Raw genomic sequence first — 72,089 nt, 5'->3', positions numbered from 1 at the left:
ATGCTGTGCTGGATGAAGCACAAGCTGGAATCAAGATTTCTGGGAGAAAATATCAATAACCTCAGATATGCAGATGACACCACCCTTATGGCAGAAAGCATAGAAGAACTAAAGAGCCTCTTAATGAAAGTGAACGAGGAGAGGGAAAAGGCTGTCTTAAAATTTAACATTCAAAAAACTAAGATCATAGCATCCGGTCCCATCACTTCATGGCAAATAGATGGGGAAACAATGGAAACAGTGATAGATTTTTTCTTGGGCTCCAAAATCACAGCAGATGGTGACTACAGCCATGAAATTAAAAGATGCTTGCTCCTTGGAAGAAAAGCTATGACCAACCTAGACAGCATATTAAAAAGCAGAGACGTTATAAGGACTGTCTAGTCAAAGCTATAGTTTTTTCAGTAGTCATGTATGGATGTGATGGTTGGACTATAAAGAAAGCTGAGTGCTGAAGAATTGATGCTTTTAAACTGTGGTATTGGAGAAGACTCTTGAGAGTCCCTTTCCTTCTCCAGGGGATCTTCCTGACCCAGGAATAGAGTCAGACATGACTTAGCAACTAAACCACTCCCTTGGACTGCAAGGAGATCAAACCAGTCAATCCTAAAGGAAATCAGTCCTAAATATTCATTGGAAGGACTGATAATGAAGTTGAAGCTCCAGTATTTTGGCCACCTGATGTGAAGAACTGACTCAATGGAAAAGACCCTGAAGCTGGGAAAGATTGAAGGCAGGAGGAGAAGGGGACGACAGAGGCGAGATGGTTGGATGTCATCACTGACTCAATGGACATGAGTTTGAGCAAGCTCTGGAAGTTGGGGATGAACAGGGAAGCCTGGTATGCTGCAGTCCATGGGGTGCAAAGAGTCAGACATGACTGAGCAACTGAACTGAACTGAACTGAACTGAACTATAAATTATTTATCTACCCCTTTGATGAATTGAAATGCATCCTCTGCATTATTTTCATACATGATGCATTTCTGCAAAACAACTGGAAATTTAAGTGTGCAAAAGTTGAATAATGAAGTAACATATCATTATAGATTCTAAAGAAGGCAAGAAATATAAAATTCCTAATGGTCTTTTGCTTTTTCAGACACTGGTATGGTGTGGATTTCTCCTATTTTAGAATCAAAGATGATGTTAGTTTTCTAACACAAGATGCTAACTCTCAAAGTAGTAAAACTTAATTCAAAAAAGAAATCTGATGACCACCAAGCAGGCAATATTGTTTTTTTTTCTTTTATCTATAAATGTGATAGAAATGTATCAGTTTAACTCTACGATTTAAACTTTTCTTATATTGCCAGAATATGATTGCCTTTTTTCTTAATAAATTGTCAGATATCAGTTGTGAAACTTTTGGTATCTATTTCTAAATGAGATCTTTTGTAGATTTCTATGCCATTTGGGGGAAGATTTTCATACTGTTATCATCATAAGCACTGAAAGTAAATTGGAAGGTTTTATATTTTCTTTCTCTGCTTTTAAACAATTTTATATATTGTGTGAATCATCTGTTCTCTAATAGTTTATAGAATTTCATCCATGAAAGCACTCAAGCCATGTTTTTCTGGAGGTAATTTATCATTAATTTCTAGAGTTTCTATGAGTGTCATTAAATTTTTCTAGAAATTATTCATTTAATCAAGCTTGTAAATTTATAAGTACAGACTTATTATAATTTCAATATCCTTTATATCTATAGTTTATATTCATTGTTGGAATCTTATTTTGTTTTTCCCTTGATTATATTAGCTAACTTTGTTATTGTCATTGTTATTATTTGTTTTGCTTTGTTCATAAACAGCTTTTGAATCATTTATCTACTGCCATCTGTTTTCTGGAAAATTCTAAGTCATTACCTCTTCGTGTTTCTACCACATTCTCTTTCTTTTTTTTAGATTCCAAGTACACATATGTCAGATATTTTCCCCATATTTCACTGGTCTCTGATGCTTGTTTATGTATTTTCCATCTCTTTGTTTCTTGATACTTAGGTCTGAATACCTGGATGCTTTCTTCTTACCAATTTGCTAATTCATTAAATCTGTTTTAATGAAACCTATATATCCAGTTCTTACTTGGAATTACTAAAAAATTTTCAGTTCTCAAATATGCTTTAACTTATCTATGCTTTTTCCAGTTTTCTGCTAACATTTTCCATCCTTTTTTTAAATAAATGTGTCACAAATATTTTAAAACCCATGCCTGATAATTCCTATATCTGGATCTCTTGTAGGTCTGATTTTATTGTTTGTTTTAATTTTTCTCTCTTAGTTTTTGGTCAACATGACCAGAAATTTCTTAATGTAATGCTGGACATTGTATATAAAAAATAATTTGAAACTCTGGACAATGGTGTCTTTGTCCAGATGGGACTTACTTTTGTTTCTGAGAGAAAATTAAGGCAAAGGATTATCACTTTAATATAATTGATTAAAGTTGATTGAAATAACTCAAAGTGAAAGTCACTCAGTACGCGTTCGACTCTTTGCGACCCCATGGACTATACAGTCCATGGAATTTTCTAGGTCAGAATACTGGAGTGGGGAGCCTTTCTCTTCTCCAGGGGATCTTTCCATCCCAGGGACTGAACCCAGGTCTCCCGCATTGCAAGTGGATTCTTTACCAATTGAGCTATCAGGGAAGACCTGAAATGACTCAAAACTGGGACTTTGTTTTCCCTGTGAGAGTTAGTCCATACTCCTAGGGTGTAACTGTTTGGGAGCCCCAGTTGAAAACCTTGGGTATTTATAAGCAGCTCTTCTTGCTTGTTGCTGTTCAGTCACTAAGTCGTGTCTGACTCTTTGCGGCCCCATGGACTACAGTACAACAGGATTCCCTGTCTTTCACTACCTCCCGCAGTTTGCTCAAACTCATGGCCATTGAGTCGGTGATGCCATTCAACCATCTCATCCTCTGTCGTCCCCTTCTCCACCTGCCCTCAATCTTTCCCAACATCAGGGTCTTTTCCAATGAGTCAGCTCTTCACATCAGTTAGCCAAAGTATTGGAATTTCAGCTTTAGTCCTTCCAATGAACACTCAGGACTGATTTTCTTTAGGATTGACTGGTTTGATCTCCTTGATGTCCAAGGGACTCTCAAGTTGGCTCTCAATTTTAGTTTGGGGCACCCAGCCCCATAAGACTACCCTAAAATCTGCTGAGCCTCTATGCCTCTCAAATATTACTTTTTGCAAAACTTCTAGCCTCTCAGCCTTCACCTATGCTTCTAACTGGCAAATGCCTTAAGATGAAAAGTGGCACCAGAAATGGGGTTCATCTCTTAGGGCTCTTCTTCTCTCCAGAATTCTGGCCCTCAAGTCCTTGCTACCTTGGTAGCTCCTCAGTGTCATCCAACAGATTTTGTTGTTCTTGTTAGTTTATTTCTGTTTTCTGTGTGTGTGTGTGTGTGTGTGTGTGTGCGCGCACGTGCATACTCAGTCGCTCAGTCCAACTTTTTGCAATCCCACAGACTGTAGTTCGCCAGGCTCCTCTGTCCATGGGATTTTCTCAGTGTGTTGAACTGGTTTAAAAGTAAACAGTCTTCTATGATCACAAAAGGAAGAATTTCATTATGTTTTCTCAGTAATTAATTTCTGTTTTTATGTTTATTAATTCCTTTAATTTCTTTTTTGGTTTGTTTTATTAAAGTTTTTCTTACTGAGTTGAATATTTAATTTGTTAACTTTTTCTTCTTTATTGCTTTGAACAATGTAAAATGTAAACTCATTTTCAACTTTTTAAATAAATCTCCATGTGTGGTAACCAGCAAGATCACAGAACCTGATGTAGTATCCCAAAATTTATCTAGTAAATATTTGATGATTTTCTACTTGGTATTCATTATTTATTTCACATTTTTTTAAATAGCCCTCAAATTTGGCCCTATTCTTCTTCCAGCTAAACTACTTTGAGGGAAACCGATCCTACCCTTATCTCCAATTTTAGGTCCTCAGTTCAGTCACTCAGTTGTATCCAACTCTTTGCGACACCATGGACTCCAGCACTCCAGGCCTCCTGTCCATCACCAACTCCCACAGTTTACCCAAATTCATATCCATTGAGTCAGTGATGCCATCCAACCATCTCATCCTCTGCCATCCCCTTCTCCTCCTGCCCCCAATCCCTCCCGGCATCAGGGTCTTTTCAAATGAGTCAGCTCTTCGCATCAGGTGGCCAAAGTACTGGAGTTTCAGTTTCAACATCAGTCCTTCCATGAACACTCAAGTCTGATATCCTTTAAGATGGACTGGTTGGACCTCCTTGCAGTCCAAGGGATTCTCAAGGGTCTTCTCCAACACCACACTTCAAAAGCATCAATTCTTCAGCACTCAGCTTTCTTTATAGTCCAACTCTCACATCCATACATGACTACTGGAAAAACCATAGCCTTGACTAGATGGACCTTTGTTGGCAAAGTAATGTCTCTGCTTTTGAATATGCTGTCTAGGTTGGTTGTAACTTTCCTTCCAAGGAGTGTCTTTTAATTTCATGGCTACAATCACCATCTGCAGTGATTTTGGAGCCCCAAAAAACAAAGTCTGCCACTGTTTCCACTGTTTCCCCATCTATTTCCCATGAAGTGATGGGACCAGATGCCATGATCTTTGTTTTCTGAATGTTGAGCTTTAAGCCAACTTTTCACTCTCTCCTCTTTCACTTTCATCAAGAAGCTCTTTAGTTCTTCTTCACTTTCGGCCATAAGGGTGGTGTCATCTGCATATCTGAGGTTATTGATATTTCTCCTGGCAATCTTGATTCCAGCTTGTGCTTCTTCCAGCCCAGCATTTCTCATGATGTACTCTGCATATAAGTTAAATAAGCAGGGTGACAATATACAGCCTTGATGTACTCCTTTTCCTATTTGGAACCAGTCTGTTGTTCCATGTCCAGTTGTAACTGTTGCTTCCTGACCTGCACACAGATTTCTCAATTTTAGGTCCTGCTGCTACTGCTGCTACGTCGCTTCAGTCGTGTCCAACTCTGTGTGACCCCATAGATGGCAGCCAACCAGGCTCCCCTGTCCCTGGGATTCTCCAGGCAAGAACAGTGGAGTGGGTTGCCATTTCCTTCTCCAATGCATGAAAATGAAAAATGAAAGTGAAGTTGCTCAGTCGTGTCCGACTCTTAGCAACCCCATGGACTGCAGCCCACCAAGCTCCTCTGTCCATGGGATTTTCAAATGACATATTTTATTCTCCTGGCCACAATAATTGGTTCAGTTGTACACATATGCTCTAATCAAATTCATTGAGTCATCTCAATATCTTGCTTGGAATCCTAAGAATACTCTTTCCTTTTTATGAGTGAGAAAAATCAAACCCTGTTTTCTCTTGGTATTCATCTTGCAACCACAAGAGAAGCCTTTCAGGGAGTAACATGATACATGCATGGTGCTGGACAGAGCTGGAATAGTCACTGAGCAATTGACCTGGAACCTTGATTAAACCATGCTGGAAGCCCACCTTCCAGCTGGACTTTTAAGTTACAGAGCCAATAAATTCCCTTTATTATTTAAGCCAGTTTGAATCTGATTGATTTTTCTTTCCCTCACAGCCAAATGCATTCTACCTAATACCCTTTGTACCTAACAAACACTTTGCAATGACGGTGATATTAAAGACAAGGAAAACACACAAGGAAAAAAAAAACAAACAACTAGATTTACAGTTTTAAGACCACATTCAGTTGCCCATTAAATAAAAATATAAGCCATTCATTTTTAACATCTAGAATCTTATTTGTTTTGTTCCTCACTATATCCCGAGTACCTAGTCTAGTGCCTACCAGTTTTCAATAAATATTCAATAAGTACCTCATTGAATAAGCGAACAGTTATGAATACGAATGATGTTTTCTAAAGCTATTCCCATAAACTCAAATAGTGAAAGAAAAACATTTTCTCAGAGTGTAATTGAGAAACGTCTCAATGCCATGCCTAGGAAAGACTCTTAGCACTCAATGGTCTCATTCAAATGAAATGCTTTGTTCCTAAGATTGCCCACATTCAAACGTTAGGTGCATAAACAATAGACATAAATCCAAAATACTTATAATAATAAATTTCATGACATATGTTTTTATAGAATATCAATTAATTCATAAGACTAGCACCAATATGCAAACCATATATAACCAAGCCATAGGACTTTTGGTTCTCTCATTTGTAAAATATGTAAATGAACGATTCTAAGATAACTCCTGCTCTAAAAATAGTATGAGCTTATGATGCCAAAGCTGATCTTTCATCATTAGAGGGATCAAATCCATTCACACCTCTTGCCTCTTCTATGGCCTCTGTGGCACTTCCACTAGCTCAGTAATCTATTCAGACTGCAAAAACTTAATGGTTTGGGATTTGCATGTCCAAGGACCAGGAAAATTTCAAAAGGGGCTCTAAGCTCAGCTGATTAAAGAATCAGTCCTCCTCCTCACCCAAAGATCTCTTTAGTGAGGACTGGGGATGGCAAGCACGATGGGCTACCAGATCTATTCCGAGTTAAAGCAATGAGTCAAATTAAGTTAGGAATTGGGATTGAGGTAAAGGAGGGAAGTGATTGTAGACTAAGAGGCAAACATATTCAATGTTGTTATATTTTGCCCGTAGAGGAGGATTTGAGTCTATGCCAGGCTGGTAATAGCAAATGTTTGGCCCTCAAAGTGTTTCCCACCCTGACATCTGCCACGGGAGAAGAGACAGCAGTCAGCAAGGGGCTGTGGGGACTTGGAGTCTAATGCTTTGGATGGAGGAGGAGTGGCAAGGGTCCTGGGTGGCAACACAGGTGGCAGCCAAGTGGCAACTTTCATGCCAGATGGGCGAGTGTCACATGCTGCCCTCTGGCACAGACAAAACACATTTTAGGGAATTAAGGAAGCCCTGTACTTCTCAAACGGACAGATGATACCAAAGAGAAAGGTACAAAATTCTACTCTGTGGAAACTGATCAGTAAAACCAAATAAAGAATTCTTTCTTAGAGAGGAACTATAAATAAATGAAACAATCAATTTCAATTTGCTAATAAGGAAGACAATAACTTCCACTGTTACCTGAAGAAAGAGAAAACTGCTAAAATGAGTCCATTCTACAAGAAGCTACCCCCAGCTTCCCTTTACAATCCACCTCCTTTCTAGGCATTAATTTTCTCCCATCTTTAATCTGTGTGCTCATCTCAGTTCTAAGCTTTCTCCACAAGTATATTCACCACTGTGGGTAACTACCCACATTCTTGTAGGCATGGTAATGGATCATTTAAAATGGGAAATTGCTTCTTTAAAGCTACAAGACACTTCTAAAGCCAAGACAGTTGAAAAGATGTCATTGTAAGTTAATACAACAAACAGAATCTGGAAAAAATTCTTCCCAAATGTATTTGGCCATGAAGAAGGAAGTGGGTCAGAAAATTATGACCCTTGCATATTTAGCCTAACGTACATCCTCATTCCAGACAACTAATTGTGAGCTATTGAAAAGGGAAGCCTAAAGAGAGTATCATAAAAAGACATTCTCATAGCTTCTTCTCTGAAGATTCTATAAATAGACTGGAAATAATCTCCAGGGGACTTTTGCAACAGCTTGTGGACTGGTAGCAGTAATTAACAGAATCCAAATAAAATGCAATCTCCCACTTAAACACTGTTACAATTTCTTATTTTTCTTTAAAATTGTGATTATTTCTTGCTAACTTCCTTGGCTCAAAAGGTATATTTAAATTGCCCTACTTCTGCTCCCTGTATATCAAAGAGTGGGGAAAAAATACAATCTAGTGAGCCAGAAAGGAAAACATTTCTATAAGCATATAATCTTACTTTAAAACTGGCGAAGCAAATAGAAGTAACTAAAAATATTATATCTTTGATTTCCATATTCATTACCTCCATGAGATTATATGTAGTAGTTTTAGTAACTGGCTGTTTATTTCTAACTAACTGTATGTAAAAAAGTTCAAGCATAAATCCCAAAAAGGGGGAATTTTACTTAGCTATTAGAAAGAATAATCTTCCTTTAGGGGACTCTGAAATACTGGAAGAAAAAAACAAGGAAGTTACAGAATCTTATTTTATGAGATTATAAAGAAGAAAGTCACAATTTTAAGGATAGTTTATCAATATTTCCCAAAGAAAGATATGAATTCTCTTATATTTCATAAATTCACTAATGGCATGACACTGTACATTTTAAGAGGGTGATGGGACCACTCTGTTGCAGAAAATTTTTGCCTAGTAATGGTTCATAAATGCTCTAAATTTCTAATTTTCTTTGTGCTTTTGAGTAGCAAGATGATCCTGAAAATTATTCCAATCATAATCAATAAATGAGGTTACTGAATAAATGAGATTCATAATAAAATAAGACACAGAAAGCAATTAGGTTTCCAAGCTACTAGTGAATATGTGTATAAAGTGCAAATTCTGTGGGGTCTCCTTTAAGGCATTTTTTTTGTTTCACTCTGAGACCTTAAAAACTACATATGTAATTTTAGAATCTTTGTGCATGTGAATGTGTGTGTTCAAAACCAAAACTGAAATTAATAATGGGATTTTATCTACACATAGATACACTAATAGGTATCTGCATTAGTTTAATAGGCAAGGTACCACAAGCTGGGTGGCTTATACAAAAAAACCAATAAAATATTTTAAAGTAAAAAAATTAATTAATTAAAAAAAAAGAAATTTATTATCTCACAGTTGAGGCTGGAAGGCCAGTATTAAGGTGCTGGAAGGGTTGATTTCTTTAAAGGTAGACAAGAAGAACCTGTTCCATGTCTCTTGCCTAACTTCTGGTGGCATGTGAGCAATCTCTGGAATTCCTTGGCTCAGAAAAATATTACCCCAATCTAGATCTATGCCTTCTTTACGTGGCATTTTTCATGTGTGCACATCTGTGTTAAAATTTCCCCTTTTTATAAAGACATCAGTCACAGTGGATTAGCGCCCATCATAAAGACTATTTTGAATACCTTTGCAAAGACCCTATCTCCACATAGCATTATATTCTGAGGTGAGTCAGGTTAGGATACCAACATGTCTTTTGGGGGAGATACAACTGAACCAATAGCATATCCCCTAAAAGAAAAATTACACTGATAGAGTAAAAGATACAAAAGCAAGCAAGACCATTTAACCAAACTAGATGTCTGTTTCTGTTTAGTTTTTTTTTTTTTTAATTAAACAAAAACTAGTTCTCTACAATTGGTAAAGAAATTGTCTGCCAATGCAGGAAACAGGAGACACAGGTTCAGTCCGTGGATCAAGAGGATACCCTTGAAAAAGAAAAGGCAACCCACCCCAGTATTTTTGCCCGGAAAATTCCATGGACAGAGGAGTCTGGCGAGCTACAGTCTATGGGGTTGTAAAGAGTCAGACACAACTGAGCATATATACACAGTTCTCTATAATACCAGAAAACATGGGCATTTTAATTCTGTCCTCAGATTGAGCTAGTTCCTAGTGTTTTGCAGGCAAACTACCCACTGGTTAATTTTTTTACTTCAATTTTCCTAAAGTTGTATACAGCTACTGGAAAAAACGAAAACTGTCATACCACTGGAATGACTCAGCTATAATCACAGGTCACACAGGCACAGCATTTTGTTCTTGTGATGAATATCAAGCAGGCACCACAAAGAAAACCCTTAAAATTAATTATTTCATTGATGTATGTGTTGGGTTGGCCAAAAAGTTCGTTTAGGTTTTTCCATAAGATGTTACAGACAAACCCAAATGAACTTTTTGGCCAACTCAATAGATCACCTGAAACAGTAGAAATGTTTTTCAAGTTTTATGTTCAGTCAACTCTTATTTGAAATAATGGAAATAGAAACTATTATATCCAAAGGGGACTTCAAATTTGTCTAGTTCAATTACAGACCTGAAAACTGTGACAGAGTGAGTGACTTATCTAAGGTAATCTCACAAGTTAGAGTAGAGCCAAGAATACAACTCAAGACTTGACTTTCCTTCCAGGTTAATGATGTTCTGTCTCACCATCACATCACCTTTGTCTGGCAATCGTCTCTTATACTCAGCACTAGGCTCTCGGGGGCTACCTGGAGCCTAGAAAAAAAGCTGAGAATCTGGCATAAATGTCATGAGCTATTTCTCCACAGGTCAGAACTAGAATCACCCTCAAGGACTCACACAAAAACTGTGTTGCTATAGAGATTTAAAGTGCAGTATGTAATTTTGTTATTGTAGCTGTCTGCTTTTTACCTTTAAAGCTTTAGTTCTCTCTAGATTATGGTTATAATTGCTGGATTTTCATATGTAAAAATCAGGATACATGTCCTACTAGGAAACATGTTTATTTCAATACATCTGTACATAATGATTACTCATTTAGTATTATTTCAAAATGACCCTTTTATGAAAGTTTCAAATTGATTTGAATACTTATGTACATATGAATATCAGATCATTGACATTCATAGTGACAATGGAACTATAGGATGGAAATTTTTAAATCAGGATTTCCCTAGACTGGTGTTGGGCTGGGAATAAAGGGCTCTTAGAACACCATGGTTATAACAAACTAAAGAAGATCAGACAAGTCTGAATGGGTGGGGAAGTGAGAGTGATTGTAATGAGGGCCCTACAAAACAATGGTTTCTTCAGAAGCAACAGATGACAAAACTACCTAGGTGAATAGTATGAAGTCATTTTTGTTTAAGGTTAAATATACCCTCTGACCAGTGCCCAAAGTAGGGCACAGCAAGTGAGTCACCAAGGATGCAGCATTTAAGGAAACACTCCTAACTTACTCTCATGCTGGCCTGAGTGCCTTCTTAAACATTACAGCCTAGATGCCTCCCTCTTCATTCTAGTCCAGGCCCGTCCCTTCTATCCCTCAGTGGTTCCTGAGAGAGAATCATGTTACAATAGTTTATAAAAATTAACATGCATAATTATAATTCTGAATCACTGGAACACTAAATTACCTCAATAATTGCATCGAATAAGATAGGGAAATACACTGACAAGTTTTAAATAATTTAAATTTTAAGTTCCGGCAAACAGCATTAAGCTTATGTTCCGAGCAATATATAGTCAGCCAGAATGCCTCCGCTCTGATACTGCCAGGTGGCTCCTCAATGACTTCATGGTGCAGCTGGGACATGAGATGGAGACACGTCTTTCCCTTGGGTGGAAGCTGTCTGTGACGCCCGGAGTCAGCGCCAACAGCACTGCTGTGCTACTTGTGCCTGCCACCTTCCTCCCCACTCTGATTGGCCCAGAGCAATCACCTGACACAGGCCCCAGCTGGGCCCATCAGAGTTCACCTTCAGAGAATCTGAAATTTAGATTCAAAGGCTGGAGGTCACCAGAATATAGGCCTACTTATCATTAAAGCAATTTCCACGTTCCTGCTGGCCCTTCCTTTCTAGTCTTGGTTCTTCACCATTTTACAGTCCATATGATGGCTCAGCACCTTTCCAGCAAGTCCTCCACTGGGCTGAAGTTTGCTGTTAATTTGTAATTCATACCTCCTAATACCCAACGCAGAAACAGACTCTCCTCAAGGTGGGAACTGTGCTGGGTGCTAGGGTGCTGAGGAGAAACAGAATACAATTTCCACTTTCACAAAGCTCACAGAGCATCAGTGGTAAATGTGGCACTAAAAGTGAAAGTGTTAGCCACTCAGTCCTGTCCAACTCTTTGCAATCCCGTGGACTGTAGTCCACAACACTCCTCTGTCCATGGGATTTCCCAGGCAAGAATACCAGAGTGGGTAGTCATTCCCTTCTCTAGAGGATCTTCCTGACCCAGGGATCAAACCCATATCTTCTGCACTGCAGGCAGATTCTTTACCATCTGAGTCACCGAGGAAGCCCCTGAATGTGGTATTACTCCCACTTATTTGATAATTCCATAATTAATATATGAGTCCGTTTCTTTTTTCCAATGAGGAATTGGCTTGGTGTTGTTTAAGGTTAGAAACTCTAAGACATTAAGCTATGTGGTCTTATGTATTATATACAGCCCTTATAGGATATAATCTCCTAATAAAATGTTTCATTTAAGATACCATTTGATCCTAATAAATTTTAAATATTAAAGATATTTTGGAGAGGAAAAAAAAATACCTTTTAAAGAAAAAACTTCAGAGAAAAAATACCATAACCATAAGGTTCCCATAACAAGGAAGGAAAGGATATTAAAAGTACAATAACTAATATTAAGTGGAATTTTTTTCATACTTTGAAAAATACCTTTTGTTTTAAACATGCAGTATCTCAGCAGCTGGAAAGCTGTGTTATGTGTTTAATTAAATGGCCCACACATGTGTTTATCGTACATCACACTGTGGTCTGTGACCAGATCCCCAGGGTGTACGGTCAGTCTTTTGCCTCATTGAACTCCACGCTGGAGGTCATGGGAAAGGGGTTCCTTATTTGAGTTTTCTCCTTCTCAGTTCCACACTTCCTCCACCAACTACCGGCAGATAAACAAAGCCCTGTTCAAAAGGTGACGGACTCCACTGACCTAATCCACTCTGAAATGCCAGCCCGGTCCACACGCCCCCTGAACTAGACCAGCAACGTCCAGCTCACCGGGACTTCCCCTAAGGAATGGCGCAGCCTGCCTCCCTCAGGCCAGGTTCCGTTCGTCGGATTGATTTGCCTTTTTGCTCTCTTCCTCCCCTGGGAAAAGAGATTCTCGGCACAGACGGGGGCAAAGAGAATCGTGAGGCTGAGATGCTGATTCTTCCTCAATGAGCTGAAGTTCTCCAGATGGCAGCAAGCGTTCGTCATGCAAATTCTTGGCAGCAGGGAGCCTGTCAAGTGGCTACTGCTGCTCATTGTTACCACCACTCCCCCACCCCCTCCACACAAACGCAGAAGAAATACCATCTGTCTACTGTGGGGCTGAGGGGTACTTTCCAAGTCCCGGAGTGGGTGCCGCTTAGCAGCCCTGTGCTGTCTGCACAGCCCAAGCAGGAGTTGCCTCAAGATGGCATCCAGTCTCGAGGATCCCTGAGCCAGGGAGGCCCAGCCCAGCTGGCAATCCCCCTCCTCCCTGGCCTGGCCCCTGCCTGGCTCCACGGCGGGGCAGTTTGCTAGCAGATTTCTCATAAGATATTTATGTAACAAAAATAGCAAAACTGGTTCTGTTTATCCCCTCAGATTCTGGGAACAAGATAATCTGAATTAACGACATGTCTCAGTCAATCACTAGTGGGACACACAATAGCAGAAAGCACGCTCCGGAAGTGAAAAGCACAGGAAGTGTAAAAAAAAGTACCTAGAACATCAAAATGATTTGTTTGATTTCCCTTCTCTCTTACAAACATCGTCTGATTAATAATCATCTCTCCTTAGAAGCAAAAGTTTTGTGTAAAAATGAAAGCTGTCTCTCAAAAGATTCTAAACTCTAGAGAAAGCTTAATACTTTGTCCATCCTTGAGTTCTGGGATAATTGCTATCATTTATTAACTTTATTTTTGTGGTAGGTTTTTTTTGCTCATATATACGAATGCAAATAACAGCATAATAAAAAATGCCATATCATCTCTGTATCCCTAATGTTGTCTTTTTAATCGTAGTACAGGAGTAAATTGTTCATATACCTAAATTCAGGTGACACTATCTTCCTTTATCTGTACAAAACTCCTCTTTTACTATTTTTTTTAAATTTTTAATCTCCCATAGACATCTACAAAATATATGTACTCCCCACCTTTCTAATCTACCTTCTGTATATTTCCTGTATTTGCAACCTTCAAAAATATGCTCTTTGTGTACTTTTAAAAAATAACATGTGTATATTTTACTGAACTATAAATTGTCTCATTCCTGACATTTTCACCAATATTATGCCTTTAGATCTATCCTTATTGTTAATCTTCTTCACAAGGAATGTCAATTTCCCATAAAAAGCCCATTCTGCCTTGTTTTTCACTCTGCCTTTGAGAGGTAGAGTGACTTCTCCGTTGGTACATTTGAGACTGGCTGGCTGGCATGCTCTGCTCTGTTCTGCCTATTTTCTCACAGGTCCTGGCTGCCTGCGGGGGGGTCCACTTTTCTGCTCAGAGGTGGAGACTCTGCCTACTCTGGTTTTCAGGTAATGGTTCCCTTTTCTCTCACACTAAATTATATTTTCCAATGCTGCACTATCCAACAATAAGAATAATAGTTAGACTTCCATGGAGTCTTGCTTTTATTACTCCATTTATTCAGAATCCAAGAAAGGAAGAGGATCATTCTTTATTGGGGATCTCCTTGAAGACCCCAATAGCCTTGGTAAACCTAGTTTTTACAGTTTGCATCTTCACATGATACCTACATATTCTTCTGGTGATAGGCACATGCAGTTGCCTCCCTCTCTTTTGCTAACATAGTTAACACTGTAAGAAACAGATTTTCCTATGAATATGAGGAGAGTTTCTGTGAGAGGTTCACCAGGAGTGGGATTGCTGAATCATAGTTACACGAATATTTAATTTCACTAAATACTGGTGAATTACTGCCCCAGGTGACTACATCACCTTACTCCACTAGCAATTGATGTTATGAGAACTTGATGTTATGAGGCTTTCAGATCTTTGTCTATCTGACAATAACTCATTTTTGTTTAAATTAGTAAGTATATGTTATTTATTAACTATTCAATCCCTATCCCATGTTTTCCTGAACTCTTACTCATATATTTCATTCATGTGTTATTGGGTTTACAAACTTTCTTCCTTATTTGCAGGAAACCAATATACACGTTGTATATGTACTTTGTTTTCACATTATAAATATCTTCTGATCCGTTCCTGCCAATTAATTTTGCTTATGGAATCCTTTGTTAAAAACAATGTTTATATTTAGATATTCTCACTTGTGCTCTGGGATATTGCTGGGGTTTCCCTAAATGAGATCACAAAGATAAATTCCTGTATTTTCTTCCATAAAAGCTTTGAATTTTTGCCATTCAAATTTAGGCCTTTAATTCACTTGAAGTGGATTCCTTTTCTTTTCTTGCAATATGTGCAATATGAAGCATAAATTACAAAGTTATTTTTCTTCATGTCTTGACCTAATTTTTCTATTGCTTATATTAAAGAATCCATCTTTTCCTTGCTAATTTCCAGTGTCACCTCAATCATATTTTTTTCTCCTCTTTCTTCACTTTATTCCATTCCACTATCTACCTATACGTTCCTATGCTAGTACCACATTAAAAAAAAATTTTTTTAGTACATTTTTTAAACATTTTTGTAATATGCTTGAAGTTCTGCTTAGACAAGTCCTTCCTTGGCTTCTTTTTTAAAAATTACTATAAATATGCATGGACCTTTATTTTTGTACACATATTTTAGAATCAATTTTTAAAGTTACTCAAAAATTCTCTTGGGATTTTGACTGGATAAGATATAATTTATATATTAAATTCTGAAAAATTGAAATATATGTGATATTAAGTACATCTTTACATTTATTCAAGTCTCTTTTTGTCCTCTTATTATGTTAATAATATATTGATCCTCTTAAATTTTCCGGTACATAGTATAAGGCTATTTTTGTCTCTACCCTTGTAGTACTTATTTGTTCTTTTACTCATTTCTTTGCCTAAAAGCTCCCACAGTGTTATGGCAGCAGGGTTGAATGTGACCATTCTTGTCTTCTCCTCAGCCATAAATGAACTGGGCCTGGAACTCTTCCGTTAGGGCTGATATTTGTTGTAGGCTTTTTGTCACACACATGACAAAATGTGTGTCATATCTAATCCTTCTCACGAATTGGAATGGTTCGAATTATTTGATGATGCTTAAAATCATAAAATTTTACACTTTCAAGTATAATAGAACATTACAAAATGGTGAATCTCAAAATATTAGCAATCAAGAATGTCAGAAACTTTCCATTATCTTATTGAAACCCACTTTTTCAGATATAAATCCAACAATCATTTTAACGGTATTTTCTATCCACTACTTTCATTTGCTTCTCACTTGAAAAAATATGTTTCAAAACACAAGCATTTGCTCTGCTATAACCCTACACTAAAGGAGCTAACATACTCCACCTTGGCACGTTCATGGAACCTATAATCCTGGTTTCACGCTCTGAGCAGCAGTCTTGGACCTGCTTATGAGACCGGCATTCCTGTGTTTGTTCTACTACCTTAAAACTCCTCAAAACACCGGACGCTGTACAAATCTCTGTTCCCTAGTTCCTTTCTCTTATCATTTTTTTTTTCCAGTTAGCAAGCCATCTTCTCTTACATTTAGGTCTTTACTTCTGTGAATTAAAAACCTTACAACTATGATTAAATATGTGCCAAGTGGCTTTATTTCTGTCTTCAAAATTTCACTTCCTTTGATAAGACAAAAGTAGCATTTCCTACTACCATCAAAGATTTTCCAGATGGGAGAATGAAAGGATAGCATAAAAGACAGTACTATGAACATATAGTAATACCAATGATCAGATGTATAAAGTAAAAAGATTGCCATTGTTGTGTTTTCTCTGTCAGTTGGCATGTAAACTTAATAAATGCAAGTTCAACTCAATTCGTTTCACTGATAGTGAGGACATAGTTTATGCTAGGAAACACATAGTCCAGTGGTTCTTAAATGTTAGCGTACATCAAAGTCAACTGACGGCTAATTCAAGCACAAGTTTCTTAGCCCCACCCCACAGTATAGGATTTAGGGAGGAGTTACAGTAAGCATTTTTAAATTCCCAAGTGATGAGGTTCTGCTGGTCCAGGGATTCACTTTGACAAGACTTGACATAGTTACTTTCACTTAATATTTATCTTCTCACAGGCAACGTAGTTTTTTATTCCCAAAGTTGATTTTTGTGTCTTGAGCCAATAATCATTACATGTTTAGCAAATTTCAGTATCTCAATGCATTATGTGGAAGTATGTAACATTATTGCTATTCGTCCATTTTTGAGCCTATAAAACTGAAATTTCATAATGATTTAACCTAATATTAAGCTTTGCCAAGAGAAGCTTTTGAAATATTTACTTCTGTTCAAACAAAAAGCCTCCTGATTATAGCTTTCACATAGTGACCCATAGTCCATTTCTCAGACTGCAGAGTCTGGTTAGCTTCCCCAGGTTCAAGTTACATCTTGCTTAGTTCTGTAGAGAACGATAATAGAGGGAAAATGTCCTTTGCTTCAGATAATAGTGTATGATTAAAAAATTCTTAAAAACAAAATAATGTATCTTGCTGGAGTAGACCATAGCCTTTATGGTTAATTTTCTGTGTTTGGAAAATAACTCCTTCTCATTTCAAAGTATCAAAAAAAAAAAAAGAAAGTATCTTTTATATGTCAGATAATTTGTATCAAACAATAGTTTTATGGGTTAAATATCAACAACACAGAAATAGAAATATTAGAAATTTAAAAGCCATAGCTAACAATGCATATCCATTTGTTGTTGGATATGCATTGTCTGGATTTAACTCAAAATACTAAAAAGAAATTAAAAAATACAATTATGCAGTTTTGAATACTTTTCTAAAATTTCTCAAGTTTTCAATTCTTTCTCTAATCAAATTAAAGGTTTGTGTTGTTCTCAGGAGCACAGCAGGATCTTCTTTCTAATCCATTAAGAGGACCTCTCTCGTTGTTTTCAAGACTCTGGGAATGAAGTTCTTATTTATGGGAAGGCTTGGTTTCATATGTAAAAAATCAGTTTGTTAGTTTCAAATGAAACTAATTTCTAAAGACTGGCTTAGACATTTAGCTCAGACAGTCACACATCATAAATTTCCCTGATCGTCTTAATAACTTTTGGCCAGTCAGACTAAACAAGTCTTTGTCATACCTGGTTTTGCTGCCACTGCAGGTAAAGCCAATGATTCTATATCATCACTTTTAAGTTGACAGGAAACTGGGAAATCAGACTCTTACTGAGGAAATTTTGTAATCATCCAAAACATATTCTGCCATGTTGACTTCCTTTAAAAGGTCATTAACCAAAGGGAAAAAAAAAGCATCTTGGCAATCAAATTATCATTTTTGTCCTTGTCAAAAACATTTAAAAAATATTTTTTTTATCATTCATAACCATAACTTTTTTATTCTCTATTCATTATGTAGGAAATTTTATTCCATTCCATCTTCTTTTTCATTTCTTTCCTCTTCTTTTCTAGTACAAACTAGCTTTGTTTTGTTTTGCTTTAATTTTTACAGTTGAACTTTGCACAGTTTGGTTGTGATATTTGGCTTCTTCTATGGGGTCACAAAGAGTCAGACATGACTGAGCTACTAAGCATAGCACATTAGCAATTTACTCTATGATTCCAGTATTTTATTAGGTGTGATTTAGAGAGGGGGAGGCTTACTTTAATTTACACACAGTATAAAGAACATGGACTTTTAAAACAGATAAATGTGAATTCTAATCCTTATTATGCCACTTACTAGCTATGTGACCTTAGGCAAGTCACTTACCTCTTGACACTTCAGATTCTCCCTTTTAAAATAAGCATATTAAAACCTACTCTATATGAGAAAAGTCAATATAGTTACTGAAAATCAGTTCAGATGCACAAATTCTAAAAGGCAAAAGTATAAATATATTATCCAAAAACATTACACTTGAAGAGAAGTTAAAAATACCAGACAAACCTGCATGGTATATGAAACTGACTTGAATTTTTAGAAATCACTTCATCCTACAAATATATATATCATTTGCCTGTCAAGTTTGGGATCTGGCATCTGGATTTAGCCCAGAATTTAGAGCAAGTCACAGGATGAGTCTCTAAGGCAATATAACTGCCAGGCAGTCTGCTAGGCCCATTGCACATAGCCACAAAATGTTATTTTGGGACATTGTTACCTTGGCCTCTTTTTCCCTAAGGCGTATGTTCTGTCCTTAATACAACATCATGCCATGAAAATAAAGCCCAATCATTACTCCAGGCTGAGCAGACCTTTATGGTATGTTATCAAACCTATGATGTGATATCTTATAAAACAACTCATGATTTTATATGCCACTAGGCACCCCACTCCAGTACTCTTGCCTGGAAAATCCCATGGATGGAGGAGCCTGGTAGGCTGCAGTCCATGACGTTGTTGAGAGTCGGACACGACTGAGTGGCTTCACTTTCACTTTCCACTTTCCACTTTCATGCATTGGAGAAGGAAATGGCAACCCACTCCAGTGTTCTTGCCTGGAGAATCCCAGGGACGGGGGAGCCTGGTGGGCTGCCGTCTATGGGGTCACACAGGGTCGGACACGACTGAAGCGATGCAGCAAGAATGATTGAGTGGGCCTTCCCAGATGACTTAGCAGTAAAGAATTAAAGAATCTGCCTGCCAATGCAGGAGATGGAATTTCGATCCCTGGGTTGGGAAGATCCCCTGGAGAAGAAAATGGCAACCCACTCCAGTATTCTTGCCTGGGAAATACCATGGACAGAGGAGCCTAGCAGGCTACAGTCCATGAGGTCACAAAAGAATCAGACACAACTTGGTAACTAATACAACAAAAAATGACTAAAAACTGCAAATTAAATTATTACCCTTACTTCTTTTCTTCTCTTAGAATTTTAATTTTATACATACTAAACAAGCCCATTTAAATTTATTCTGGATCATACATTACTCGTATGCATCTATAAGAAGGAAAACATCAGCAAAATAGATAGGTTAAGGCATTTGAAAAGCTTTTGCATAGTTCAACTCTCTTACCATGTTTTGTATGAGAATTGTTAACACCTCTGTTTTCCCCACAGTGGCATCATCTGTGCAACTGAGAGACGTGATGATGCAGAATTTCCTACAAGAAAGCTCTATCATTGTGGTCAGAAATTTCTTTCAAGCCCCTAACACTAATTCTGCTAGTTCTTTTGCAGGTGTGCAAATAATAACTTCCACAATAGGAGTGCCACCTAGCCAACAGCAATTGAAAAACATCCAATGTCAGTAATAAAAATATATAAAAATATGAAAAAAGGTATATCTTAGAATCAGTGAGCTACAGTACTTACTGAATGAGCTATAACTCATTAGGTAGAAATATTTACTACTTCATAAAAATTTATATGAATTTGGAGTATGAGAAAATAGTTTTCTACTGTGTTGTGTTTTGTCCCATTTCTTCTTTTTTTCCCATTTCTTCCTCTAGAATTGTTTTGTCCCTCTCTTAAATTCCATGAAATGGAAACCTGACCACAGAGACCAAGCCAAATAGGAATTTATTTTTCTCACATAACATGTTAGTCTCAAGGTGGAAGGGCTGGAGTAAGTGGCACCACAATGCCATCAGAGACCCATCCTGCTGTCTTTGTCTCTGCCCTGGTTCAAATGCTGTCACATCCTCGTGGTTGCAAGATGACCAATGCATTATGGCCATATTCCTGGGAGGAAATAGGGGAAAACAAAGGCTAAAAGACACCATAGAAGTTTCAGTCCTTTCCCATCAGATTTATTCTTATGTCTTATTGGTAAACAGTGATTATATGACCAACTCTATTTTCAAAAGAGTCTAAGGAGAGAAATGTTTTTTAGCTGGAACTTGGATAGAAGAGAAAGATAGCCATTGGTAGGAAACTAGATCTACCTGCAACTTTTCTGACCTGAAAAATTTTAAAGTATGACTTAGTATGATCATCACATGCCCACGGAGGCCTACAATTTTTATTTTATTTAGTCTGAGAACTTGGGTAGAATTTGGGAATTAAACTAATGTTTACCAAACACTCGTGTGTTGTATACCCTTCTCTTCATAAAAAGCGCTAGCGATACAGTAGCCATAAGTGAAAGACATCAAAATGCTTAAGAAGAATTAAAGTAACGTAATACTACAGTAGCTTCCTAATCCAGATCAATGTTTTGCCCATAACAAGCCGTTAATGAATGTGTACAGAATGAATTGGAACTCTCATTACTTTCCAGTAGATGCATTTTGGGTTTATTTTTTTCTACCTCAGATGGGAAGGGAGGAACCAATGACAGTGGTATAGTAATAACCCCTTACATATAGAGTTAGCCCCAAATGCTCTGTCACATTCCAATTTCAACTTTTAAAATATGAAATTATAAAAGGTTTTTATTTAAATATTAATCATAAGTTGGTACAGTCATTTCTCCAGCAAAGCAAACAGCATGTCCACTGATGTTACAGTTCAAACTTGCATAGAAGTTTTACTCTGAAATATTTGTGGTTTGCCCCCCATCAGTCTCACTGTCAGTTTTTCTCAGCATTCTGCTCTGCTTTCCAGTTCTCTTGACTCTCTCACCCACCTATGTACTTGGACTTTACTACAGTTCCAGAAAATCATCACCTCAATATCATGATCTCTTGTTATTCCTTATACCAATAAGGATAAAATACTGTAAGCATTCCCTCTATAACTATAGGCTGCCTGGCTTTCCTTCTCTCTTCTCTCCAATTATCTCAGTTTTCTTGATCCTGTTTCCACAAAGTACATTCAGAAAATGCTCTTTGCCATGAGCCTTGTACCTTTCTCTGAGAACATACCATTTCTGCAACCACAGAGTTGTACACAGTTTTAATCAGAAATTATTACATAATCTATTCCACTGATATCTGTTTTGTATCAGTTTTTAGATTTCTTACAAACAGTTGTCAATCATTATAGTATTCTAACCCTCAAGTCTATCAATTTATATTTTACAATTACTGTTCAGATTTGATAGCTCTTAACCATAGCACATTCCCATAGTTTTTGTTTGTTTTTGTTATTTAACCCTTTTGAGGTCCTTTATGTTCACGCTAGTGTACATTATCTGCATGAGATGCTAGGCTACTGGGAATTGCAGACTATGTCTAAATAGTCCTCATATCCTCAGAACCCCACAGAGTATTTCATGTAGAAATGTACAATAAATGTGTGTTGGGTGAATGAATAATTCTTATCCCCAGATTTTCTATAATTCTCCCTTCCTATTAAAAAAAAATGAACAAACAAAACATTATAAGAGATGTGCCCATTTAACTAGCCTCTTGACATGAGGCTATCACTAGCCTCAAGCCAAATCTGAGGAATACGCTCTTGATTGTTCATGTGTTCAGACTTCTAAAGTAAATATACACATCAAACTTGAAAAACATCCAAGTTGGTATGCCTAGACTCTCTTTCCACCTTGAGAGCTGTTTTCCTATTTGCAGTGCTGTTTCATTAGGTCATGGAGAAGGCAATGGCACCCCACTCCAGTACTCTTGCCTGGAGAATCCCATGGACGGAGGAGCCTGGTGGGCTACAGTCCACGGGGTCGCAAAGAGTCAGACACAACTGAGCGACTTCACTTTCACTTTCATTAGGTCATGAAAAAGTCCCCATCAGAAGGCTGGTACACCCCATTAGTAGAATCACAATAGACTATGGTTTTTAAAAAAGTTGGCAACAAAAAAATTAATAATAATAATTTGTTCAATATTACTCTCTTTTCTAAAATTTGGTTTGCTTACTTTTCTACTCCATATGTTTTCATTCCTCAGTTTTCTTTTGCATCTGATCATTGCAGTGTACTCAATACTTTCGACTAGCCCTTTAAAATTTGTTTCCTCAACAAACATTTATCAAAACCACCTCTATGGAAAATGCCCCCACCCTGCCAATCATGCTATTCATGCTCCCTCCAGCCCCTATTCTCCCCAAATTGGTCTATCTCTTGTACTGAGGCTAAACATTTTTGTCGCTATGTGACTGTCCTGTTGGAGCTGGTATTCGCTAAAGGGGGAAGGTGGTCCTTTTGTTAATTATATGGAAATTACATAGATCATAAGATGGAAAATTATGACTTCAAAGGCAGAATGCAGACCGTGGATAAACTTGATTCCCTTCACTTCTGCAGCCACAATCTCTTGACTCTAGAATCAAGATATCCTTGAACTATTATAAGGTGGTAGGAGAAAGATGGCCATTGCCATATTGAAATCAGAATGATAATTTGGCAAAGCAGTTAGTATACATTTGAACTGGTGACTGGATGGCAAGAATAACCAGTCACTAACTTACTTCCTGAGTAAGCTATATACTCTGTTGCTATCCACTACATTCTGTTAAAGCTACTAGTCACTCTGGGTGGTATTAAGGGACAGGCTCATGTCCACTCACTTCAGAATGAGCTAAGGAGAGCGCATCACTCCCTCATGCCAACAAGGAAACGGCAATTGTTACTGATGAGATCTCAAAGGAAGGGGCTAGCTCATGGTCCTTCCTCCACCAGGATTTGTCTGCCAAAATTGCAATCTGATAGTCTGCAATTAGAAAGCGAGCCAAGAGAGTTCCTATAGAGCATTCTGTGTGCTGCTCATTTTGCTGTCATACAAGGATAAAAAAATGAACAACTCTGACCAGAAAGAGTTTACATTCTAGGAGGGCATGCAGCCCGTGAACAAGCAATTATAATAGTGTCATACCTGACATGATAATACTATGTGCAAAGTGAGGGTCTGTCTTTCTTTGATGCCTTCAAAAGTATAGCAATTTTTTGTCTCTCCTTTTTAAGGCTCTCCACTTCACTCTTTTTGTTGTTCTACAACCACCACAGAATTTAAAACTTTAAATATTGTCTCTTTTTATAGGATAGTAAACCTGTGTTTACCATGTGAAATATACTATGGTTTGCTGGGGAGTCCTTAAAGCCATAGAATTAAATGGTTAATTTTCTTAAAACTTAAATTCTACTAATATTTATGGCAATGGCGTAAATTTAATATTAACATAATCACTGGAATATGAAGTAGAATGCAAAATTAATGGTCAATATGTTTTAAGACACTGAATTCAAAGGCCCTCTTTGCTTAAAGCAAGAGGCGTTAATTCTATCCTGAAACCCTCAGGAGTAATGGACGTTTAATGAAATATTTTCTGATTAAAAACTCTAAGCAAATACTAGCCAACAAGCCACCATCCTTTTTCTTAAAACTATAAATTGTACATACACACCAAAGAACACACAGTGCAATACCATTCACATTCTCATGCATCCCATCCTGTCCCTACACCACCATCCTGAAATTTTCTTCATTCTATTTTTTGTTCAATGTTTTTATGATGTATACATGTATCCCTTAGCAATATATTGCTTTTATATTTTTTTAATACAAAAACATTTTTTTTAAATAAAAGGTATTCACACTGGAGGACTTCCCTGGTGGTACAGAGGACAGGAATTTACCTGCCAGTGCAGGGCACCAGGTTTGATTCCTGGTTCAGGAAGATCCCACATGCCATGGAGCAACTAAGCCTATGCGCCACAACTACTGAGCCCAAGAGCTGCAATTACTGAAGCCCCTGCACCTAGAGCCTGTGCTCTGCAATGAGAGACGCCACCAGAGTGAGAAGCCCATGCACCGCAACGAAGATTAGACCCAGCTCTTGGCAACCAGAGAAAGTCTGCACTCAGAAACGAATACCCAATGCAAGCAAAAAATTAAACATAAATTAATTAATTAAAAATATAAAAGAGGCTCACTTTATATTTATCCTTTGAAATAGGTTTTTTCCACTCACACTGATACTTATTGTTTATTCTGTATATATACATATATATAGTAGCTATGATTAACTGACTTTCACAGCTGTATAATTGACATGGCATGAAAAAGATAAAAAATATTCATCTAGTCTCATATCAATGAACATTTAGGTTGTTTCCAAACATTTACTTTCAATGCATTGCTCTGCTGGGAACATTATCGTACACATTTCCTGGTGCACATGGGTAGAAATTACTCTATTTATCTAGGAGTAATTTTCTAGGTCATAGGATATGCATATTTTTAACTCTACAAAATAGTGCCAAGTAATTTTCCAAACTATTTATACTATTTCCTGTCCAAAATACATGAGTGCTTATTGGTTCATATCCTTTACAACATTCATTGTCTGGCTTTTTAATTTTTACCAATCTTAAGAGTTGAAATGGTATTTGATTCAGAGTTCAATGGGCACTTCCTCAGTGTCTTATAAGGTTGAGCCTTTTTCCATTTGTCTATTGGCTTCTGAGTTTCCTCTTCCCTGAAATGACTCTTTGGGTATTTTTTTCCCCATATTTCTATTGAGTTATTTATCTTTTTCTTATTGATTTTCAGGAGTTTGAGGGTATATAATCCATTCTGGCTAAATATGCTGCATAGACAATCAGTCTGTACTTGGCTTTTCATGTTATTTATGTTTCTAATGAAAGTAGTTCTTAATCACAATGTATTCTAGTTATCAACCTTTTTATTGTGGTTTGCACTTTGGTGTTCTTACCTAAAAAATCCTTCCCCGTTTCTAAGTAGGAGTAGAGGTAAACAATTGTTTCTCTTTTGAGGAACAAACATCATAATAAAGGGACAGAAGCTTTATTGTCTAATTTTCATTTAACACACTAGCTTGGGTATACAATACTCTCTATTAAAAAAAAAAAATTGAACTCTCAAAGTTAACAGATTGCTTCTTTGTTGTGGTAAATTGCAAAAATGTTCACAGATTCCTCCCTTTCTTGTGTGTACTCTTCTTTGCAATGTGATATTGCTGCCTCTGTCATCATAAAGTGAAAGTGAAGTCGCTCAGTCCTGTCTGACTCTTTGCGACCCCGTGGACTGTAGCCTACCAGGCTTCTCTGTCCATGGGATTCTCCAGGCAAGAATACTGGAGTGGGTTACTATTTCCTTCTCCAGGGGATCTTCCCGACCCAGGGACTGAACAGGGGTCTCCTGCACTGGAGGCAGACGCTTTAACCTCTGAGCCACCAGGGAAGCCTCTATTTTTCTACTCCTTGCATCTTGGAATTGCCATATGACTTGCCTTGGTCAATGGGACTTCAGCAAATATATACAACCAGAAGCTGAAAACTGCTTATTCTGTGAACCTTGCCCTCTTCTTGCATTATACACTTGCTGCTAAGTCACTTCAGTCATGTTCGACTCTGTGCGACCCCATAGATGGCAGCCCACTAGGCTCCCCCGTCCCTGGGATTCTCCAGGCAAGAACACTGGAGTGGGTTGCCATTTCCTTCTCCAACGCATGAAAGTGAAAAGTGAAAGTGACGTTGCTCAGTCGTGTCCGACTCAGCGACCCCATGGACTGCAGCCTACCAGGCTCCTCCGTCCATGGGAGTTTCCAGGTAAGAGTACTGGAGTTGGGTGCCAGGGCCTTCTCCATTATACACTTAACATACCTATAAAAAGAATCCTGGGCCAGCTTATCAGGGGATGAGAGACCAAATAAATCAAAAATAAATCATCTTAATGAGACCACCCTAGATCATGCAGCTCCCATTAAGCCAACCAGACCAGAAGTAATAAACAAACCCATAGGATCATGAGGAATAATAAATGTTTGTTGTTAACAGCTAAGTTTGGGAAGGTTTGTTGTGCTGCAAAATCTAACTGATACAATAGTACACAAGACTCATTTCCATGTTTATGGGGTCAGAGACTGCTAATGCCAAGATTCATCCTCTCCTTTCAGTAGTAGAAGTTTCCTCTTTCTGTTAATACATGGCCAGCTATGGGCTACATTTTCCAGCCATCTTGTAGCTATCCAAGGCTAGGAGACCAGATTTAGGCCAATAGAATGTGAGTAGTAATGAAAAGTACAACCTCACAGGTGTCTCCTTTATAGTATTGTTTGCATTGGACTCTCTCCTTCTCTAATTTTTGGACTGAAGGTAGGTATATCACAGTTTATCTTTAACTAAACAAACAAACAAAAAAAGAATCACATCAAGGGTTACTCACCCTAAACTACTCACCTGCTTTTGAAACCTTCTGTGAAAACATATCAATGCTTCTATCATAGTAAAGCTATTCTATGTTGGACTTCTTTGTTATAGCAACTTATTCTTACTTGAACTAACATACTTACCAAAAGTCAGTTGTGCTAATCTTCAAACTTACTTATGACAAATGTATTTGTTATTGTAAATTATATGATTTTTCAAAATATTATTTCACCCAACAAAATAGGAATGTAAAATAGAAGTTATTATCTCAGTAAAAACTAACGAGTACTTTGGAACAATTTGATAAGGATGAGTCACTAAAAATTAGATGTGAATGAGATAGCTGGGATGTTGGGGACAAAGTCATCAAAATCTAAAGGATTCTTCCTTTAAGGTGCTTTATAAATGTCTTTAAATGCTCCTTTTATTTAAAAAAAAGTTGAACATTATAGAAGTGATATTGTGAGATTTATAGAAAAAAGATAATTCTGAGTTCCATCAGAAGACATATGTTTAAAGAAAAGACTTTGATGCAAGATTACAATCAAGCAAAAAAAGTAAATTATCATACTTAGGGTAGTATAGAAAGTCTAAAGAACCTTTTTAAAATTTTCCTGTTTTAGCTGTTGTTTTCATTTGTTTTAATGAACCAAAGACTTCCCCAGTGACTCAGCAGTATAAGAATCTATCTGCAATGAAAGACTCACAGGGGACGTGGGTTCCATCCCTGGGTTGGGAAGATCCCATGGAGGAGGAAATGGCAACCCACTACAGTATTCTCGCCTGGAGAATCCCATGGACAGAGGAGCCAGGTGGGTTACAGTTCACAAGACCGTAAAGAGTCGGACACGATTGAGTGACTAAGCACTACACTATAAGAAGGCCTCTAACTGTATAGTCCCTTCATGCTTGAGTCCATCATGCTTGGATGAAATGAGGTAGGACCAGGGTTGGGACAAAAATAGAAGTGGTGAGGATGACTGCAACCTGGAGATAAGATGCTGCTTCCAAAGGGGAGCTACTACTTGGTTCCATCCAATTGTTGTCATGTGGAATCTGATCAGAATTGTCAGGTCTTTCCATTTTAGGGGAAGCTAGAAATTGGAGTGTGTGTGTGTGTAAGAAATCTGTGAGTTTTAAATGTCAGCAACTATGATAGAGACTGCTAGCTATCATCAGAGTATGTTCTCCTCTTCAGCTAGACTACATTTCCCAAGACCCTCTGCTTTGTGATGGGGTCACAAGACTGGGTTCCAGTCAATGGCAAGTATGCAGAAATGATTGCTGCCTTTTCTTTCCAGGCCTGGAGTATAAAACGTCCTGAGAAACTTTCCCCTTCCACTGCACGAGATGTTGATAACCAGAGCATGAGCACACTTCACATATTAAAAATGACAGTCACTGTCATCCAGATTCCCTGAAGACAACATAGAGTTCTCCCTCCTCCTCCCAACCTGAAAAAAGGAACATCCATTCTGGATGGAGTGAAAAATAAACTTCACTTGTGGTTGAGCCATAGCATTTGACACTAACCAGTATAACTACTAACTCCATTTAAAAATATTATTGAAGTATAAATTTATAACACTGAGTTAGTTTCAAGTGTATAGCAAAGGGAAAAAAAAATGTATATTCTTTTTCAGATTCTTTTCCCTTATAAGTTATTACAAAATATTAAGTATAGTTCCCTGTGCTATACAATAGTTCCTTGTTAGTTATCTATTTTACATATGCTGCTGCTGCTAAGTCGCTTCAGTCGTGTCCAACTCTGTGTGACCCCATAGATGGCAGCCCACCAGGCTCCCCCGTCCCTGGGATTCTCCAGGCAAGAACACTGGAGTGGGTTGCCATTTCCTTCTCCAATGCATGAAAGTGAAAAGTGAAAGTGAAGTCGCTCAGTCGTGTCCGACTCTGTGTGACCCCATGGACTGCAGCCCACCAGGCTCTTCCATCCATGGGATTTTCCAGGCAAGAGTACTGGAGTGGGGTGCCATTGCCTTCTCCATTTTACATATAGTAGTGTGTATATGTTAATCCCAAACTCCTAATTTACCTCGTCCCTCCTTTTACAGCATTGTAAATCAAATACGCTTCAATGTTTTTAAAAAGATATAGAGTTCAATATTCAGTTCTCTGAGCTCCTATCTTGGAAGCTGCCTTTAAGGATCTTACTTTTATCTCTCCTTTCAGACAATGTAGGGAATTCTTACTCTTTTTCTTCCTTCTTAGTCTCTCTCTCCTTGCATATTCCATTTTGAAGAAGATGAAAAACTAATAGTTCTTTCTTTCTTTCTTCTTGGTCATTTTCTCTTCCTCCATTGCATCACTTTCTCTTTTATTCTGCCCTAATCTTCAGCTATTCCTTTCAGCTTTTTTTCATTTCTCTCTTTTGGAAGCTCTCTTGAGTAAGTGTGAATATGCACATGTGTATCCAAACTCATTATTCCAGTATTCCCACAGTTTTGATGTTCTCAACCTCTCCACTTTTTTTCAATTGAGTTTTTTATGACCCATTACCTGGTCTCACAGTCCTCAACTCTAACAAATATTTTAAATTAAATGGACCTGGAAGAGAAAGTGTTCTTATCACAATGGGGTCGGGAGCATAGCAGCATTGGGAGAAAAATGAAGTGGCAATAATCGCACACTGACAGTTACACGAGGCCCCACCTCTCTTCCCATTGGCTAATTCTGAATCCAGAGCCCTCTCTCACGACTACACACCACAGGTGACAATCCTAAGGCACAAGAGAAACATCTTTTCCAAAGTCTCACCACTCATCAGCACAGAATCCCAGGTTTTATATGTCACAGCCTAAGACTTGGTCCAACAAACCAAACATTTTCTCTGAATTTCCAAATGCCTTCCTATGTTAGGCATCCACATCTTAAAAAAACTTCACAACATATCTGATTAGAATCTTCCACAGAAGCTGCTCTTTTGAAATACCCTCATTTTGGATAGATATTCCTCACAAAACAAATACATTGATGTTCTAACAGAAGATTTGGGTGCTCTAGCAATAACAGGTCCAAATTCCTAAATATTTTAAATACCTCATGTTTTTTATTTTGTAGAAACAATATCCAAATATTTGACAGTATTTTTCATTTCCATTCCAAAGTTTTAGTTGTTATGTAGATAATCTTCAATGTTTTCCTTCAGAAAAACTCTATTTCTCTGAGTAATTAATGTAAACATTATAGCTGACTTTTTTTTTTTAAAGAGTACTATGTTGAGATTCATGAAAAAGAAATTGAGATCACAAAATCCTCCCATCACTTATTCTTAGCTCCCCAGGAAAATACAAACAGCTTGGTCCCCAAGAAGTATTTTCAAAGTACTAGTCATCTTTTTTTTTGAAACTCAGCATAAAATAGTATATATCGCCTCCTCCAATAGGGTAGGGACAAAGGTAGAAGAGAATAAGGTAAATAAGATAAATCCATGAAGTTACTAAACCAATGAAGCAAGGAAGTTCATGAAAGAATAGTTTAAAATTAAAATTTGGCTAAAATACTATCCTTCACATTTCTCCAATTCTAAGGTGATGTACTTGTATCAAAGTAGAATGGAACTGTAGCTGTTCTCTAGATAGGTTAAGGACCACTTCCATGTATAATGATCCACACAATGATAGCCTCTTTTTGGTTTCGCTGAAATTATTCAGGCAGCTGCCTCAATTTTTTCTTTCACTTTCCACATACAGGAACATTTCAAAGTAAAAGGAAAACTCATAGCTGGAATTTTAAATGCACAGTTCCACATTTTATTCAAAACATGAAACTTGTCAGCCTGGAGACGTCATCTCAAGAGGGAGATCATTCCACAACAACCAAAACCAAATCTATTCATAGGATCCTGCTCAAAGAATGAGAGAGTCGAATTTTAGCATTCACAATGCTCTGTTTTTATCCAACTTACCAAGACAGGCAAAGAAAAATAACTATTTGACTAGGTCAAGGACTGTGGATGGCAGTATACTATAGTTTATTTCATTTAATTCTTATTTTAGAAAATCCTCTGTATAGCAGATGTATTTCTATCTATTTTGCAGACAGATACAGTCAAGAATTTTTAAAAGATAAGAAATTTGCCCGACAACATAAAGAACCAAACTGTTCTCTTGATATCAAGCCCAAAAAGCTATCTACTGCAGACACATAAATGAGAAAATTTACCAGTCAGGCAATTGAAAAATAGCACTTTTTGGCAGTTTCTTTTTTTCAATGTAAAGTCTCTAAAAACTAGGTAACGTTCTCTAAATCAGTAATAGTAATATCAGAAACATTTGGAAACTTTCTCAAGTTCTGTCCCTCAATAAATATAATAAATTAGAAGTCTTAATTACTTCTGAAAATCAATTGACTTGACTTAGCGAACCAAAGGGAAATTAAGGGAGAAAATAGGAAAAAATAATAAAATCATTTTTGAGAATCATTTTACTTCACAAAATCAATTAAATCCAACAAGTTGTTTTTGTTTTTCCCATTTTGTGTTAGGCCTAATCCTTACATTGAAATGTACTACATATAGTTGTCTAAATAGTTAAATGAAGCACATATGCTTAGTTTCTCGGCTGTCTCAGACTCTTTGCAACCCCATGGACTGTAGCTCACCAGGCTCCCTTGTTCATGAGATTCTCCAGGCAAGAATACTGGAATGGATTGCCATTTCCTTCTCCAGGGGAATCTTCCTGACCCAGGGATCAAACCCACATCTCTTCCGTCTCCTTCATTGGCAGATGGGTTCTTTACCACTAGGGCCACCTAGGAACCATAGGTACATACAAAGTAAACTCCAACTTAAATGGAGTAAGATCCCAAAGGGGTTCTGACATTTATATCTAGGAATCCGTTTCTCAAAAAGGGTTGGTCTTATGATCCTACTAATCAGGAAACAGATCAGGACGACTTGGAAAGCATTACCCAGTTACACCAGTTCGATTTTATCCTAGGCTTACAGAATTCAATTCCTCTAGGATGTGTTTTGGACATAAATGCATCATGAAATTTTTCAGTATACTGTATGATTTAATGCCCATCTTAGTTAAGAACTACTGAGCATTGTATCAACCTGAATTTGCTAGAGAAGTCAGTATCTTCCATGACGGTGGTCCAGATGCCCCTCTTTTTCATCGTGTGTGTGTGTGTATGTGTTTACACTGTTTCTATATTAGCCCCTCATCTGCCCTAGCCACTTCTGCATGTGACTGTATCAGCATTGCAATGACTCCTGCATGCATAGTAGAAGGGAGGAGTTGGAAGCCGGCTATAGGTTAGGCTTTCAGCTAGGCCTCCACCATCAGGGGCTCAGAGTCTGTGGATTCTCTGTGTTGCCCCTATTTGTCAAGGTTCAGTCAGTGCCACATCCTAAAGCCCTGTAGTTCTGATGAGTTTTTTCTTCCCTTCATCTTCCCAGTCCTCCATTCATACCTCTCCTATACTGATCATTGTGATGATCAAGAGGGTCTCCAATATGCAATGGACATTTCTGTTATTAATAAAACTAAAACCATTGTCATGGGCAGCTGAACTTTAAAATTCAACTGGTTCTTTCTAACAATGCTGTATCAGGCAAGATGTTCTAAGAGATTATAATGGAAATTTTGTTATGGTCATGGGGAACAATCATGGTCAATCATACTTTAAAATGTTTACATCTCTGTAGCTCTGTTTTATGGAACAGAGCTGTGGGTTTCTGGATTTGCATTTATTTGTGTTTGAGATTTAGAACTGGGAGTTTGTTCTGTTTTGTTAGGCAATACTGCCTTAGCCCAGGTGATGCTAGTGGTAAAGAAGCTGCCTGCCAATGCAGAAGGAGACAGTAAGAGACACAGGTTTGATCCCTGGGTTGGGAAGACCCCTGAGGAGGGCGTGGCAACCCACTCCAGTATTCTTGCCTGGAGAATCCCAGGGATGGGGGAGCCTGCTGGGCTGCCGTCTATGGGGTCGCACAGAGTCGGACACGACTGAAGCGACTTAGCAGCAGCAGTAGCAGCATGAAAGCATATCAACATTATGCTCCAGATTTAAATTGACCATGGGGGTTCCTTAGTGGCCCAGAGGGTAAAGACTCTGGGAAGTTTCTTCTGATGAGTTTTTCTTCTGATGAGTTCTTCTTCCCAACTTGATCCCTGAGTTGGGAAGATCCCTTGGAGAAAGGAATGGCTACCCACTTCATCATTCTCACCTGGAGAAGTCTATGGGCAGAGGTGCCTGGTGGGCTACAGTCCATGGGATAGCAAAGAGTTGGACACAACTGAGTGACTAACACACTGTTAATCAAACTAGAGGCAACATCTGCATTCATTCTTTTCAGGTGCAACACTAGAAATTCTGCCACTTAATCTTTGTGAAGAATTTATTTACAAATTATAGTAGTAACACTTATGGGAGATTTTCTGAAGGACGTGCAATCCCACCATTATACATGTCTTTTTTTCCTTGGATCAAGACAGACCTTGAGTGCTACATGTTTGCACCACACTGTTCACTCCTTTGTAAGATTTCTAATACTGAGTTGCACTTCAAATTGTGCCATCAGCTACGTACTTGGCTTCCTCTGTCAGTGACAAAAGTCAGCGATTCTCTCGGGATAGCTATATTAATAGCACAAACCCACCCCTTGCAGGAAGAGCAGAACACAGTAGAGCCAGGCTCCAGGAAAACCCGCTGTCATTCAGAAACCGCCACAGTTCCCGGGATGGGCTCTCCAGCCCCAGTTCAGCAGCAGGAGCTTATTGATGACACCATTTCTGTCCACACGAAATCACCACCCCATCCCTCGCTCTGTGTGTCCCTTTCACTTTTTGCCTATTTATTGTCTCAGCTGCCTCTTGCCCTTTGCAACCTAACTTTTCTCTCTGTGCCCTTTGGTTCCTACTCACACTTCCAAATAATTGCCTCCCTCTGTGTGTCTCTTAACATCAAACACTCCAAAAGAAAACATCCAATTGTTTCCTCTCAACTTCAATCACCCTTTCTGAGCAAACCTTTTTTGTCAGATGGCCTTGTAAGGCCACTGGCCAGTCTGTAAACATTAGTTCCTCTTGAGTCAAGTGCTCCTCCCTTCCCCAGGCCAATTAGCTGTGGCCATGATGTTTGTAATTGGGAGGTTTGTGAGTGTGTGTGTGTGTGTGTGTGTGTGTGTGTGTTAGAAGGGAGGCTACATAGTACAGAGAACAGTTATTTGTGGTCAAGCCAACTCTGGCTACTTTCCTTTTTTTAGAGGAGCTCTGTGGTCATTGGAAGCACTCTGAATCTCAGTCTGTCTTGTTTTGAGCTGAGGAATAGTACCCAAAATACTTATAAGAGCCATGATATTGCACTTATTTTAGCATGGTATTGAGAACGCACCACACCATGCCACTGTACACACTTTTTCACAGATCCGGTAGGGAAATTTCTCTCATATCTCAATACAAGTAAAAGTTTGTCTTATCATTTGTTATTGCTGGCTCTGCCCTTATGAACACCATGAATTTTGTAAACAATATTCTTTGGACTGGCTGCTAAAAAATTCAAGGTTAAATTTGTGGATCACTTCTGGCAACAATACAGGATTTTCGGGTCTGTTTCTAGAGCACACTCTATTCTTTGATCTCATTTTCTTTTCCTGTCATTTTATTTCACCTATACATCCTCTTTTATCTTTTATCATATATAACTAAGCCATCTCAAATCTTAATTTCAAAAGAGATGAGATATAAAAATGCTGTGATTATCTATTAACATAATTATCCATTTCACTAAACTATGAATTTTTCAAGAAAAGCAAAAATGTTGTCATCTGTGTACAAATAGAAGTAAATCCAGTTCTGGTCTGCAATAGACATTAAAAGTTTGTTGAATGATTAAAGATGATACTAATAAACCTATTTGCAGAGCAGCAATGGAGACACAGACATAAGAGAACAGACTTCGGACACAGCTGGGGTGGAAGAAGAGGGTGGGATGTATGGGGAGAATAACATGGAAACATCATCATGTGTAAAACACATAGCCAATGGGAATTTGCTGTATGACTCAGGGAACTCAAAACTGGGGCTTGGTAACAACCCAGAGAAGTGGGATGCAGAGGGTGGTGGGAGGGATGTTCAATTGGGAGGGAACACAGATAAACCTATGACAAATTCATGTTGATGTTTGGTACAAACCAACACAATACTGTAAAGCAATTATCCTTCAGTTAAAAATAAATAAATTTTTTTAAAGTTTGTCTAATGAATGGTTTAATGATTTTTGCCAAACTACTGGATAGTGATAAATTTCACACTGCAGATATTTATTGAGTAAAATGTGCATCTGGAAATAAGATTTTAAGAAAACTGGCACATTTTGGATACAGTCTTGGTAACAATATCATCAGATCTCAAATTCTGATTCATCAGAGCTACAATATCTCTTTTCTTTTCATCAAACAACACTACTATAGACATTAATTGCATGAAAGCAAGATTGACATAAGTTCATAAGTTTATAAGGAAAAAAACATGAATTATAGGGAAGACCAAAGCCAATACTTTAAAAGCAAATTGCAAATTCTTCTAGTAATCATTTTGGCATTACTATTCATCATTGTGACCTGACTCCGAATGAAGTCGTATTTTCGTATGTGTCCTTTGAAACATGTAATTCCATAAGCATTCCATTGTGATGAAAGTTCTTGTGTCCATCGGAACAGAGAAAACACTGTATCACAAGTTACTCATGGCAAGTTTTTGGCAACTACTTAAAGGGGACAAATAAAAGGAACAATATAATTCAATCAAGAACTGGGTAATACACAGGACAGAAAAACAGGGCTGAACAGAAAATTAGTAAAGTCAGCATTATTCCTGAATGCAGCAGTTTACAATGCTTTAGAACTAACCAGAAGGAATGCATTGTGCTAACTTGATACAACAGCTAATTGATATGCGTGGCTACTTAAGTCAAAGCAAAAATTTAACTGTAAGAAGCATTAGGAAATCTGTCATGAGGGTGTCACGTCATGGTCATGTTTCTGGAAGGAAAAACAGCAAGTTGGGAATTCTTATCATTGGTCCCAGAAGCCCAGGAATGCCAGTGTCGCAGGGCGGCTCCTGTGTGAGGCCGCAGCACTTTCACCACGTCATTGGGATAACTCGGCCCTATGTTCAAAGGCTGCCTGGAGAGCAGAGCAAGACATTCTCATCGCACTCCCCTAGCGGCCCAACTCTAAATGCTTTCTTAGACTCTGAGATAAAAAGCCCTTGACCTTTTTACCTAAAACTGAAGTGCATGATCACAGGAACTGATAGTCTGCGTACAGCTCAGGTCCCTCCTGGAAGCAAATCCTCTTGGTTTCAGATTCTTATTCACAATCTTTTAAAAGGGAAGCATCATTGAGGGTGCAATTTGGACTCATAAAACTCTGCATTAATTATATACTGACTCTGCGCTACTAAAACAAAGCCCTTTGACGAGCGGCCATCAGATACCTTTCAGCGGAGGGAGTCTCGGCTGTTATTCTTACAGCGCCCATGAAAGAGCACTGATCCTCTCTCGCAGCGGCTTTTGTTTCGAGCCCTTCTTTTTCAATGGTTGTCATGGAATCAACTTATTAACATATGAAAAGCCATACACAGCACTTTTCCCTTTACCCCCACCTCCCCCACCACCAAAGCCTGTTGCTAAAGCCTTAGTTCTTAATATTCATGTAAAGGAGGGTGGGGTGTGAGAACAGAAATAAAATTGTGGGTGAAAAAACAAAGATGTTTTCAACTTGCATTCTCTGGGGCAGAAATGGTTGATTTTCTTAGTTTGAATTTTCTCAATTTCTGTCTTTTTACGGAATCTTTCCCAGATTATGGTTACTACCATCTCCTACCTCGTTAACAGTCAATTTATTCACCAGAATTGCTTTTAATTACCTCATGAGTCAGAGGACAGAAACGCAAGCTTCACAAGTACTATGTCAACAGCTTTTGTTTACTTTAGGGTTAATTTTGATGAGCAATTCTCATTTGTCTTTAAAATAATTTTTTAATTTCTTTAAAATTTTCACCTTAATCCAGAAATGACATAAGATTTTTTTTTTAAAGTGATCTTATTGTCTAGACTGCAGCTCATGAAAAAAGGATAGGATCCTGTTTGGTTTGGGGAGTTGTTCTAGCCCATATCAGTAAGCTACCTCTTGTCTCCCCCTGTGTTTGTAGTCAAAGTGATACGTTGTTTTTCCATGTAAAAATAAACCTTGCCAACTCCCCCCAAATGCACTTATGTAACTGACTTGGAAAGGCTCTGAGAAAGACAGGAGACTTTTTAAACAAACACAACAAAAATTTCTGAAGCACATTATACTCTGTATACTACATATACACGGACTAAACCCCAAGTACTACCTGTAAAATATTCTTGCATAACACAGATTTACCACTTATCTGGCTTCCAAGCAATATCTCAACCTAGTCCCCATCTCAATAACTTTCATTGAACATAATGATGATGATGAGACTTAACCAACAACTAGAACCATCTGCCAAGTGGTAAAAGCTTTATATGATTGACTTATTTAATGCTCATAAAACTCATCTGAGCAAAAGTTGATCACTTCTACAATCCAGGGGCATACTATGCTCAACTGAAAAAGTTCTTTTAGGGAAAGACGTTTGGTAAAATACGCTTTGTCTAAAATTGACCAAGTTGGTTTGGGCAACTTCCTTGGATATTCCACAGGTAATGTTTGATTGTCGATGGCAAACAACCAATACAGATGAGTAAGTAAGAAAGTAAAGAGGGAGGATATTTATTGACTCCTGTAACTAGGAAATCCAAGCAAGGCACTGACTTTGAGCATGATTAAATCTCGGGGTCAATAAATGTCCACTATTTGTCTGACCTTTTCTCTCCATCCTCCCTCTTTCCCTTCATCTCTCGGCCCCACTTCCCTTGAAAGAGCTGCCTTATGCTCTGTTACAGTCAAGACTCCCTCTAAGTAGCTCAAGAAAATAGCTGAAGGAACTTCACATCCACTCTCTATTCAGTAACCCCAATGCAAAGTGGTGACTCCTTTCTCCTTTGGTTCCCATATGGCAAAATCAGGGAAACAGTCTGTCTGGTTCATGTGCCCAAATTTTAACTACAACTTTCTAGCTAGGGGAATATTTGGCCAGTATTGTTACTGACTACTCCTAAGGCTAGAGGTAAAATATCTGTTATGCAATAAGAGAGATAAGAAAGCTTCTTGAGAATAGATAAAATCAATAGTCACCTATATTCTACACAGGCCTTTACCCCTCTGTGTTTGAAATGAAATATAGCTCAAGTTAAGTAAGGTTTTCTAATAATAAGCTTCCTTGTGTGTGTTAGTTGTTCATTTGTGTCCAACTCTTTGTGACCCCTAAGGACTATCTAGCTCACCAGGCTCCTCTGTCCATGGGATTCTCCAGGCAAGAATACTGGATTGGGCTGCCATTTTCTCCTCCAAAGGATCTTCCTAACCCAGGGATTGAACCTGGGGTTCCTGCATGGCAGATGGATTCCTTACCAGCTGAGCCACCAGGGAAGTGTCATCTGAACTAATGAAGGTAGTAGAGGTGTGTTTATTACCAGAAGAGTGAGTAACATCAAAATTTCCTTCAATGGAAATTTATGTAGCAGTGTGAAGTTCTGAACAAGTTGGAATGGACCAGTGATAAGGAGACATGGTGGAGGCCCAATTTTATTGAGATGACCCACTTAAAAAATCATTCAAGAGACACTTACTTAGTTCCTACCGTGTAACACACACTATGTTTCACGCACAGGGGAAGGAAAAATGAGAAACATTCAGGCTATCAGAAGATAGAAGTAACATATAATTACCTAACATACAGCCTGGAGGGTAAACTGAAGGTGAACTGAAACCAGGACAATCTATAGGAAAGTCATAAGGCAATGAGTTAGCCCGTGTCTAAATAAAGAAAGGCTTGAGTTCAGAATGCTCCGCTCCTGCTGCCCTTCGACATCTCTGGATCCTCGGATTGCTGATCAACCCCCAGGAGCAGAGGTGAGATGCAGGATTCGGCTTAAGTGGGATTGGGATAAGGAATCTGTAAAATACCCTGCTTATCTCCTGCCTGCTTGTTACCATTCCACGGGACTTAGGACAGATGCCAGGACTTCTTTGTAGCCTCATGTTCTCATAGCTTTCACCTATTAAGTATCTGAGAGAAGATAGTGGGTAAGAGAGCTCTTTTCCCACTTTATGGCATTTCATCACCCTCTCAGTCCCCTCACAAGCAGGCGGGAATGGAAATCATGGATGTGAAAACATAAAGCATATCCTCAGAGTGAGCCTGTAAACCATTCTGTCACTCATTAAAGGCCTGTGCAGACATGAAGAGTCGCCATTCTTTGGATAATATTTAGAGAGTCGTCAAGGCCCTAAGGAAATTTTGAAGACCCTAAGGAAATTTTGAAATTTTGATTCACTTCAATCACTTGTTCATTGTTTGTGGGGTTGGTTTTTTTTTTTTTTTTTTGGGGGGGGGGATGATGTTTTTTTGTTGTTGTTTTATATGATTTTCTGTATCATTTAATTTTGTCTATGAGTAGAATTTTTTTTTTTCTTTCTGGCCACAATCACTGTCCCACCAGGGAATTTCCTATTGTTACTTTGTTTGCTTTTCCTTCCCTCTATATATGGAAACAAATGGGCAACTTGTCTGTTGATAATTAGATATCACTACAATTACTTTAAAAACCACAACATTGATTTTGAAAAATTTACCCAAAATACCTCATTCGATGAATCTAAATGTGTTTCTATACCCAGTGGATTATGTTTCAGTGAAGATAATTATTAGAAATTCATATTTCTTTTAATAAATTAAAAAGCTTCATTAAACACCTTTAACTTCCCATTTCCACATACAAACACCCTCCTTTCCATTCAAGTATTCCTTATTCAAAAATCAGTTTTGAGTACACCTCTGTACTCAATATGGAACTTTCCCATATTAAATCCATTCTACCTTGATCAATCCATCACTTTAACTTCTATAGAGATTTACAAAAATTAGTAGATAGCCAATCAATCCACAAATAATTACTGAGCATCTATAACATGCTTAGTAACGTAGAGAAATTGAAAAAAGCTATAAGACATGATCCTTTCCTCCAAGAGGCTTATAGTCTTATTGAAGAGAGAAGATTTATACATGGAAATATTTGTAAACAATACAATATTTGATTTATTTTCTCATATTAAATAAATGTTCATTTTATTTATCATAAAGGGAACTCTCCAAATTGTACAAAATTCCATTCCCCAGAACATGAATCTGCCTTGCTGAGGACAGAGACTTGCAATGAATTACTTTGTCACAAAGATAGGCCTTGACCTGGGCTTTGAATAGAAGCCTCCCCTGCTGAGTAGAGAAAGAAATTGTATTTCAAGTGGGAAAGTTTTGTCTCTGGGATGCTTTAAATGCAGACTTTCCCAGAAACAGAAGTAGACTAGATGGCCACGAAAGATCCTGTTCTGTTTAGAGAATTTAAGTAAATAAGATGTAAGTATCAGATACTTAAACTTACACAAGTCACATTGGAGCTACAACCTTAAAACTGTGGATCCTGTACTTGTAAGATTTGAGTGTGACCAGTTGTTAAGGGTAAGCACAGCTCTGAGTATATGTCGGAATTCATACATAAACTTCAGAATTAAAAAGCAGACTACTCGGGTCAGAAATAAATGTCATTCAAATAGAGGCTCTAAGCTGTTGCTTCCCTTCTTGTGTTTGTCTAGATTTAAACTAGGTAATCCATTTTGTAGGTAGTGTTTTATATGAAGCCAGTAATGTATCTTCCTTCAAGTGTCCTGGCTTAGGCCAGCATTATAGACTAAAGAACTTAGTTTGTGGTAACTAGAAAAGCTGTCTGCTGCAGTTGATAGAACTCAAGACTGGGAGTCAGAAGACCTGAATCTGGGTCACAGATCTCCACCTTCCTAATAAAGGTACACAGTAACATCCATTCTAAGGGGTTTCTGGGAGGAGTAATTAGAGGAATCTGTCAGACCAACCAGTATTCTACAGTTGGAGTCTGTCTACTGTAGACAGTGGATTGCTGCCGTGCCTATTAAATGTTAAATATTTTGAATTTCATCTGGCATGGTGAAAACAGTTAAGAGCTTTGCCTCCCTCTGGCAGAACCTATGTAGACCAGTCTTACTCATTGCTCCAAGCAGAGAACTGACTGTAGGCTACAACACAGGGGCCCTGTTATTCTGGAAATGAACATCTCCTGAGCCATGATGGTTTTGAGTTTTTAGGGGTAAGGTAAACACAAAGGTGAATGTTCTTGCGGTTTGGAAGCAATATCATTACACTGGACCACATGGTTCTCAATTTTGGCTGCTCATAAAGTCACCTAGGAGCTTTATAAAATATTTGCGCCTACAGCAAAGGAAACCATTGACAAAACAAAAAGACAACCAACCTACTAAACAGGAGAAAATATTTGTAAATGATATGACTGGTGGGTTAATATCCAACATATAAAAACAGGTAAAACAACATTAAAAAAAAAAAAACCCCAATTAAAAAGTGGGCAGAAGAACAAAACAGACATTTTTCCAAAGAAGACATGCAGACGGCCAACAGGCACCTGAAAAGATGCTCCACATCACTGTTCATTAGGGAAATGTAAATCAAAACCACAAGGAGATATCACACATGTCAGAGTGACTGTCATCAAAAAGAACACAAATAACAAATGTTAAGTAGGATGTAGAGGAAAAGGAACCCTTGAACACGTGGATGGGAACATAAATTGGTACAGCCACTATGCAAAACAGTGTGGAGATTTCTCAAAAAGCTAATAATAGAATTACCATATGACCCAGCAATTCCACTCTTGGCTACATAGCTGAAAAAAACAAAAACACTAATTTGAAAAGAGACATGCACCCCGACACTCATAGTAGTATTACTCACAAGAGCCAAGACATGGAAGCAATCTAAGTATCCATCAGTAGATATATCTGTATCTATCTATCTATCTATCTATATATATAAATCAATTCAATTGTGTGTCTACATATACACAATTGAGTAGTAGTTAGCCAAAAAGAATGAAATTTTTCCATTTGCAGCAATATGGATGGACTTGGGGAGCACTATGCTAAGTAAAATAAGTCAAAGAAAGACAAATACTGTATGATATCACATTTGTGGAATCTAAAAAACACAAAAAACTAGTGAATATAAAAAAGAAGCAGACTCAGATATAGAGAATAAACTAGTAGTTATCAGTGGGGAGACGGGAGAAAGGAGGGACAATATAAAAGTAGGGGATTAAGGGATTAAGAAGTATAATCACAACAAACTGTGGAAAATTCTTAAAGAGATGGGAATACCAGACCACCTGACCTGCCTCCTGAGAAATCTGCATGCAGTGTCAAGAAGCAACCGTTAGAACTGGACATGGAACAACAGACTGGTTCCAAACAGGAAAAGGAGACCGTCAAGGCTATATATTGTCACCCTTCTTATTTAACTTATAGGCAGAGTACATCATACAAAATGCCAGGCTGGATGAAGCACAAGCTGGAATCAAGATTGCTGGGAGAAATATCAATAACCTCAGATATGCAGACGACATCACCCTTATGGCAGAAAGCAAAGAACAAAAGAGCCTCTTGATGAAAATGAAAGAGGAGAGTGAAAAAGTTGGCTTAAAGCTCAACATTCAGAAAACTAAGATCATGGCATCCGGTCCCATCACTTCATGGCAAATAGATGGGGAAACAGTGGAAACAGTGAGAGACTTTATTTTGGGGGACTCCAAAATCACTGCAGATGGGGACTGCAGCCATGAAGTTAAAAGACGTTTACTCCTTAGAAGGAAAGCTATGACCAACCTAGACAGCATATTAACAAAACAGACACTACTTTGCCAAGGAAGGTCCATCTAGTCAAAGCTATAGTTTTTCCAGGAGTCATATATGGGTGTGAGAGTTGGACTATAAAGAAAGCTGAGTGCTGAAGAATTGATGCTTTCCAACTGTGATGTTGGAGAAGACTCTTGAGAGTCCCTTGGACTGCGAGGAGATCCAACCAGTGATTCCTAAAGGAAATCAGTCCTGAATATTCATTGGAAGGACTGATTTTGAAGCTGAAGCTCCAATACTTAGGCCACCTGATAGGAAGAACTGACTCAGTGGAAAAGACCCTGATGCTGGGAAAGATTGAAGGCAAGAGGAGAAGGGGACGACAGAGGATGGGATGGCTGCTATGGTATCACCAACTCTATGGTTGATATCACCATAGAGTGATATCACCAACGCTATGGACATGAGTTTGAGTAAGCTCCAGGAGTTGGTGATGAACAGGGAAGCCTGGCATGCTGCAGTCTATGGGGTTGCAAAGAGTCGGACATGACTGAGTGACTGAACTGAACTGACTGAAGAAGTACGAACTACTCTGTATAAAATGTTACAAGAAATACAGCAAATATTTTTATAACTATAAATGGAGTATGACCACACTTCAATTTTTAGAAAAAGATTAAAAAATAAATACACGTGCCTGGACTCCACCCTAAACCAAATTAAATCAGAATCTTTATGTGTGGGGTCATAGAAATCTTCCCTGAGTGATATTACTATGCATCCATAATGGAGAACCAGTACAGCTATACATTCATTTCAATCCAGTTTATGAAGCTAAGAGCACATTATTTTGATGAGTCTCCATCTGCTATACTGTAGTGGTCATGGTAGCAAGAATTCATTTTCTAAGGGAAACATCCTCCTATAAAGGACCTATGTTATACACACAGTCCATAAATCCAAGCGAGAGGGCCAACTGGTCTGTGCCCTGTATCTTACAATTGTGTCCAACCTCATCTTTTAACAGCAGCTCTCTTAATGGGATGAAGAGACCATGGGTCCAAAAAGATTTTCCCCCCAACCCCGACACACTCCCTCAACCATACTTTAGTTTCCCAGGACCCTGGAATTCGCTTTCCAACCAGCCAGAGGCAATTTCCAGGAACTGTATGAGGCCTCTTTCCAGGGTCTGTGCACCTGAATGCAACTGGGTACATCTCTAGGCCAAGGAATGGCCCTGGGGGGGTACTGCTGGTGGGAGTGTAGGTGGGACTTGGACACTTGAGGTAGAGGGTCCAGCAGGAGTTTGAGAGGCCACACATTGCAATCTGGAGCCAGAATGTGAAGAGAAGAGCATGGACCTGGGACCAAGGACAGTGTGTTGAGCACTAAGAGGCCAGCTCTCCCTGACCACTGTGATCCAGAATGAAACTCCAAGGAGTCAGAGAAATTCAAATTTTAACCCAGCCACTAGATTATCAATAAAAACATGTTTATTGCAGAAGGAGAGTAGAGCATATTTTACATTTTATCGAAAGAATGTTCAAGCTTGAACCCTAACTTTTAAGTATTTCAGCATATGGCTTGTGCACCTCCAACTGGATGCTTACACGGGGTCCACATGTGTTAGAGGCGAGCCTGGGGGACATTTCTTTGCCCTGCTTCCCTATGGCATGTTTTCTTATTTGAAATCAGCAGCCATGGAAGCTTTCCAAGACTGTTCAAATGCAATGAGAATGTGGTCCATCAAAAATGCTGTCTGGTTTTATTGCACACAAGAGGTTGTTAGCTCTGGCAGCCTAACCAGATTCGTCTCTGTTCTCGTTGTCCCTTCAGGCTCCGAAGCCAAATCCTAATGGGGTAATGAGTCTGCGCCTCTGAGATTTGAGAGAGAGGCCGAGGGAAGTATAATCAAGCAAATCACCAAGTGTTGAGCTAAAAGACAGAAGGCCTCTGCTTCTTGGACTTCATTTCCAATTCACTTCATTTGGGTTTGTTTTTTTGTTTTGGTTTGGTTGTTGGCAGTAGGAAAAAAAAAAATGGAATGGTCTCTGCTTTTCCTCTTAGAAAACCTGGAACATAACTACCCTGGTTCACGGGCATTCTGTAAGAAATATCGCAAAGAACAGGGACTGTTTATAGCCTACATGTGAAAATGCATAAGAAATCATCCTTCCCCCTCCCCCCATTTGTTAATCTGGCAGGATTTCCTAGAGCTTTAGAAAGGAAATGTGGCTGTGTTTTAAGAGAAGCTACAATAGGAAAGTTGGGGGAATTGGGCAGAGAAGGCCAAGGGCAGAATTCAATTCACACTTTATAAATCTGGCACCAGTGTGTGTGAACTGCTTCATGAACTGGCCTGTGTTGGGCAAGGAAGAAACCTGAAGAAAACAGAGTTATTCTCAAGCAGTCAGTGCTGCCAGTGAATTAACCATGAACCAGCAGGGGTAGGAAACTCTGGAATCCAGGAAAATTCTGCAGAGACCACTGACAGAGTCTCTGCAGTTGCCAAAGCAGCTCATGGATATTGCACACCAAAGGGGTGGTTTGGCCCTAGGAGGAAATAGAAGTCCCTAAGCCCAGGCCTCTGTGGAACATGGCACAGGCCACAGGATAGCGGGGCTTCTCTGGGGCTACGGTGGCCCTGTGATGCTGCTGATATTTTGGAGAGAGAGGCAGGCAGGCAGGCAGGGAGGAAGGAGGCAGTGTGGGAAGTAGCCCTCACAGATGCTAGCATAAAAGAGCCTGTTTACTTGGTGATTAGCAGAGTGAAATACAAGGCTCAGGTTTCATCCGCTGAGGGAAGAATGGTTATTTTCCCCTCTGTGTGGCCTTGGTCAGGCACTGGGAATGTGCTGCGCTAATCAGCTTCCTCTCAAGAAAGTGGGATTCCAGATTCAGATGGGGTTATCTCCCTGGTGCCATGATGTGTGAGGACTGGGGGCTTGTCTGGGCTTCTGAGTTTATGTAACGAGTAAGGGGCTGAGTCACAGAGGAGTTACCTGTCAACCAGGCTCCCCTCAGGGTCTGTGTTTACCGTATCTATCACTACAGGAAGGTCACCAACACTGCCTCGCAATGCCACTGGAGTGGGATGGACTACCGTAGAGCTTCTTGGGGCACAGGGAAGGAATAATCAGTCCTCTCTCTTTGCCACACGTGGACCTATCCACATCCGTAGCACCCTAATTGCACATACAGTGGAAAGGTTACTCTCTGTGCCTCGAAGCCTGGAATCACTGGACGACTGAATTATTCTACCATTTCCCCCAGAGAAGTCTGAACCAAGAAGCAGTTCATATAGTGGAAAGGATACAAACTGTGAACACAAAGAGCCCTTGGTTTGACTGCTTGCTCTTCTACTGTCTAACTGTGTGACCTTGGATAAATTATTTAAGCCTCCCACATCTCAATTTCCTAACATGTAAAATAGTGATAATAATAGCTACATCATAGAACGATTAGGCTGATTAAATTAAATAACTCCTTATAGGCACTCAGTATGAGGAAATTATTAACAGGAAATGTGCTTTTCAGAGGATCCAGTCCCTTCCACCCTTCCTCCCCTTCACAAGGCTGGGACCTCAGGAGGAGCATCATGGTGATTCCGCTCGGAGCTACGATGCTGACTTCTGCTCTCCAAACGGTAACTCTAGATGCTCCCGCTGCAAATATTACTGCTTGGACAGAACTTTCAGAGAAAGTGATTTCGGAAAACAATCGAAGGGGCCCCTTCCCTCCTCCTCCATGCTATTCCACCCCACCTCCACAAGTGACAGAAAACGTGTTAGAAAGCTGAGTTGGGGAAATCAAGTCTGGGGAAAGGATGAGGGACGTGATTCCTCTGGGGAGTAGTGATGGGTAAAGGCAGTTGAGGGCCATGACCTCGAAAAGACATTAGAGTCTGTTGAGGGACATCCTCGGAGAAGGCAATGGCACCCCACTCCAGCACTCTTGCCTGGAAAATCCCATGGACAGAGGAGCCTAGTGGGCTGCAGTCCACGGGGTCACTAAGAATAGGACAAGACTCAGTGACTTCACTTTCACTTTTCACTTTCATGCATTGGAGAAGGAAATGGGAACCCACTCCAGTGTCCTTGCCTGGAGAATCCCAGGGATGGGGGAGCCTCGTGGGCTGCCGTCTATGGGGTCACACAGAGTCGGACATGACTGAAGCGACTTAGCAGCAGCAGCAGGGAGATCCTACATGGCATGGCTCATAGTTTCATTGAGTTAGACAAGGCTGTGGGTCCGTGTGATCAGTTTGGTTAGTTTTCTGGGATTGTGGTTTTCATTCTGTCTGCCCTCTGATGGATAAGGATAAGAGGTTTATGGAAGCTTCCTGATGGGAGAGACTGACTGAGGGGAAAACTGGGTCTTGTTCTGATGGGCGGGGCCATGCTCAGTAAATCTTTAAAACAATTTTCTGTTGATGGGCAGGGCTGTGTTTCCTCCCTGTTGTTTGACCTGAGACCAAACTATGGTGGAGGTAATGAAGATAGTGGTGAACTCCTTCAATAGGTCCCCTGCACGCACTGCTGCACTCAGTGCCCCGACCCTGCAGCAGGCCACCCCAGATCCATGCCTCCACTGGAGACTCCTCAACACTCACAGGCAAGTCTGGGTCAGTCTCTTGTGGGGTCACTGCTCCTTTCTCCTGGGTCCTAGGGCTCACAAGGTTCTGTTTGTACCCTCCAAGAGTCTGTTTCCCCAGTCCAGTGTAAGTTCTGATGGCTCTGTGGTGGGGTTAACGGCGACCTCCTCCAAGAGGGCTTATGCCATAACCAGGTCTACTGCACCCAGAGCCTCCGTCCCCGCAAAAGGCCACTGCTGACCTGTCCCTCCGCAGGAGACACTCAAACACAGTTCTGGCTTAGTCTCTGTGGGGTCTCTGGGTCCTGGTGCCCACAAGGTTCCTCTGAGCATCTCTGGTGGGTATGGGGTTTAATTCTAAACAGGATTTCACCCCTCCTACCATCTTGCTGGGGACTCTCTTTTGCCTTCAGATGTGGACTACCTTTTTTTGGTGGGATCCAGCATTCTCCTGTCAACAGTTGTTCAGCAGTGAGTTGTAATTTTGGAGTTCTTGCAGGAGAAGATAAGTGCATGTCCTTCTACTCCACCATCTTGAATTAATATATGGTTCCAAATCAGGAAAGGATTATGTCAAGGCTATATATTGTCACCCTGCTTATTTAACTTATAGGCAGAGTACATCATGCAAAATGCCAGGTTGGATGAAGCACAAGCTAGAATCAAGATTGCTGGGGGAAATATCAAAAACCTCAGATATGCAGATGACACACCCTTATGGCAGAAAGCAAAGAACAAAAGAGCCTCTTGATGAAAGTGAAAGAGGAGAGTGAAAAAGTTGGCTTAAAGCTCAACTTTCAGAAAACTAAGATCATGGCATCCGGTCCCATCACTTCATGACAAATAGATGGGGAAACAGTGGAAACAGTGACAGACTTTATTTTTTGGGGTTCCAAAATCACTGCAGATGGGGACTGCAGCCATAAAATTAAAAGACGCTTACTCCTTGGAAGGAAAGCTATGACCAACCTAGACAGCATATTAAAAAGCAGAGACATTACTTTGCCAATAAAGGTCCATTTAGTCAAGGCTATGGTTTTCCAGTAGTCATGTACGGATGTGAGAGTTGGATTATAAAGAAAGCTGAGTGCAGAAGAATTGATGCTTTTGAACTGTGGTGTTGGAAAAGACTCTTGAGAGTTCCGTGGACTGTAAGAAGATCGAACCAGTTCATCCAAAGGAAATCAGTCCTGAATATTCATTGGAAGGACTGATGCTAAAGCTGAAACTCCAATATTTTGGCCACCTGATGCAAAGAACTGACTGATTGGAAGAAAGATGCTGGGAAAGATTGAAGGCAGGAGGAGAAGGGGACAACAGAGGATAAGGTGGTTGGATGGCATCACCAACTCGATGGACATGAGTTGTAAGCTCCAGGTGATGGACAGGGAAGCCTGGGATGCTGCAGTCCATGGGGTTGCAAAGAGTTGGACACGACTGAGTGACTGAACTGAACCAAACTGAGGGAGACCCTTCATTTTATTACCAAATTGGTTGATCTGGATCCATGCTGGAGACTTAGCCTGGGCTGAGATGTGCACTGATCCCATTCTCATTGCCTTTGAGAGGAAAAAAGAAAAGGAAATGTTCCTTACTAGGGTAAAACTCTTATAGTTGAGTATCTTGGAGAAATTGCATGGTGGTTTTCAACTGAAGATCACAGAGAGCTGAGTTCTGACATTAAAAATTGTTCAGCATGGTGCTCTTTATGGGAATGTTTTATTACCTAAATATTAAATACTTCACTATGCCATCAACAAATTGAAGCTTTGAAAAAGTGCAGAAGAAAGACTTTCCTGGTGGTCCAGAGGCTGACTCCAGGCTCCCAAAGCAGGGGGCCTGAGTTCAAGCCCTGGTCAGGGGACTGAGCTTCCCACATGCTGCAACTAAAGATCTCTCTTGCCAAAACTATAACCCGGAGCAGCCAAATAAATAAAAACAGGTTAAAAAAAAAAAAAGAAACAGAAAAACCACAGATGAAAGGAGGAAAAAAATGCAGAAAAAGAAAAGCTTTACTTAATATTTTTTAGCAGAATGTTCTTATTGAGCAGTGAAAGGTAACTGGTAAGAAATAGGTTTGTATATAACATTTAATAAAAGACAATTCGTTTCTCTGAATTCTCACTATGATGAGTATTGGGCTAATATTTTTAAAATATCAATTTGGTATTAAATTGCACATTATTCCAAGTTGCCATCATGTCCAGCCCCTCATGGTATTATCTCAAAAACAATTTTTGTTTTTTTAGAATAAATAACTGAAGATCTATTGAAGTTGTTCACAGTCTAAGTAAAGAAGAACCAGCATTCTAGAGACAGTCAAATGGATATTTCCCCTGGGAAGTACCTACTGATGAAAAACAATAGGCTGAGGAGCTGAATGCATTCCAGTTTTCCTGTGGTCTTAATTACTAAATCTGTTTGATTATGTGGTTAATCAAATTGACTGTGAATTAGCTTAAATGGCTAGGAGAGGGAAAAGCACATTGATCCTGTTTTCTAAATGGTAGTTTATGTCAAATAAACACTGGCCTTTCCTAAATATCTCTAGGGAATGAGGTTTATTATTGTTTTTTGATTAATTTTTTCCAATGATTAAATGCCTTAAAATCCAAATATTATTTTGCAGACCTAACCCAAACTTTCTTGGTGTAAACAAAATGATCTTTGTTCAAGATTATTTTCGAACTATGGATGTCCTCCTCTCAGCTTCATTTTACACTCTGGAAAAATTACCCATCTCATTCAGAATAAAATTCAAACTCCTTAATGTTGCCCTAAAGACCCATTCATAATCTATATTCTCATCTTTTTCACCTCTCTGATCACATCTCTTCCCACTCTCTGCCTTTGTCTGCTTCTTATAGGCAAACTGACTGCAGAGCGTTGAAAACACTAGAGACTCCTGTCCCATGGCCCTTGCATCTGCTGTTTATTCTGTCTAGAGCCACTGTTCCCAGATATCTACCTAGCATGTTCCCTCATATCATTCAGGTTTCAGCTAAATGCCCCTTGGCTAAAGAGGCTTTCCCTGATAGCTCTATGTAAAACAGCTACTCAACAATTTAACAATTCCATAAGTATCTCCATATACCCTGGATTTTACAACATTCTTCTCCTAAAAAAAAAAAAAATATATATATATGTAAATATATATGTATATATCGTATGTCTTCACTATTGATGATAAAGTTTATGAGATCAGGTCCTCGTTTTCACTCACTAGTATATCCCCTCCACCTTTTATGGAGTACTGAATGTCTCTATGTGACAGACCCTTGAGACATGTAGCAAAATGAAAAGTGCCCTTAAAAGATGTGGGACCAGTCTTTCCCAGAATGAGGAGGGTAGGATGTCAAGAGATTATGAACTTTGTGAGCCTTTCTATCCCTTTTGTTCTCCAATAAAGCAAAGATAACAGCATAAACAAGCTTCTTCCAAACTCCTTTCAACTTTTTCTGAATATGCAATCGTCCTCTTGTGACTGCTTTCACAATTCTTAACGGTCTTATCTTTACAGACTAGTTTCTCTCAGTCATAAAGCATTTTTAACAGGTTGAATTTTCTCTTAAACAAAAGGTTAATTTTATGGTTGTAAAAAGGCACGACATGTTTTGGGAATTAATTGTTTTTGACTCTTGCATATAACTTGAAGTCATGGGTTTCAGCAATACTAATTACAGACAAACTCAAGCAATTTTAGGGGCTCAAATGTGGTTAGGCTTAGGAAAAATTCTAGGAGATATTTATCTGATGGGGCTTCCGTGGTGGCTCAGGTGGTAAAGAATCCTCCTGCCAATGCAGGAGATGTAAGAGACATGGGTTTGATCTTTGGGCCAGGAAGATACCCTGGAGTAGGAAATGGCAACATGCTCCAGTATTCTTGCCTAAGAAATCCCTTGGATAGAGGAGCCTGGCGAGCTACAGTCCATGGGGACACAAAAGAGTCTAACATGACTGAGTGACTGAACAGTAACAACAATTTATCTGATACCTGTCTGTGTGTTTGGGTCAAATGCCCACTATGAATGAAAGCTCCATGCGGAGGGCAGCACACTAATCTTATTCATTCGTGAGGTAGCCACCCAGTACCTCTACCTCGCAGAGGCCAGGGAGTAGTGAACTGCTAGTGAACAGTTGATTCTGTGTCAGCCTCAATGTATTCAGTGCTCTGCCTTCCTCCTGACGTTCTTGGATATTTTGTTTTAGGTTTGTTTGTGTCTTCGCCTCATACTCCTATAGAAAGATATTGTCTTTCTAGATAAAAGTTGAAATGCTATTTTCCCAAGAAGCCCTTTGATTGTGAGCACTCCTGGGTCATCATACTTCTCAGTATCTCTACTTCTCTTCCCACCAAAGGAAACACCTGCAGACTTTGAAACAGACAATGAAGCTAACTACTTTGTTTATCCATACAAAGCATTTGGGCTTAGTTGGAGACTTTGGCCATTATTTAGGACAGTTCCTATGTTGTCAAACATGTTTAGCCATCCCCAAAGGGAGCCTTATTACACTGCTTCCTACACAGCAAGGAGAGAGAGAGGAGGGGTGGTGAGTTTTGTATGGGAAATAGGAGAAAGGCCTTTCTCTTACCTCTGGGGATTGTCGATGGTTGATATGGAAGATTACACCGGAACAAAGATTGCATTGCTGGTTTGTGTAGTTTCTGCTCTACTTGTACTACATTATTATAGACTAGTTCTATTGTCTTGGTGGACAATAGAGGGTTTTATTTCAACATTATGTACAGAATGCCTGTATGGCCTCTTTCTTCCCTCCCCCAGATGCAGGAAGATATTTAGTATCAGATTTCTGAAGGAGCCATGTCAAAATGAGGAGGTATAAGCATTTCCTTTTTTTTTCTTCTTCCCCCATGTCAGCTTTCAAAGTCCAGTAATTCTGTCATTTAGGATAAAAGTCATAGCACAGTAGAATACAAGCTTAATGGGCAACTCTGTACAAATAAAAATGAACAATAAAATAAAACCTTTAAAGGATGAGATCTATTTCAAACAGTGAAGGATAGATCTTTAAGTAGTTTAAGGAAAAGATAGTTTAAGCATAAATACTCAGAAAATTCCACTTTTGGGTAAAATCTCTCCTTTTCCTTCTCTCTCCCTGTTCCTACTTCATCATATACATATGCAAAATCAGAAGTTTTATATACCCAGATAGATACACAAATACACAATGTATAACTAGTGTATTTCTATAGTAATTGGTTCATTTAAATCATTGCTTCCTAGTGTAATTTACTGGGATGTATATTCAGTAATGCTTTCAAAATTTGCATTCAACTACAGCTTATGTTCTATCTGATTGCATGATTGTCTCCTCCCATTGATGAGTCAAGGATAATCCCTACGTAGCCTAGTCCCATGTAGGCAGCTAGTCGACTGGAACCTACTCAGTGCAATGTCAAGTATTAACAAGACTTTTTTTGGTGTGTAAATTTGACTAAGAAGATAAAAATTATTCCACAGGATTGAAGACAACAATCCAATGTCATTGTCCTAAACATCCTAAATTATTCATGCCAGCTTTAGCAATTAAGGACAGTTCCTTGTTAGAAGACAGATCCCAGTGCTCCATATATGCTGCTGCTGCTAAGTCATTTCAGTCATGTCTGACTCTGTGTGACCCCATAGACGTCAACCCACCAGGCTCTCCTGCACCTGGGATTCTTCAGGCAAGAACACTGGAGTGGGTTGCCATTTCCTTCTCCAATGCATGAAAGTGAAAAAGTGAAAGTGAAGTCGCTCAGTTGTGTCCGACTCTTCGCGACCCCATGGACTGCAGCCTACCAGGCTCCTCCATCCATGGGATTTTCCAGGCAAGAGTACTGAAGTGGGGTGCCATTGCCTTCCACGGTCCTCCATATATACTTAACCTTAATTATCCCCCATTAGACATTTCATCAAAAATTTGACCTGCTCAAATTATTTCACTATTAACTAACTGCCACTTAAAGCCATCCTAATGTGTCTCATGCTAAAGAAAATTGGTTCAGCGGGAATATTGCCTTTGTGCCTCCCTGTATACTTAAAATTTCTGTGCTGTAGTTTCTCTATCTTCAAACAGAAATGCTTCATCAGTCTCAGAGTGATGGGGGAAGGTTGAACAGGGAATGTGCATAATGCGCCCGTGCTCTTGCAGAGTGTGGGGAGTGGAAGGTTGCAAAAGGAAGCATATTGGACTTAAGATGATAATCACTACCTATCATTTGATTAATGTTTTTTAAATCACTGACTGAATTCGTTTCATAAGTAAATCATGGGCAAAATAAGTTGTACATTTTTTGAAGTCTTAGAAAAAACATAACTGATTTTATTGCTTTACTAATCAACACAAACTCAATTCCCCAGGGAAATAAAATAACAGTCTCACATTCCGTATCTTCTCCTTTTATTCATATTGCTACTACCTCCTTTCCAACTCTTATCACATCACACCTTGAGTGTTGCAATAATTTCCCAACTGACCTTCTTCCCTCCTGTGGTTCATCCTGCAAACTGCCCTTAATCATCCTCTTAAAGCACAGAGAAGTCACCAAGCTCCTACTTAAAATCTCACTCTCTCTTCACTGCCTAGAATTTAGACCAAACCACTTAGCCTTAATATCTGGCTCCCAACTATTCTTCCAGTTTCCAGCTCTATTACTCAAGGTTGAGCTCTAAATGCAACTTTTTAAAGACTCTTTTCTGATCACAGAATGCCCTTCTAGTGCCCATATTGTTACTTATGCTGTGGCTTCTTAGCCCAGCACTTAGCCCAGACTACCAAAAGGAAGTCTACACACTTTAGCTTGAAATGTTATTTCCGCTAAAGCCAGAATACCTTCTATATCATATTTCTGGAGCATACAGTCTTCATCATGTATTCGTATAGCCCTTCATCACTGCCAGGAATACTACCTGTGTAAGTATTAACCCTCCCACCAGACTGCAACCCAGAGGAGGGCAGAAGTCATATCTTGCATGGCACAATATCTGGAACAATGTCATGTTGAAAGAGAATGATGTTACTGATTGGATGCTCGCTGAGTAACTGAATTAATAATATCAATAAAAATAGAGATTTAAGGAAAAAAACAAGAAGGACCATAATTTTTTTTAAAAGAATGGAAAATCATTCTGTCATTAAGATAACTAACACAGACTGTGAACAAATCATGCTATAAGCCATTTCTTATAAAAATTCCAAGGGGAAAATGATACCAGGAGCAAATCCTCATATGTATCCTACTTGCATTAGGAATAAAATATTCTCAACCTAATACCATAGTTTTTGCCAGTCAGGGCAAATGAATCTTTACCATTAATGGATGCTCCAGTATTTCAGAAATGGACTGGTCATTTGCATCATTAAATGATGCTTGTAGTTAAAGCATAAATGAACCCACGGTCAATTCACAATGATGATTCAGTCTACAAGACAGTGCATGTCTAGATAATGCATTTCATTAATACTGTGCAGAAATACTGAGCTGGATGTCTGAAAGTGTTTGCAAAGATAATGTTTTCACTAGTTCTTAAACACCTTGAGGCAAGGGAAACCATAAAAGCTAATAAATAAGCGACTGAAAGGTGGAAGGGAAATAATATCACAGACATTAGAAGGATTTTGAGTGATCTAATGAAATACTCTACCCTATATTTTTCTAAAATTGTTCTATGGGAAACGATTCACCAGAACGTATTTATATCATAAGACTTTTCCCCTCACACAATAAAAAGTAATTACTATACAATTAGATTGCTAGCTGTATGCCAGTTTAAGGAAGTAACTTAAATATGACATGCATACATTGTTCTTTTATATAAAAAATCTTGGCATTACATTACACTGATCTCAAATATTTCCTGTCTTTCAAGTATGAAATGATAAACACATTCTGGATCTGTGTTTGCTTTCTCATAAATGCCGTTTTCAGAAACATATAACATGGAACAACAGACTGGTTCCAAATAGGAAAAGGAGTACGTCAAGGCTGTATATTGTCACCCTGCTTGTTTAACTTATAGGCAGAGTACATCATGAGAAACGCTGGGCTGGAAGAAGCACAAGCTGGAATCAAGACTGCCGGGAGAAATATCAATAACCTCAGATATGCAGATGACACCACCCTTATGGCAGAAAGTGAAGAGGAACTAAAAAGCCTCTTGATGAAAGTTAAAGAGGAGAGTGAAAATGTTGGCTTAAAGCTCAACATTCAGAAAAAACGAAGATCATGGCATCCAGTGCCATCAGTTCAGGGAAATAGATGGGGAAACAGTGAAAACAATGTCAGACTTTATTTTTCTGGGCTCCAAAATCTGCAGATGGTGACTGCAGCCATGAAATTAAAAGATGTTTACTCCTTGGAAGGAAAGTTATGACCAACCCAGACAGCATATTAAAAAGCAGAGACGTTACTTTGCCAACAAAGGTCCATCTAGTCAAGGCTATGGTTTTTCCAGCAGTCATGTATGGATGTGAGAGTTGGACTATAAAGAAAGCTGAGCGCCAAAGAATTGATGCTTTTGAACTGTGGTGTTGGAGAAGATTCTTGAGAGTCCCTTGGCAAGGAGATCCAACCAGTCCATCCTAAAGGAGATCAGTCCTGGGTTTTCATTGGAAGGACTGATGTTGAAGCTGAAACTCCAGTCCTTTGGCCACCTCATGTGAAGAGCTGACTCATTTGAAAAGACCCTGATGCTGGGAAAGATTGAGGGCAGGAGGAGAAGGGAACAAAGGAGGATGAGATGGTTGGATGGCATCACCGACACAATGGACATGGGTTTGGGTGGACTCCGGGAGTAGGTAATGGACAGGGAGGACTGGGGTGATGCAGTTCATGGGGTCACAAAGAGTCGGACACAACTGAGCAACTGAACTGAACTGAAAACATGCCTTCATAGCCCAAGAAATGAAAATATTTTATAGGAGAAGGCTGTTTTCTACCTAAATGTTTCAGATCATTTACACTGGGGAGTTCTGCTGACCACCTGTCTATTGGCTTCACTGACTTTGATGACTTAGATGTAAAAGTAAACGAGAAGCTGTCTGAGCTGTTTGATTTTAAGGATTAATGCCAAAATTCCACCAAGGAAGCTTTCTGTCTGTCTTTCAAGTCTTTCCTCCTTTTACAATTTCAACTAACCCTCCCCTCCAAAAAGCAAACTTTCAAAGCTCTTATCAATTATTTGCAGATGGGTGCTAGTGGAGAATCTGAGAACATAAGGCCTTGGAAAAGGAACAGGAGAGATGAGCAAGAGCCCTGAAGGTGGGGAAGGTTAAATGGATGCATGTAATTGAGGAGAGTAGGGTATATAGAGGATTATCGTACAGAGAGCAAGACACTAATTTGAACCTTCTGACTTCTCATTGGAGGTTAGGGTCATTCTTGGATACAAGATCATGACCAAATGTATCATTTGAAAGTGGATGGAACTTCTGCCAAGAGGTGGTCACCTTAGGCTTTAAAGATAACACTCTTCCCGATAAAATCCTAGTTGTAGACAGGAAGTCTTCCCTAGTGGCTTAGTGGTAAAAAATCCACCTGCAATGCAGGAAATACAGGTTTGATCCCAGGGTCAGAAAGATCTTCTGGAGAAGGAAATGGCAACCCACTCCAGTATTCTTTGTCTGACAAATCCCAAAGACAGAGGAGCCTGGTGTACAGTTCATGGGGTCACAAAGAGTTGGACATGACTTAGCAGCTAAACAACAACAACAAAAGACAGCAAACTAAACTGCAGAAATACACTGAAGGAAGCACTGAAAAATTATTGGGAAGACCATGTAATTTATCATTCAAATGAGGATACAAAAAGGCCACCATTTCTAATTCTATCAGGATGACAGGCAAGCTATAACATATGATTATCCTACTTACAACTCCATTTTTGCCCACGAGGGACTATTAATATCTTTCTGGTATTTTGGATAATTAATTTTCATCTTTAATTGTCCTTGAAAATTGAATGATTGATTCCACAGCCACTATTGTCCTCAAACAGCATTTGCTTTCTAATTTCTGATCTAGTTTGCAACAATGTATTAGATGCTCAGTTAACAAACCCTTGGATGACAGGGGACCTTGGGATTAAGTGTGGCATGATTGCAAACAGTTAGATGCTTTTCCAATAAGAAGTCAATTCTTTCACACAGGATGGAGACTGCTCCTGGATGACTCTGAGACAGTAGGGATCTGGAAAGTAGACTGAAATCTTACAAGGGAAAAGGAAACCTTTTTAAGCATTGAAGGAAAATTCTGAGTAAGAGAGAATGAGGAAAAGTTTTTAACGTCTTTGTTATGAAGGGAGTGGATGGTTCATTTATTTTACAAAGATACTCTATAGTTTTATTCCATGTCTCCACAAATGATATTGGATTGATTCTCCAATGCGAAGCTATGGCTCCCCTTCCCCTTCCCCGCCTTGAAAGTCAAGTCTTTGTATGACTATCATCCTCAAGTTAAAACCTACACGGCTCATGGGTAGGATCAGTCACTGGGAACAGACTCTGCATCATATGAAACAATTCTTTGGCCTGTTTTGATTTTGTTTTCTCCGCATAGGGAACAACCAAGATCACTGAGAAAGTTCTGAGGTTTAATCTCCTGAGCTAATTTTAACAACAACCAAAAAAGCAGTGCTGAGAATGGTGCATGGATTTCAATATAAAGACCTGAAAATGCTTTCAATTTTGTGCTATGGTTTTTGTCAAAAAAAAAAAAAAGCAGAGGTTGCGTTTCAATGCAATCACATGCACAAACCAGGCCATGATTTTCCTAAATTGCACTTACTAAATGGAATTTACCAAAGCACAGACCCATTTATTCCCCCCTGTGGGGCATACTATTTTAGTTCTCCAATGAAACTCAATTCTGTGCAGTTCAAGATTGAGCTAAAGCTATAATAAATCCACATTTAAATACCTCCATGTATTTATCAGGAGATTTTAAATTATTAGTTTCTATATACTCTGTTTTAACAGACCAGGATATATATGGCCCTGGAAGTTAATCCCTTAGCTTTTTCACCTACTTATTCTCTGTTTATCAATTCACTTTGGTTGGAGACTTATTTATTACAATGCTATTGGCTGAGTAAAACATAAAATGGATAGATTTGTCGACAGTTTAGAACATATAAAAGACTAACCACAACTTTCTCACATTTCTGCATCTCTCCCACCACCAGAATGTCAGTTTTGGTTGGGTTTTCTAAATGTGTTTTTTAGAAACTCTGAGTAAACTTAATTTTGAAATCTTTAAAATGCCAGCAGCAAGTGTTACCCTGTGCACTGGCCTTTAGCAGAGCAGCCTGAGTTGTCATGGTGAAATGGGTCAGCGCTGTTTGCCAGGCAACCCCGTGAAACTGCGAGCAGGTTGCTGGCCTAGTGGTGGCCACGCAGGCCAAAGCAGTCCCCGATCTATAGCTGAATCTAGGTCACCAGGATTCTTTGATGTTGCAGCTGTGGATGTGGGACCTCCATCTCCAGCAGGGTTCACAGAGCTCTCCTGCATGCCGGGCCTACCCTGAGGCCGTAATCATTGTCATTCTGCTGGGTCCCCTCCTTCTGCTGGCCATGAGTTATGCTCCACATTTAATTGAAAGTTCTTAGCCACAGGAGCCAGAAAACATTCTCTGTGCATGTGTGTGTGTGCATGTGTGTGAGAGAGAGAGACAGAGACAGAGATCTTCCTCTGGAGCTTGCATGCTGAAATTGCCCCCATTTAAATGCATATTTCTGCAGAGTGAGCTAAATATTAATATCACATTTCTCTCTTAATGTAAACACCAGCAGCAAGATTTGGCAGCTCATAAAAAGAGGAAGAACTTGGGCTTTTCTCCATACACAGCATGCGCTTTTTTTTTCCCTGGGTACCATTTAAGTTAACACCATGTCTACAGCGTGTCTGAAATAGCAGGAATTCAGTGAGATTGGAGGGGAGCTGAGAGAGCAGAGGCCTCAGCATCTCTGCACCCTTGACAGTTCATCAGAGCGCCTGTTGCTAGGAAAACTCTAAATTGTTCTTCCATGTTGGAGCTGTAAATTATACATTTGTGCCCATTTATTTGACATTCCCTTTGAAATATTCATTACCCTTTTCTGTTCTATTTAAAAGCAATGATCTGCCTTTTGAATACAGACAAGCAATCTTCCCCAGCATTTATATTTTAATGATTGCTTTTTTCTTTAGATGAGTTTCCCATTTTTGATAATTTTTTAAATTGAAGAGCAAGCATTTTTTAAATTGAAGAGCAAGCATTTTTTAAATTGTTTGTCCAAATATGAATTAGGATTTCCAAATTGTCATGTTAACTGCCAAATGCACCCACCTACACATACATATATGCACATCCACACACACCTAGTATGTCACTTGCTACTACCTAACCTGCCCTGTATAAAAATCTTAAAACAAAGAACATTTTCTCAATTTAACTAAGGAGGAAGTAAATAGTATATATGCAAGCCAGAAAGATTTATAGTTATCCATCTCTTTTTAAAAAATAAGTAAATAAATGAATGAATAGCAAAAGGAGATATGAAGCCCCAAATATCAAGGCACTGGAAAAGAAGGAGGCAATACCTGATGGGATGCAGGCCATGTAGAAGGATTAACCTTGACAAGAAAACATAACACTATGAAAGCAGAGAACACGAGGCCCTGAATTTTGTTCCCGCCCCCTCCAAATTTGTATGCTGAAGCCTTAACCCCTAGGACCTCAGAATGTGGCTGTCTTTGGAGAAAGGGCCTTTAATAAGGCAATCAAGGTTAAATGAGGTCATACGAGTGGACCCTAATTCAATCGGACAAGTGACCTTGTAAGAAGAGAGAGAGCCACGAGGTTTGTGTCGAGAGAAAAGACCCTGCGAGAACCGAGGACACAGTGAGCAGATGACGATCTGCACGCCAAGGGAGGGCCTTAGGGGAGCTAAACCTGCCGGTATCTTGATCCTGAGCTTCTAGGGCCTAAAACTGTAAGAAAATCAATTTCTGTTGTTTAAGTCACCTAGTCTACATTATCTTGTCATGGCAGCCCTAGTTTTCTCATGGTTACAAATGCAAATAAGTTTGGAAGGTGATGGACAGAAGCCAAGCAAAATTCTGCTTTACTTTGGCATCCAAGTAATGAAAACAGCTATCATTTCATCAGTGTTTGCTTTGTATCAGGCAGCGTGCTAAGCACTTTCATGACCTGTTTCCCTGAATCCTCACTATAACACGGGGAGATAAATACTATCATTGCCGTTACTTCACAGATGAGAAAGTATGTGTGTGTGTACACCCATGCCCATAGGAGATGAATAAACTAAAGATATTCAGAACCTCAAAGACAGTTACTGGTGGCCATTAAGATGTAGGTAGTCTCCTCCAACCCTGTGCTTAACCACCACATGATAGACACATCTCCTACCACATGCGCCTCCTCAGGTTCTTCAAGCAGAGAACACATACTCCCAATCCCCTCACATTCCATATCAGGAGATACATCTTCCCTGTTTTCTTCCAATTCAAAGCCCAAGTGAGATTCCAGCTACCAGCAGAATCCCCTTCATGCTCTCAACTCCGTCTGTATCCTGGAGCATAATATTCTATGTATCCTAAAGCACTACCTATATATTGCTGGGAATTATCTGCCCAGGATATGTCTTGTGCCCATATCTAGAGAAAAGGCTTTTGGAGGTTAGTGGCTATATCATGGACGTCCTACCCAGCATTTACTACCAGTCTAATACATTGAGAGACTTAAGAAACATTATTTGACTGCAACTTCCAAAGATAAATTTCAGTACAGACACTGTAAATAAACTGAAATCTATGCAAACACCTCAATAATAATCTGGGATGTGTGATTCCAGCCGTGTTAAAGAGTTTGGACTGCCTTAACCCTTTGAGACTCTAAATGGATGTGGTGCCCAGGGATGGTGGTACAAAGAAAAGTAGGGAGCAAACCAAGTGGCCCTCAGCTGAGCTCTAAACTGCCTTGCATCCCCTATTCAAGTATCCCCATGCTACCCTTCCAACACTCAGCTTCTCAATTAGACAACTTGCTCTGTAGACAAGGCAAAGTTTTAACCATGGAAGAACCTCGAGCAAGTTGATCTCTTTGAACTTCAGTTTTCTTATTTGCAAAGGGATGATAATTATGCTTATTTATTCAGTGTATGTTAAGGCCCTGTTCTGTCACATCTTCCTGTACCAAATTTAGAAACAACAACAGCAACAATCAGTTGTCACTAGTAATTAAATTTCTCCGCCTAGACATTAAAAAAGGGCTCCATTTTAAAAGATTTGATATTTGACATTCTGCTAAAGCCTTGCTGTTTACAAAGGGTTTTTGTGAGCCTTAACATTTGATCCTTGAAAAAAGGTCTACAAAACATCAAAGCAAGAAAATGTACGATCTTAATTTTAGAGAAGAAAATAAAAATCAGTATAAGTCCCCTATAGAACTAGTTTTGTTGTTGTTTAGTTGCTAAACCATGTCTGACTCTTCGGGACCCCAAGGACTGTAGCCTGCCAGGCTCCTCTGTCCATGGGATTTCTCCAGGCAAGAATACTGGAATAAGTTGCCAGTTCCTTCTCCAGGGGATCTTCCCAACCCAGGCATCTTCTACAAATTCAATACCCCTGAGCCACCTGGGAAGCCCATGTAGAAATAATTGGTCAACTCAAAAAAATAAATAAATAAATAAATGTACTCAACTAGAAAGTCACATGCTCAGACTTAAGCCCAGAGAATCGGGATCTTTCTGGGGAAGAACAATGACTCCCCAGGTGGGCTCTGTGTAAGGTGACTGTTGTAAAAAACACAATGGAGCACACTTACTGCGCCCGTTCTCTGGACAATCAAGACAATGCTCGCTCCTTTTTCCTCCAGGCATCCTCAAGTTTTGTTCCCTTCTCGGGACATTATCAGTATAAAGGAGAAAGTTATCGCCTTCCCATTTCCAGTATATAGGAACACAGTGACATCTCTCCAACTCTCTTCCATCTAAGAGAGGCCTGGTAAAAGACTGAGAAGGACTGTGTGCATTGCACAGCTTGTTTAAATTATTTTACCTCGTGGTATCTCAATTTTTTGCTATAAAATTGAGTAAGTTTAATCATGTTTTGTGAGAAATAATTCATGAAAAATCTAGTGACATGGTTTATTAAGCTTGCAAATATATTCATCTCAAAATAATAAAGCTATTGTAAAGCAATTATCCTCCAATTAGAAATAAAAATTTAAAAAACGAAATTGAGAAACAAAAATGGGGGAAAATAAGATTTTAAAAGAATACCATGTACAGCGGGATCAAATGAAATAAAACAGAAATAAAAATTTAACAAAAGCTGTCCATGATCTTTATGCAGAAAGCAATAAGTATTGCCAGGGACATTTTTAAAGAATCAAATAATGGAAATATATGCCATGATCATGGATTGAAAAACTCAGTATTGTCTTACCAAATTTAAATCCCCAGAAAGTTTTTTTTTTTTTTTTTTTTTAGAAAATGACAAGCTGGTTCTAAACGTGTTTGGAAATGCAAAGGATCTAAGGAAAAAAATTATTTTGTAAAAGACAAACAGAATTGAAGAACTTACGCTACTTAATTCTAAGACTCAGTATGAAGCTACAGCAATTAAAATGATGAAATAACACTGAGAGTTCAGAAATAAACCCAAACATACTTGATGGCCTTGTGGGTAGGCAAAGATATTTGTTAGGCCAGAAATAGCACTAGAAATAAAATAAAATAAATTAAATTGGATTTAATTAGAATTAAATCCTCCTGCTCTCCTTAAAAGAAAACATCAAGAAAGCAAAGAGGCAGACTGAGAAAAAAGTATTTGCTACACATATAACTACTAATGGAGTATATCCAGAATATGAAAAGCACTTTTCACCTCAATAAAAGACAAATAATGCTACTTATCATAAAGGTCAATAGGCTTTAATATATATGAATATCCAATATTCATATATATTCACAAAAATATATATGAATATCCAATAAGCACATGAAAAGATGTTCAACCGTAGTCATTTGAGCAATGTAAATTAAAACCACTTTGTGACATTATTTCATATCCACTAGAGTGGCTAAAATCAAAGACTGGCGAGATGAAATACTGCCAAAGATGGGGAGCAAAAGGAACTCTCATACATTTCTGGTAAGAGTGTTAAAATGATGCAACTACCTCGAAGAACAGTTTGGAAGTTTCTTACAAGGTTAAAAATACACTTACTATTTGACCCAGCAATTCCACTCTTTAAATATCTACTCAAGAGAAATGAAAACATATATGCACACAAAAGACTTGTACGCAGTGTTGTTCACAGTAGTCCAAACCAGGAGTCAACCTGATGTCCGCAGCAAGTGGATAAATTGTGGCACAGCCGTACAATGGAGTATCCTACTCAGTAAGGATGAATGACTGCTATACGTCACTGTAGGAATGAATCACACAGACAGTATGCTGAGTGAAAGGAGATGGCACAAAGTCGTGGTGTATGGTTACAGTCTATGAAATTATAGAACAACCAAAATAAATAGATAATAATAAAAATCAAATCAGTGGTTTTCTAAAGTGAGGAAGGGGAGACTTGAGCATGAAGGTAAAGGGGAACTTCCTGGAGAGGTGGAGGTGTTCTATACTTGGATCAGGATACAGTTCCACAGTGTCATCAACCTGTGTATTTAAAATATGTGAGCTTTATTTCATGTAAATTATACTTCCCAAAAGTTGAATTTTAACAGCAGAATTTAGCCAAACTTTCTTAAATATTATTTTTCTCTCACTTCATAAAAATATATGAAAACCTTTCTCCTCTGGAACAGAGATTGGTCTATACTAAGGGCTATAGAAATGACTGAACTCCCCCTGTCAAATGTTTCTAACATGACTCTCTTCAGACCTGTGGTTCCAATTTTCTTAAAAACAGTGGATGATGAAAGAGGGTCCTATTTCTGAAACTAACGAAATGAGACAATAGCTCAACCTACAAACAAAAGAAGTTCAAAAAAATCTTATTGTCAAACACTACAAACATACCCAAGAAGAGAGCATAGGATAATAAATCTTTACGTACAAGTTACCTCGTGTCAATGGTCATCCCTATATGGCCAATGCTCTCTATCTACATACTCCCCTTCCCCAGCCTTCCCTTGAACTATTTTAAAGCAAATCTTGGAAATCATATCATTCTATCTGAAAATACAAGAAGTTCTAAATGTGTGGTTCACTTGCTTATGCTGTATTCTCTGCCTGAAATGCTTGCCCCTTCCTCCTGAATACGGCTGACCCTTCTCATCTGTCAGATGAGACCTTTTAGGAAAGGCCTTTCCTGACCTCCCTATCAAAATAGCTCACCTTCTACTTTGGCCCCATTTCTTTTTGTGATGGTAATTTTTCACAACCTGTGATGATTAGTTACTGTTTTTTGTCTGTCTTCTCAACTATATGCTCAATGCAACAGCACCAGTACAATGCTTGGAAGATGATTAATGAACAGTATGTTCACATTAATTGATTGTCTGAACAGATAGTCAGCTAAAGTCTTCAGAGGTCAATCATATTTCTTCTATATGCGGTGATGCCCTGGACAACCCACCAAACATGAGTTGGCACTGCTCGATTAGAATTTCCCAAACCATTCTCCAAAGGTATAAAATATGTGTCAAGTAGAACTAGTGGGTATGTTTTTATAAAAATCATGGAATGTTATAAGTGAAAACTGCTTGAGAAATAATCTACATTCATAGATTTGTTGGCTTTTAGATTGAAAAAATTGGAGAAGGCAATGGCACCCCACTCCAGTACTTCTGCCTGGAAAATCCCATGGATGGAGGAGCCTGGAGGGCTGCAGTCCATGGGGTCACTGAGGGTCGGACACGACTGAGTGACTTCACTTTCACTTTTCACTTTCATGCATTGGAGAAGGAAATGGCAATCCACTCCAGTGTTCTTGCCTGGAGAATCCCAGGGATGGGGGAGCCTGGTGGGCTGCCGTCTATGGGGTCGCACAGAGTCGGACACAACTGAAGTGACTTAGCAGCAGATTGAAAAGATAACATTTCATTGAACATGGTTAAACTTCTTTCAGTTAACAGACCAAAAAAAATTACCTAATATTTCAGAATTTGTGATTTACAAAGGCCATAATTTGAGACTTTTGTCTAGAAATACAGTCCATTCCGAGGAGAATTTAATTCCATGAAATATTAGAAAAAATACTCAATTTTATACTATCTATACATAATATACTCAGAATCTATTTATTCAACAAATATTTATTGCCAATCTATTATGCACCAGAAACTCTTCTGGGTAGTTGGGGCTATATCAGTGAAAATAATAACAAAGCTTATATTTTAGCCTATGTGTCAATACAGTAAAAGTACATCCTCATGAATTTACTATAGTATTGTTATAAAGTAATACAGAACAAAATGCTTTCTATGATGTTCTCGGTAAAGGCAGAATTGACCATTTCCTTGTGAAATATTTAACACCAAAATCTCAATATCATTACTTAGCTTCTCCATTTTCTAAACTCAAAAGAATTACCCCTGCCAGAGAACCAGGTTGTGATTAGCTGTAACTCCAGCTTAAAAAGAAAATATTTTCCCCAGGAGTTCCCCTCTTATTGACTCACTGATGTGCAATCTGATTGCAGGATCTCTTCTTCAACAATACCAAAACTTTCATTACAACACTGGATGGGAGAAGAGATGTATTAAGATGTACCCTTGAATCCAGAAGTGCTCAACATATTTAATACACCTTAGAGTTTCAGGTGACCCAAAGTTGGGCATTCAACCAAGTCTAATCCATATAGAAAGGCATCCTCCATTTCACTTTCTCCAAAAAATTATGTCAAATATTTTGTCCATTTTCCTCATCATTCATTTACTCTTGTTAGAATACTAGTTTCAAGGTGTGATTTTGGAAGTATGGGTGCCACACTGATACTTTCTCCTGTGTTGGTCATGGAGTAAAGGACAACCAAAGTGTAAGGGCAGCAGTAAGAGAGGTGGGACCGGGCAGCAAGAAGGAAGGTGTAACTCCCAGTAGGGGAGCAGATGCAAGAGTCTCCCCTATAATCTCAGGATGATAGCTCTGATCTCTGTCTCTTCAGTGTCTTCTCCCACCAACACAACATGCAAGACAGCATTCCTACTCCTCTGATAAAATGATCCTCATTCTCTGAATATTGACTTGGTTTTCCCATGGCATTTCTAGGAATTCTAGCCAGACTTGAGCTTTACCTGGAAACCACCAGCCTATGAGGTATCTAACTTGGATGACAAGGATATAATCACAGGAAAGTCAATCCAACAAAAGTGGATTTTTGAAACAATAGGATATTGACTCTACATTATGTTTCCCCTTCTAGAAAGGAAAATAACATGGGTTGCATTTTTGAAATTGTAAAATAATGCAAATTTCTTATTTTAACAGCTCAGATCTCAGTTGCCAAGTAACAAAACCCACAAGTTCTCTGTATTTTCCATGAGCTTTCAAAGTGTATGTTTCTGGCATACTTCAGGGCAAGGAGGAACTTGTTGCTAAATATATTGCATGTTCTTCCTACAAGATATTTGGGAATTTCTCAGAACAACCTAGGGGGTTGAAGGGGTGACTGAAAAGTCACTGCTGGCTTTTCCTCCCTGAGCTGTTGATTCTATTACTAATGAGAGACAAAGACTAATTGTTCCTCCCCTGATGAATGTTGCTTTCAGAAGCCAGAGGCACTTCTGAAAAAATGGAGCATTAACCCTGGTGAGTTCAGAAAGGGACATGGAGGAGAATAAATCTAGGAGCCTATCTTCCTTGTAGGTAGCTTTCTAACAATTCAAAACCTGTAAAAATTTTTGTCAGTTCAAACATTAGATGCCTGGCCCTGTGTCTTATCTTTTTGTTCTACACACATGGTGAAAATTAATATCTCCCTCTTCCAAATTCTTACAGACCTTATTTTCTATATAAGCCCCTGGTACTCATCATATGCTTCCTCCACTACTGATGTTATGATACAGGTGTTGCTTCCCTGATAAGATCACAAGATTCAGGGAGCAGATGTAACTCGTACTTCTTGTGTATCATCCACTGCCATAGGAAAACTGCTCTATATGTAGGCTCTAAATGTATGTTAAGAGAATAAGCATTCCATATATGACTGAGTTAAGGGAACACAAGTAATATCTGCTGACAATATTTCCCACACTCCCCGTTTCCTTCCCTGAATCCCAAACAACCACACACACTCTCTCTCTCTGCCCCCTTTCCCTCCTATAGATATTAAAGCAAAAGTATTTTTTCATTTTCATTAGTCTCAGTTCCTAACATTTCTTGACCTTTCCTGATTTCTTATATTAAAATATATTAAGAACTGGGCCTGTGTTTAGTTTCATCTTGGTCTTCCTTTGAGTCATGATTCTGTAGAATCAGCACTCCTTGGCTTTCTTTCCTATCTCAATCTCTTCTGTGGGTTCCTGCCTGGGGTTTATCTCTCAGTTGTGGGTACTCCTTGGCATTGTGCCTACTTGCTGATCTTAGAAATCACTCCAGGTAACATTTTCTATTACCAGCTACAAGCTGGTGACTGCCAGTTTATCTGCAGACCAGCTCTCTCCTCTGAGCACCGGACCTATGTAATCAAGTGCACTACTGGACATCTTCACAGGGCACCTCAAACCCTGTATGACCAAACCACATTCCTCAGCTTCCCTCTTCAACCTGCTCTTACTCCTGTTTCTGATCTCTGAAAATGGCATCAGCATCGAGCCAGTTCCCTAAACCAGACCTTGTGCCCTAGCTAACCACCAGTCTTTAACGGCTGTCATGCTTACTACCTTCGGGTCCTTAGGCTTCCCTCATAGCTCAGTTGGTAAAGAATCTGCAATGCAGAAGACCTGGGTTTGATTCCTGGGTTGGGAAGACCCCTGGAGAAGGAAATGGCAAGCCACTCCAGTTTTCTTGCCTAGAGAATCCCATGGACAGAGGAGCCTGGCAGGCTACTGTCCATGGTGTCACAAGAGTTGGACACGACTTAGTGTCTAAACAACCATCTGGTCCTTAGGCTCAATCAGGCAACAGCATCACTCACATCACACTGTGTTCAGTTGTTTCCAACTCTTTGTGACCCTTTGGACCATAGAACACCAGGCTCCTCTGGCCATGGGATTTTTCAGGCAAGAATACTGGAATGGGTTGCCATTTTCCTCCTCCAGGGGATCTTCCCAACCCAAGGATCAAACACACATCTCCCGTGTTTCCTGCATTGCAGGTGGATTCTTTATCTGCTGAGCCATCAGGGAAGCCCATCAGTCACACTAATGAAGTCCTGTTCTAACTGGTCTCTCCACAGATGTGTGGTTTTAAGTCTTTCAGGTCATTTGAATCTGAAACCAGAGTGATCCTTCTAAAATATAAATTTGATCATCTCACCCTGTGCCTAAAAATCTTTCAATAAATTTCATTCTTGTAGACGCAGCAAAATTCCTTAGTTTGGCTTACAAATGCCTATGCTACCTCATGCCTGCCATGCCAGCCCCAACTCTAACCTTTCTATTCCACCTAAAGATCTTCGCTACCTCAAATGCTCCCTCTCATTTTCGAGTCTTGGCTTGTGCTCATTCCTCAGCCTGTCACACTGTCTTCTAAGTCTAGTCCCCAGTTTTTCCCCAACTCCTGTTTATCCTTCGTTTTATCTCCTCCTTGTCCAAGAAGCCTTTCCCAGTCCCTCAGTACAGGTTATGTGCCCCTCCTTGGTATTCCCAGAGTCCATGTGCTCCCCCTTTATCTCATTTATCATATGGTGTTGTTCTTGGCTATTTTTTGTTCCAAATTTCACACCAGTCACTTCCAGGAGGGCAGAGATTCCATTCTGTTTGAAGCTTAATCCTCAGCACCTGGCCCAATGCCTGGCACATAGTTAGTGCTCAGATAGTATTTGCTGATGAGCATCTTGCATAATAACTCATATGAAATCACTTCCTCAATGCGAGGGAGATACACTGATGAGAAAATTATTTCTCATCTTGTATTTCAAGCCAGGAACAGCTTTTCCCACCCTTACTGGTGGTTTCAGTTGTCAAGAAGAGGCAACTTCCTTATTAAGTGAAGTAGAGGTAGGAACTATACAGAGGAGCTGGGTATGAATGGTTGTAGGGTCCGGTGAGAACAGATTCCGGTTCATCATGAGGTCTACCCAGAGCATGAGTCTAGAAACCTCTAATTTAATACCCTGAAGCTGCTGTTCCATTTGACTTTTTGACTGATCTGAGATAGAGCCAACAGTAAGAATATTCCAGACTTCTAGTACACTCTCGAAGGCTATAGATCAGTTTTTCTATGCTCATTAAATACATAATAATAATGGTCACTCATACTTGTCTGATTCTACATCAAAGGGAACCTGTTTCTTATTTGACTTTCAGACTACCTGGCACTCCTGTTAATTTCAAAGGGACTCTGGGTTTGACTCCTCTCCAAGTAGACACTGAGCAACCTAAGAAAAGTTGAAATATATTCAATGATTTAGTGATTAGTAACCACACATTGAAGTTAAAGACTGAGGTGTAAACAAATCCACATCTTGCCCTGAGGGGGTTAGGGAGAACGTCTTTAAGAAGGTGATTAAAACAAAGTTAATAAACAAACAAGCAAACTACTAAAGGTCTTGGCTGGCAGGGCCTGTAGAACATGTTGATTCCTTTCCAAGGGGAAAAAAAGGGTCTGAATTAGATAATAACTCCACCAAGAGGCATTTAAAAAAAAAAAAAAAAAGGCCACTTTAAGCAGAATGCCCTTGTCAGGAACATGGGGCCTAATTACTGTGTGCTGGGGACACTAGTTGGTCTAACTTTTCTCCCAAAGAGCAAGCTTGACCAACCTAGACAGCATATTAAAAGCAGAGACATTACTTTGCCAACAAAGGTCCATCTAATCACAGCTACAGTTTTTCCAGTAGTCATGTATGGGTGTGAGAGTTGGACTATAAAGAAAGCTGAGCGCTGAAGAATTGATGCTTTTGAACTGTGGTGTTGGAGAAGGCTGTTGAGAGTCCTTTGGACTGCAAGGAGATCTAACCAGTCCATCCTAAAGGAAATCAGCCCTGAATATTCATTGGAAGGACTGATGTTGAAGCTGAAACTCCAATACTTTGGCCACCTGAGGCGAAGAACTGACTTATTGGAAAAGACCCTGATGCTTGGAAAGATTGAAGACAGGAGGAGAAGGGGACGACAGAGGATGAGATGGTTGGATGGCATCACCAACTCGATGGCCATGAGTTTAAGTAAGCTCCGGGAGTTGGTGATGGACAGGGAAGCCTGGCGTTCTGCAGTCCACGGGGTCACAGAGTCAGACACGACTGAGCGACTGAACCAAACTGAACTTGGAACACTAGTTAGTTTGTAAGAAGGAAAAACAAATAAATGAATAAACAATTCTTTTGTCTATTTCTGGATGCAATATATCCTAAATTGCAGCAAGGGGATTCGCTGGCCTCCTTGGCAAAGGATTAAAATCCACTTTTCATCTTTCTGAGGTGCTATTAGCAGCAACCTGGAAATCTCCTTCATATGCCCAATTACACTGCAAAATGTCAAGTCTGTGAATTTAGAAACTTACTATCAACAGTTTGCTGCAAGTATATGTTAATTGATATTAAATCACCATGAAATGCCTATAGAAATGCACTGCCTGCCAAAGGCTTTCCAACTGAGAAAAGGTAGGCACAATCAAATAATTAGGTATGATTTTCCATTTCTTTACAAATGTTACTAAATACTTAATTCAGCACCACCTGGGTTCTCTTTTCATTATTAGATTACTTATACTCATTTTGTTTAGTTTTGTGCTTTTTTAAGCCTTTTAAAAGAATATAATATTAACAATCAACTTCATTTGTTAACGCTTATTAATTATAGTATTCAATTTCTTAGCGTTAACTATTAAACTGAAATCTGGATCTGTGACAATACTGAGAAAATTCAGAACTTAAAACACTTCTAAGAAAGAAGATAGATAACTCAGATTTGAGCATGTATCTATCACTATATATTTGAAGGACATATGCAAATTCCAAAATTATTTAAAATACTCCACAAAGTTGTGGTCATAGACTAGACATATAAGTTGATTCCCTGTATCCCTAGGTTTCCTCCATTGGCACAGAGGAGTATTATTACACTTTCCCACTTCCTTGAAATTACATAGATGTAGCCACATGGCTTCCTTTGGCCAATGAGTGTCACTTTCAGGCAGAAGCATTTAATTGCTGGCATGAAAACCTCTAGCATTCTCGGGCCCTGCCTTGGCTAGCATGTAAGCAAAGGTTAATATGACAGTGTGACACAGTGAACCACCACATGGAAGGGAACTCCCTGTCAGGTCACCTGTTCATGCAGCAGACTTGGCACAAACAAGAAAGAAGCTTCTGTCACTCCAGGATTTGGGGTTGTTCACCACAGCCTGGCATAGCCTTTCTAACCAACACAGAGGCATCAAGCCCTGTCATAGCAAGCTCCCTTGATTCCCTAAGCACGTGTCCTTACGCACTGTCCATTCTTTCCTTAAATTCACTACTCAATTTAGTATCATACATATTTTTTAGTAGAACTGATAAGAAAATATTGGTAACTGGCACCTGAAAAAGCAGTTACCATATGTATATAGCAGGCAAAAAAACACACATATTAATATACTGGATTAAATGTCTACTGGAATTTTCTTTCCTTTCCTAGGAGAAATGTGTGTTAGTTTCCTATTGTTGCTGTAACGATCACAGTGATCTAACACAAATTTATTCTTTAACAGTTCTGGAGAACACAACTCTACATCAAAGTCTTATCAGGGTCATGTTCCTTTGGATGTTTCAGAAGGTATCTATTTCTTTATCTTCCTTAGCTTCTAGTGGCTGCCAGTACTCCTTGGCTTGAGGCCCCATCTTCAAAGATCATCACTCCAACCTTCTTTTCCATCACCACATTTCCTACTATTCACTCTG

The sequence above is a fragment of the Bos mutus genome, chromosome 9 (assembly GCF_027580195.1).
Source record: "Bos mutus isolate GX-2022 chromosome 9, NWIPB_WYAK_1.1, whole genome shotgun sequence".
Classification (NCBI taxonomy): Eukaryota; Metazoa; Chordata; class Mammalia; order Artiodactyla; family Bovidae; genus Bos; species Bos mutus.
Note: the sequence above shows the minus strand (reverse complement) of the source record.